The 72,089-nt window shown below is 41.4% G+C and overlaps 1 protein-coding gene across 1 annotated transcript; it reads left to right on the forward strand.

Annotated features, from left to right (window-relative positions):
- The first annotated feature begins 22,735 nt into the window (after window positions 1–22,735).
- On the forward strand, window positions 22,736–33,329 carry LOC126474427 (trypsin delta-like). Its single transcript, XM_050101897.1, has 2 exons — window positions 22,736–23,143; window positions 32,979–33,329. Exons 1-2 carry the CDS (start codon window positions 22,736–22,738, stop codon window positions 33,327–33,329), a joined length of 759 nt encoding a protein of 252 aa, XP_049957854.1.
- Window positions 33,330–72,089: the final 38,760 nt, after the last annotated feature.

Here is a 72,089-nt window from a genome sequence, read left to right on the forward strand (position 1 = left end):
CTGTGAGTGACGTGTCCCACGGTGCATAACGTTTACTGCCATAGTGTGGTGGGGTTCCAGCTTCCGCTTGAAAAGTCAGGGGTTCAGTACACAGAGGAAGCAGCTACATGGGTAGCGGGGGCTGTGGAGCGGACTGGGCGATTTTTAGGTTAGAGGTTCTCAGGAAACTACAGAAAGGGCGTCAGTGTAAAAGGGTGCAGAGCGATCACAGGAAGGGAGACTAGTAACAACTGGTATTGTAGCTGTAAACTGTCGTAACTATGTTAGAAAAGAACCAGAGCTCCAAGCGCTAATAGAAACCACTGAAGCTGAAACCGTTAGAGGTATGGAAAGCTGGCTAAAGCCGGAGGTAAGTTCAACTACAATATTTACAAAGGACATAACGGTGTTCAGAAAGGATAGATTAAATACAGTTGGTGGTGGAGAGCTTATTTTTGGCAAAAGTAGTTTACATCTTTTTGTTCTTTGTGGCCCGCAGCGCAAAATATGTCTTTTAATGACACGATTATTATGAATAATAGCCAGCTACACTGCTATGTAAATTGTTTATATTTTATATCATTCACTATGAGCCCATTTCGGCAGATTGACACCGTCAGATGCTCTGCAAATACATAAATAAGCGATGGTCATAATATAATGCTCTTGTAACTATGATCTGAAAAGCTTTGATACATCATTAGGCGTTTTTACCTCACATGTAATATCGTTGCTGTCATGTCCTGCCTTCTTAGAATTATTACTTTCTCCCAGGTGTACACTGGAGATGTATATCGGATTCTTCTTGTTTTCCATGTACGCTACTTTTCTGACAGCGTGGATGACAGTGGGCCAGCAATATTACATGTTCACATATTTACCATTATAAATAAGTGATTGTGAAATTCAGCTATTTTTTATTATTTTAATAGGGTTGTTTCTAATTATGTTTTTGCCTAGAGTTTATTTTCGTTTTATTTCAGATTTTTATTTTATGTTTTTAATTTTTTCGTAATGATTGTTGTTGCCTATGATTTATGTTAGTGCTATGTCTCTGTTTCATACTACTCATATTGTTATCGCTGTTACTATGGATATTGTTATTTAGCGTCTCTGATTTTATTATTTTACCAGTTTTCTTGATTTATAAGGTGAATAAAGTTTTCTATAAACTTTTTGTGTTACTAAAAATCAAATGAATTTCACACATCACTTATTTATAATGGTAACTATGAAAACATGTAATATCGCTGACCCACTGTCATTCACGCTGTCAGAAAAGTAGCATAAATCGAAAATAAGAAAAATCCGATATACATCTCCAGTGTACACCTGGGAGAAAGTAATGACTCTAAAAAGACAGGACATGACGGCAACGATGTTAACATGTAAGGTAAAAACACCATATGATGCATTATAGCTTTTCAGATTACAGTTACAAGAGCAATATATTAAGACTATCTCTTACTTACGTACCTCGTATTTACAGAGCACCTGACGATGTCAATTTTCCGAAATGGGCTCATTGTGAATGATATAAAATACATACAATTTACATAGCAGTGTAGCTGGCTATCATTCATAACAGTTTACCTCCTAGTGAAATTGAAGTAGATGGTTACTGTGAGTTAGTATGGATAGAGGTTATACTTGACAACTGGAATAAATTGATAATTGGTTCCTTTTACCGACCCCTTGACTCAGATGATACATTTGCTGAACAGTTCAAGGAAAAGTTGAGAGTTGTAATTGTGACATGAAGTAAAGCAGGAACAATGCGACCATACTATAAATCAATAGGAATACTGTACAGTTACTGTACTGGTCAGTAAATAACAAGCCACCAGCTGGTAAACCAATGTTTTTATTTGACGCGTTTTGGGTAGAATCTATCCTCATATTGTCATGAACATCTTGATGATTAGATGTATATAGGCAGTATGTAACAAACAAAGCTGCCACTGGCGTTGCATGTTCGGGAACTCTACCATCTCTGTAACCTTGTCTACTGCTGTCTTATTCTTTAGTACAGTTATCGAAGCAATCCCTGTTGCACTGTACAGCAAATTATTCATCACCTCCTGAAAGTCCGTGAGGAACACATACCATGATACGTGATGTTATCTGCCATGATAGCTTTATTTGTTACGTACTGTCTTTATACATCTGATCACCAAGAAGTTCACGACAAACTGTGGGAGGTTCTACACGAAATGCATCAAATAAAGTTATTGGTTTATCTGCTAGTTCTCGCGTCCGTCGGCCGTCGTAATTTAATATATTATTATTATTGTTATTATTATTTTTTGATTGTTGCCGACTTACGTGGTGGGCCTTAATAAAAATGATATTTAAGTTGAACAATGTAATAAACTTTCCTCGGCTAGTCAGTTCACTTTAAAGCAAGAAATCTTTAGTTATTAATTAAAATTGCGGCCCACACACGCGCGAGAGTTTTTTTCTTACCTCCGTTGACCATTGTATTGTAGTCGGAGTCCTGGCTCTGGCTCTCAGCTATGGTACTGAAAATAAGAATCTTAAAGCTAAGTATTTCTGCAACTTCGTGCGGCTGTGGAGAAAAATTAATATTTTGCTAATAGCGGGCGAGTTTTTCAGCTTCCGTTAAATTTTCATAAGTTAATATCGCCACGTAATGGCGTCGTTGGCTGCATCGGCCGCTGCGATTGTTGAGCTGTAAATTACTTGAATGCAGGTTAATTCAAGGAAGGCGGACATGAAATCGGGATCACCTCTTACAAATTAAAAGTGCACAATAATATTAAATCGTTATATTATATGTTTAACTCATACAAATATGCTTACATTTGTCAGCACACGCAAGATGTCCCTCTAGACACATTCAAGACAAAAGAAGAAGTGAAGTCGACTAAAAAATTAACCAAAGAGCGTATCTTGTCGTCTCTTTAGATCATTCTGTCATAAATTATTTCTTTGCAATCTAAACCTACACAGAGAAATTATTATTTTACGGCTACATGATAAAAAATTTGGCACTGGGGACGCTATATTGCCCCCCGAAATGTTTGTGTCATAAAAAATGTTCGTGTTTTTTGACACAAATATTTCCACTTTCATGTCCACAGTGTCCACACGCAGATTTTTCTTTCACAGTTTATATATGTCACATCGTATGTTGTAATTACTGAGGTGCGTTGCACACAAAGTGTAATACAGATGAAGTTCAAGGTATACAACCAGGAGTTAGTCCGGAATATTTGAAGTCCCAGGGGTGTCAACTGTTCGCTCCCCATTTGGCGCGGCCGTAGGGAAACCTAGGGAAAACCTCGGCGGAGCGACAGACTAACTGCTTTGGTCACTTTCACTTAATTGTTTCTGGAATGTCATTGGAGTACAGGATGTGCATACAAATATTTTTGTTGCACTGTGCAAAAAATGAGGTCATTATAACACTTGATTGCGGTGTCGTTGATGATCTACGCCGTGACGTTTAGCTCGCGACGGCGTCGGTTGGTGTGTTCGGTGCTCGGCGGTCGCGGCGGCTGCGGAGAGGTCAACGCCCGCTCGACGCCAGCGTGTCTCTCGCCGTCGCGGAACGTCAGAATCAGCTGATCGGCTGCACCGTTGGCGATGCGCTTCTGTCTCGCCCGGGTGTGGCGGAGTGGGATGATATTCGCCCCCCGCTCTTGTTGGCAGGAGTCAGCTCTGCTACGCATCTCCGACGTAGTACATGAAACACACACACAACCAACGTAATATTTGTTTCCCGCTGCAGATGGTTATGCTAGTGGGAAAGAAGCATTTATTAGTTCGGCAGTTGTTGTTAAGTTTTCGCCAGTTTCCGAGTGTCAAGCTAGCACTGTCTTGCAGAAAACATGACATGGACCTTCTCCCGTGAATGCAGTTTTGATGCAATACTGTTTCCATTACACGTCAGTTTTTGTCTTGATAAAATTATTTATGTTTTCGCCGCACTCGCAGGCACTGGTGAGTGTCCCAATACGAGCTTAGCACAAACATTCGCCGTTTCTGCGGTCGCTGTTTTGCAACAGTCCACGCATCGCATTCCAATCTTGCATTGTTGTACTCACTGAAATTACAGTCTGTCCCAAAAATATTGACTGTGGGTTCACTTCACGTTAACAGTTCACATTTATAGGCAAATTCACAGTTTTTCGTGCGTAATATTGGCGTTTGGCGTCCTCACCGCTGTTGAACGTTCAATACTAGCACTTCACTGTCCATATCACAGTTTCACCTTCACAGTATTTCACACTGTTTAAAGTAACTGTTTCGATTAGTTCACAAACACTAATGTATTTCATTCAGTCTGAACTGGATTTTGGCTTGTGCTGGATTTTACCAGTCTCTCGCACTACTTGTCTCTTTTCCTTTTCCACTTAGAGTCGTACTTGCCTTCAGATTTTTTGACTATACAATTGTATTTCCGTCTCATCTGAGGTCAGTCCCCATGTCATGTCTGCCCCCTCATTGCGTACTTGCCCTCCAGAGCCAGGCTCGACTTTACAAAACCTTGCCTCTCGCATTATTGTACACATTTTATAATCTAGGCCTAGCGTGCAAGTTCCTAGATTAATGTTAGATTTGTGACTTTTGTTTGCACTACAAATTCGTGCAAATCTCTGCCTTAGCAGATGGCAATATATTTTAACACTGCTAAGCGGTAGTCGCGTTTACTGATTTGCTTTGTACCTTGTCCACAACACATGAGGTACCTTGGGTGATGTACACCCTGCACTCATGTTGTTTAGTGAATTATGATTGAGCATATTTCAAGATCGGTGTAGACAGTAATACATGGAACAACATATACATTATAATATTAAATTTTCATAAGTTTCATTACTACTACAGTTCAAAAATATTCATGACACACTAATGAAAAATTCTTTCATCATTACATGTTATTGATTTTTTTTAAATATTTTTAAAGCATTTTTCAACATGAAATTTTTAACATATTCTTAAACCTACGTTCATTTTTTTTCTTCAAAATGCAATTGCTTAAAAATACTATTATTCCTTAACATCTACAAAATTGAATCGCACTAAACTTGTGTGCCTCATTGTCTTTAAATATTACACTAAAATCGGAACATTTACACACAGAAAAAATACACTATAAACTTAACCTACTACACACAAATGTAAACGTTGCTCTACTGAGCGAACTTCTTTAAGTCTTTGTAAGTATTTTTTCTTATTTCCTTGGTAACTGCCTCCTTATTTGACCACGGAATGGTGTAGTTTGCGTGACAGAAAGTATCGTGAGGTACCACTTCGATGTTATAGGTGTAGCCCTCGATAACACCGGGTTTTTCCGAAAACACATTCTCATAATCTGTAAGTAGCTGAGTCAATTCGTTTTGTTGTGTTTCAGTCAAATGTTCTGACTCCCTAACTTTCATGGCTATCAGTTTCCTTTTTTCCTCTTTATCTTCGGTAATAAAATCTTTAAAATATACTTGTCTTGTACTTAAGTCAGAATATAAATTCATTACCTGTATTCCTTCGAATCTCGTTTGAAAGCTCCGGCAATATTTACCGTGCAGTTCCCGTGTCCTCAACAATGGCAAAACTACACTTGTACCCTCATTCATAAGGCTTACTTCCCCGCACAAGAGGTCGATTTTTGCGTCCCTCTGGCGTAAAAATTCCATCCCCAGGATGCAAGCAACACCTAATCCCGTAACTACTAGGAACGAGCTTTTCATTGCTTCATTTCCTACCGTAAACTCGACTTGCACCTGGTGCTTTATGATATGAGATTGTGCACCTATTGCACCTGTTACACGACAATTCTTCACTGGCAATACTGGTATTCTATTATTTTGACTCAAGTACTTGTAAAAATTTGCACTCATGACATTGGTTGACGCACCGGTATCGACTATTATCTGTATTGGTGCTCCATACATATCTGCTTGCAATATAGCCTGCACAACACTTTTGTCGGTTCGGTTACATTTCTGCGGTATGTCTACAAGTTCCTTTTCTATTTTTGTTCCTTCATTGTATCTCAGCATACAAAGTTTATGGCTGTCATCCGTGAATGTGCCCTCACTACACCATCCTGCAGCCAACAACGGAGAGCGTATTGTGGCTGTCTTTAGTTAAACGGATGAGCATTAGTGGGTTGACAGTTGTCTGTCACTTCCACTAACCTCACATTGTGGTTCTGGTTGTTGTTGTTGTTGCTGTTGGGTTGGCCGCCCTGCCTCCCCGATGGTGTATTTTGATATTGTGTATGGCTCTGGTTTTGTGGTGGTCGGTTGTAACTCCCTGACATGTTCTGTGACGGACCTGGGTTGGCGTTCCATTGTGGCGCTGTGTTTTGTTGCCACTGTGGTGTCGGTTCGTTACGACCACGCCACTGGTTTCGGTTGTTGCGCCATTGCGGATTGCCGTTACCATTATATCCATTACTCATGCGTCCATCATGATGTCTCTTTCGATTTTCACGATTATAACCGTTGGCGTTATAACCATTGCCATTGTTTGTGCCTTGATTCTGTTGCCGGTGCTCTTCCCTATTCCCGTTACCATTTGGTACTAAGTTACTATCATTACTGTGGCTGCCATTGTAATCGGCTTTTTGTTGATTACAGCCTGCATGGTTCCACTTGTTTTCGGTTTTCATATCTTCGATCAATAGGTCAACAGAATCCACTATTTCCATGAATTGTTCTATATCGTATTCCGGCACATTGATGAAATATCTTTTAATTTCACTGGGCAACTTCATTTTTATTAATCTGATTATGTCACGATCGGACATTGGCTCGTCCCAGTACCTGGTTTTGTTTATATACTTTTCGAAATATTTGCGTAACGTTCCCATCTTAGGATTGTACATTTCTGGACTGTATAACTCCTTTCGTAGTCTTTCTTGGACGCTATCGGATCAGAATTTTTGCAAGAATGCACCTTCAAACTGTTGCATCGTTAGACATTTTTCGGACACGTCGGTGGCCCACAGTGCCGCGTCACCTTGAATAACGGAGACCACGAACTGTATTCTTTGTCTTTCCGTCCATGTCCTGGGAAACACATTCCTGAAGCTCTTAATAAATACAACAGGGTGGACATTTCGTTTTTCGCTATTGAAAGGTTGGAATGTCCTGTGTTTTATTACATTGTCCTCTTTTTTGCACGTCTGATTGCTACATTCTGGGACTTTCATCAATTGGTGATGTGCGCTGCACGGTATCGCATGTTGTTCGTGCTCATAATTCGCATTAGGTTGCGGTTGCGCACTCGCACCCTGCCTACCGTCAGCGTTATTACAGTAATCAGTACGCGGAGTCGGATTCATGACCTGTCCGCCATTGTTTACATTGCTTTCCAACGCAGACAGTCTTCGCGCGACCTCCTGTTGCCAATTTGGCAACTCCGCTGTCACACGGGACTTGATCTGTGTTAATTCGGCACGTAGTGCGGCAGCGCTAGCGTCAATATTTACACTCGCGGCCGCAGTCGCTTGTTCTACAGCTGTTTTTACATCGCTTTCAATCTTTGCAGATATCTCGCGATCCTTTACTTCTAGCCATTCATTTAATTCTTTTTCTACTTTTTGAGCTTGCACTTCCAAATATGCGTCAATACTTTTCCGTGCATCTATCTCCACATTATCCACGCGGTTGGTTAAAGTCTGGACATTGTCTTCAAGCCTAGCCTGCGATATCTGTAATTTTTGCATCTCTCCGGCTAAGCTTTGCACAAGATCGGGGATCTCTTTGCAAGCGTCCCGCATCTCGGCAAGTTCGCTTTGGATACTATCTAGCTTTGCTTCACTGCGCTGCTCTTGCTCAATGAGCTTTTGCGTTAATTTTTTCTCCTGCTCATGCAGCATCTGAGCCAGTTTTTCGTCTCTTTCCCTATCTCTTTCTTCTAACCTGCGCAGAAATTCTGCAAATGGGTCTGCAATCGGTGAGCATACTGGTGCACCGCTTAATCTAGCACTCGATTGGCCCCCCTGCCCAGGCAGTGGAGTTGTTACTCTATTCCCATTCTGCTGTGGAGCGTCATTCACCGACCACAGATCCTCGCCCCCCACTCCGGAAATTATGTTATCCGAGGCGGTGGCTTGGGATTCGTTTACGTATTGCAAATGATCCTCACTTTCCATATTAACAGAATTTTGTTCTTCTGGTACGGATGCTTTAGGTTGTCCTATCTTACCCATACCAAATTCACTTTAAGCCACTGACGAATCTTTAACACTGATACACACACGATTAATTATCCCCTCCAAAAATAAACACATAAATACACCAAACGAATAATTATCCCTCCAAAAATAAACACATAAATACACAAAACACCGAAGGTATCTCATGTGCACATGGCTTCGATATTCCGCACAGAGCTACACAGGATGCTTGCACAATAGGCCTTACCTTACTTATTTCTCTTTCTCGCAATCCTCTTTCTTTTCTACACTTTTTCCTCTCCAGATCTCCTCAGGGTGTGGTTTTGTTGTTGTACATGTAAAAGAATTCATACAAGCATTAATATTTTACAACAATTAGACACATACATAATTACATTCAATACAATAGAATCATATTAATCGGGCCCCAAAGTTGCGGCGCCAATCTCGCGTGCGTCGGCCGTCGTAATTTAATATATTATTATTATTGTTATTATTATTTTTTGATTGTTGCCGACTTACGTGGTGGGCCTTAATAAAAATGATATTTAAGTTGAACAATGTAATAAACTTTCCTCGGCTAGTCAGTTCACTTTAAAGCAAGAAATCTTTAGTTATTAATTAAAATTGCGGCCCACACACGCGCGAGAGTTTTTTTCTTACCTCCGTTGACCATTGTATTGTAGTCGGAGTCCTGGCTCTGGCTCTCAGCTATGGTACTGAAAATAAGAATCTTAAAGCTAAGTATTTCTGCAACTTCGTGCGGCTGTGGAGAAAAATTAATATTTTGCTAATAGCGGGCGAGTTTTTCAGCTTCCGTTAAATTTTCATAAGTTAATATCGCCACGTAATGGCGTCGTTGGCTGCATCGGCCGCTGCGATTGTTGAGCTGTAAATTACTTGAATGCAGGTTAATTCAAGGAAGGCGGACATGAAATCGGGATCACCTCTTACAAATTAAAAGTGCACAATAATATTAAATCGTTATATTATATGTTTAACTCATACAAATATGCTTACATTTGTCAGCACACGCAAGATGTCCCTCTAGACACATTCAAGACAAAAGAAGAAGTGAAGTCGACTAAAAAATTAACCAAAGAGCGTATCTTGTCGTCTCTTTAGATCATTCTGTCATAAATTATTTCTTTGCAATCTAAACCTACACAGAGAAATTATTATTTTACGGCTACATGATAAAAAATTTGGCACTGGGGACGCTATATAGTGCAGCAACTGTGCAGTACTGCTATTGAAAACATTTGTGTCATTTCAAATAGATACCCATCCCATACAATTGTAGTTGGTGGTGACATCAACCTCTCCTCGATATGTTAGCGAAAATAAATGTTTAAAGTCGGAGGTAGGCATAAAACAACATCCGAAATCGTACTGAATGCGCTCTCACAAACCAATTTCGAACAATGAGCTCAGCAGCACATCCCAAGTATAAATGTTTGCGAAAACGCACTTGATCTCTTAGCAACAAACAATCCTGAGCAAATAAGGAGCATCATGACGGACAGAGAGATCAGTGACCAAAAGGTTAAATACCGTAACATCCAAAACATCAAAAATAAACGTAAAATACATCTATTTCAAAAAACAGATAAAAATTCACTTAACGCTTTCCTAAGTGACAGTCTTCATCCGATCTGGCTACGTAAGCGAAGACCAGATGTGGTTTGCATCAAGAGAAATAGTATTGACGGCATTTGAGAGATACATACCAAATAAATTAATAAGAAGTGCAACTGATCCTCCGTGGTACACGAAACAGATCAGAACACTGTTGCAGAAGCAACCAAAAAGCGTATCCAATTTAAAAGGACGCAAAAACCTCAAGATTGGCCAAGTTCTACAGAATCTCGAAGTTTAGCGGGAACTTCAGGGCCAGGTGCTTTTATAGTCTGGGAGACGAGTCTTTGGTATTGACAGCTCGGTAGCGTCTTTCCGTTGCCTAGCGACCGCAGGCAGGCAGCCAATGACGGCCTGACTTTGAGCGGGTAGCAAGGGCCACGTTGCCGCTCTGAAACCCGGTCGCGCGCGCTTATGAAACTTACCAGTGTCTCGCGTGCAGGCGGTGCGGTCGTTCGTCGTTAGTCTGAAGTTGAATTCGCAGTTTATTTCGTTTTTGTTGTTTTTAGTGTTTCTTTGTTTATGTTTCGTTGTAAACAATGTCTAGTGCGGCGGGTAGTACCAGCCCAGCACAAGAAGCGAAACGGAGGAAGAAAAGTGTGCTACACACCCAGGCCCGTGAATTCGTGTGCTCTGGTGAGGGATTACTTTGAGAAAGAAAAGGACAAAGGTGGGCCCTTAATTCCTGTTGTTCAGGTTGTGAAGAGAACTGCAGCAGCATTGAAAATAAGTAAGAGCACTGTTGTAAAGATAGGGAAAGAACAGTATAGTGTAGATTGTGACGAGAGTGGCACAACAAAGCTGCACACACCAGGAAAGAAGCGACCGAGAAATAAGCAGGTGACAGCTTTGGACGATTTTCAGAAAGACGCTACTCGTCGTCATATATACAGCTATTATAAGGGAAGGGAACATCCCACTCTATCTAAATTACTGGTGTCGCTTCAGAAAGACGATCTTTTTAAAGGGAGCAAATTTTCATTGGGTACAGTGTTGAAAGACATAGGCTTCAGCTATTCACTGTTTAACGGACGCAAAATATTAATGGAAAGGACAGATGTAGTTGCATGGCGGTGCAGATTTCTGCGCAGGATCATGGGTGTGGAATTCGAAAGTATAGTGTGGTTAGATGAAACTTGGGTCAATGCCAGCCATTCTTTACGTAGAGGCTGGAATGATGGAACGCCGGAGGGGACAATGGCAGTGCCTGTTGGCAAAGGAGGGCGTATTATTGTCTTACATGCAGGAACATCGAAAGGTTTTGTGCCAAACTGCTTGAAAATGTTTCGGTCAAAAAAGACGGGAGATTACCATGAAGAAATGAACAGTGTAGTATTTCAAGAATGGTTAGAGACATCGCTTATGACGAATCTGACAAGTCTATCAGTGATTGTTATGGACAATGCGCCTTATCATTCCGTTGTTCACGATAAGGCACCAACCTTGGCAACAAAAAAAGACGATATCATTCAGTGGTTGAAACGGCGAAAAGTAGATTTCAGAGAAGATTTAAGGAAGGCGGAACTGCTCGAAGTTGTGGCACAAAAGAAACCCCAATTTCCAACATATGTAATTGACGAGATTGCTAAAAGGCACGGGCATGAAATCGTTCGGCTTCCTCCATATCACTCTCACTTCAATGCAATTGAAGGAGTGTGGGCGCAGATAAAAAATTACATTGCTGCAAACAATAAAAAATTCACGATCTCTGAAGTGGAAACTCTCCTTCCAGCAGCTATCAATAAAGTTACAAGCGAGACGTGGGCTAAAATTGTAAACAGCACTGCAAGTGCCATCAGAGAGGCGGCCAAAACCGAAGGGGTTGTGGATGAATGCATCGAAAATTTAATTATACATCTGGGAGAGAGCAGTGATAGTTCGAGTAGTGCTGAGGAAGACAATGTCAAATCATATTCTGACAGTGATGTGAGTGGTGTTTTTCCATTACAGTAACTACAACGTATTCAGGAATGTAAGGAGGGAGTTTGCTATCGATCTACAACCAGATCATCATATTGTGAGTACTTTCTTCAGATTATAAATCTTAATACACTGACCAATTATTCTGTAGCTTGTAGTAGAACAAATTAATAATGCTAATACTTAACAATGGAAACCAAAACTGCTAATGTTCAACAACTTGCGAAAATAGTTTTCATTTCAGTTGTGAAGTTTAACACATAACTTTATTATGTTTCAGCATCTTAGATACTTGTACTAAATAGCTCTTATCAGTTTTCGAGTTAATATATTTCAAGCATCAACTTTAAATAAATTCACGCGTACCAATACGACTTGTATTTTGTCTCGCTTTTATTTCTGCTGCTACAGAATGCGTGTAGCAGACAGGGCGCCGCGTGCTGTGAGCCACGTTCGGCAACAGCGCCGTCTGCCCGCCGGAATTGTCAGTACCAATCAATCGTCTCACGGACTATAGTAGTTTCCACAACGAAGGTGTGTCTCGAAATCTGGCAGGAAACCCAAAGAGATTCTGGCCATATGTAAAGTACACCAGCGGAAAGACGCAATCAATACCTTCACTGCACGGTAACAATGGTGTTATTACTGACGACAGTGCCTCTAAAGCAGAGTTACTAAATGCAGTTTTCCGAAACGCCTTCACCAAAGAAGACGAAGTAAATATTCTAGAATTCGCATAAAGGAAAGCTGTAAATATGAGAAACTTATAAGATCTGTAAACACCTCAACATCCTTAGGATTAAGGACTCAGATATCATGGTGAGCTTTGACATCGTTTCATTATTCACCAGGATGCCTCTACATGGCTCACTAAAACTCATTGGTGAAAATTTGACGAGAAGATCACCGACTTTTTTCAGGCATGTCCTAATCTCCACGTATTTTCTATTTAATGGACAATACTGTGAGCAAACGGAGGGAGTCGTCGTGGACAGCCCATTCTCGTCAGTGGTTGCGAATTTGTATAAGGAGCACTTCGAGGAAGAGGCTCTGACGTCATCCAAATGGAATCCCACCTGCTTTTTACCTTATGTGGATGACACGTTCGTCATTTGGCCCCAAGGAAGAGACAAACTCCTTGACTTCCTTCGACACTGAACTCTACACATCCCAAAATTAAATTTGCTGTGGAGGCCGAAGAAGGAAGAAGACTACCATTCCTGGACGTCATGTTCAAGAGAAGGCACACTGACCTATATTTGCACACAGATAACTGCCACCATCCTGCGCAGAGGAACGGGATACTAAAAACATTAGTACACGGGATGCACAGAGAGTCTGCTCCAGGAACTGGAACTACTCAGAACTATGTTCCAAAAAAGCGGATGCCCAGAAAGGCAGATTAAGAGCGCTATTCGCCCCATCATTGCAGTATAACTTGTGGAGACGGAAGCAATCAGGGAGGAAGAGGTAGCCACAGACTTTATACCGTATACCGGCGCGTTGTCGGGAAAATTCGGGCGCTTACTCTAAAAGCATTGCTACGTACTTTTACCTGCCCAGTAAAACATGAGCACTATTGGCGAGTGTCAGAGATGATCTTGGTCTGTGGAAGACCGGCACATATAAGATACCGTGCCAATGTCGCAAGACAGTATACTGGACAGTGTCCACCACTGAGGACCGATGTCGTGAACACCAGCGGCACACTCGACTAATGTACCAATGTACCCCAACAAGTCGACGGTCGCAGAACACTGTTTGTCAGAAAATCACGCTATGAAATATGACTGTTCCAGGATTCTAGCGGAAACTTCTAAATATTGGGACAGTGTTGTTAGAGAAACCATCGAAATTCATACAGGGATAATCTTATCAGTCAGAACGGCAGCTATACTCTCAGCAAGCCTTGGGAACCAGCACTGGATCTAATTTAGAAGGTGCTCGCCAAACACAACGATCTGGCCACCAGGGCAGACAGAGCAGCTACATCAACGCTGTCATACGCGCCCACCCAAGTACTTCCGTGACCGCCGACGCTCGTCCTTGGACGCGGACCACGGAGGAAGCGGCTTGCAGTGGGAGGGGATATAATTTGGCCGTGCGTCCGATGTTCTCGACATTGTAATCATCAAGGGAGATGCACACTAGAGATGAGAAAAGTCGTTCCTCCTTGGGAACTAGTTCACCGGTGATAGCTCTTTTTTGGGAACCGTTCATTTTTACTCATTCACCATTCATTGTGCTTGGGCTATGGTTCTTATGAATAACTGAAAATTAGCAGCATAGGTGACAGAAGATGGAAAGCGCCAAGAGGGGGCACTTGCCTCCCCCCTGGAATACAGTGTTTTTATACATAACAGAACTCTCAGACACTTGTGATTTTCGTGGTTCTACAAAACATCTCGTTTAACCAACTGTAGCGTTGTGTGGCTGATCGCAGGGAAATAATATAAGTTGGCGCACGAAAAACCGGCCCCGAGCACAGACTGCTCGCCAATTAAGCACGATTTGTTGACAGCTACGAGCAGAATAGATAAACATGTAATAACAGGCAGTGAAGAAATAACAAATAAGCTAATGCAAACAACTTCGAAACAATAGATGACGACTGGTAAGCGACAATGAGCAGTCTAGTACTTGGGGCCGATTTTTCGTGGGCCACCCTGTACCACTGAAATAATCTTTACAAAATGTGACACCACACACTCGATTACGAAGCACGGGCTTCATTCGATTCTTAGTCGGTCTGCCTTCCATGACAATGAACATGCTCTTTTACCTTGAATCAAAAAAAAGACGGAAAATGGCCACTCGCATGCGCCGTGCCGACGTCCTTTGCATGTGTAATAACAAAAAATCTTGCTTTTTTACAAGTATTTCTACTGCTCTTTATCGAAATAATGTAGTAAGCTGATACGCCGTTTTGTTACCTGAAAAGATGTATATAACACATACCACGTAATTTTTATGTAATTTACATAATTATAAATTACATTTTAATTACCAGTCGTGGACGCTGAATAGAATACGAAAAGAACCAGAAGTTTAGAGTTCAAAAAAGGTTTGTAACAGATCTAGAATGGGCGTGCAAAGCGAACGGAACGAATAACAACAACTCGAAACGGAACTAACTATGAGCAGTCGGCAGTGGAATTGCGACAAGTGGCCACGCGAAGGAGGACGAGTGAGCGAGACCGAGACCGAGGCAGACGGGAACGGGACCGAGGCTGGAACGAGACCGGCCGACGTGCCGTTGCGGGAACGAGACCGACCGTTTCCCGTTCCCTGAAACTATGTAAGTAGAAAGCCCAGAACGAAGTGACCTATGGAAGACCGTTCCTTAGAATTAGTTCCTCGCTCGTTCCGTTCATCTTGGTGAACCGTTCCTTTGGACCCGTTAATTCGCGAACGACCCATCTCCACTGCACACAACACAGTTGCGACCACCCACTGTGCCTTGTCATCCGATGACCCGCCAGTGATCTTCGACTTGGACACAGACGGGTTGGCACCACAAGAACATCGCAGACCTCTTCGTAACACCAACTGGGAGCACTTCCACCAACACCTAGCAGAGACAGTCGCCGCCGCTCCCGATCCGGCGGAGGAGGGTGTGTGTGCAGTACTAATCGCATTCATTCACTACACACTAGCAGCGGCAGATGCAGCCTTCCGCAACCGTCGAATAAGCTGTAGAACAACTCCAACTGGTAGCTACACAATAAATAAGAGCATAAGAAAGGTTGTAGAAGTTTTCATTTTCTTACAATAGCGGGCGGGGGGGGGGGGGGGGGGGGAGTAGAACGTGGCAGTCACATACCTGAATACACTGCAAAAAGTGCAGAATAAAACTCTCCGACTGGCGCTGCATCTAACCCGGAACTTCAACATGAGACATTTTCACGACATCGCCGGCCTCCCGACGCTGAGGCAATGCATCCGTGAGCTCGCCACAAGATTCTGCGCGACGGCGCTAAACTCGGTGAACGCGCTGGTCAACGGACTGGGAAACCAAATACACTGGCGCCCGGCTAAAGGATGGCTGGAGTGACACATCTGGCAGCAAGTGAAGCTCGAAAAATATAAAAACTGACAAACAAGAGGACAACAACAACACGAGAGGTCACCACTTCCGTCATGTGTTCAAATCATGAACAGTAGGCTCTGCTTAACCTGCATCCACCGTGCATGAATGCTCACGTGCATCACATGTCTATCAGGAACGAAGTGCATCAGTGCACGTGACGATGGCGACTTGTCTGATCGTCGAAATATTGTGCCCGTTGGACACTGTGGACTGGCAGTACACCTGTGGATTGCTCGATCAACAAATACGCCGAGAGAAACCGAAGAATGAGCACTGAAAAATAAATATATCCTCGGTGTAGCGAAGCAGCTTAAAACACTTAAGAAAAGGAAGGCTTTCAGTCCAGACTGCATACCAATCAGGTTCCTTTCAGAGTATGCCGATACAATAGCTCCATACTTAGTAGTAATATACAACTGCTTGCTTGTAGAACGATCCGTATCCAGAAACTGGAGAATTACACAAGACGTACCAGTGCCCAAGAAAATAAATGGGAATGATTCGGTGAATTACAGATCCATATCACAAACGGCGATCTGCAGTAGGATTTTGGAACATATACTGTGCTCGAACAGTATGAATCACATCGAAGAAAATTATTTCTTGACAAATAGCCAGCACGGATTCAGAAACTACCATTCTTGTGAAACACAACTAGCTCTTTATTCTCACGAAACAATGAGTGCCATTGAGAGGGAATGTCAAATTTATTCCATATTTTTAGATTTCCAGAAGACTTTTGACACCGTTCCTCACAAGTGACTTCTAATTAAATTCCATTTCGTCTCAGTTGTACGATCAGCTTTGTGATTTCCTGTCAGAATGGTCACAGTTCGTAGTAACTGAGGGAAAGTCATTGAGTAAAACAGAAGTAATATCCGGCGTTCCCCATCGAAGTGTTATAGGCCCTCTGCTGTTCCTGATCTACATACGTGATTAGGAGACAATTTGAGCAGTCCTCTCAGATTTCTGGCAGATGATACTGTCATTTCCCGTCTTGTAAAGACATCAGATGATCAAAACCAATTGCAACATAATTTAGAAAAGTGGCAGTTGAGTCTAAACAAGGAAAAACGTGAAGTCATCTACACGAGTACTAAAAGGAATCCGCTAAAATTCAGTTACACGATAAATCCTACAGATCTAAAGGCCGCCAGTTCAACTAAATATTTAGCGATTACAATTACCAGTCACTTAAACTGGAACGATCACACAGATAATATTGTGTTGAAAGGAAACCAAATACTGTGATTTATTGGCAGAACACTTAGAAAATGCAAATATGTACTAAACCGACTGTTTACCCTACGTTTGTACGCCCACTTCTGTAGTACTGCTGTGCGGTTTGGTTTGCTCATCGGTTAGGATTAATGGAGGACATCGAAAAATTCAAAAGAAGGGCAGCTCGTTTTGTACCACCCCGAAATAGGGGAGAGAATGCCACAGATATGATACGCGAATTGGTGTGGCAATAATTAAAACAACGGCGTTTTTCGTTGCAGCAGGATCTTCTCATGAAATTTCAATCACCACTTTTTCCTCAGAATGTGGAAATATCTTGTTGGTGCTCACCTGCATATGGAGGAATGATCATAATAATAAAATAATGGAATTTACAAAGCCGTGACATAAAGTCACACAGAGGAAAAGCGACTGTGGTGAACCATATATGTATAGTCTGTAGGAAGCTGAGAAGTCTGTTCATGCTGATTAAGTTAATATCGTGTAACTATCAGGTACTGGTTACCTTCAGTGCCAGAATTATCTGATGATGACATACGCTGAAACGCGTCATTGTGGTAAGGGGATACTCCGAAACGCGTCATTTTAATCAGTAAAGTTATTTTTAATTTAGTTAATGACTTGTTGCCTTCCCACCTACTCAGCTTTCTACAGACGGCATATATGACTCATCATGATTGCTTTCCTCCTGCGTGACTTTGTTACGTCGCTTTGACTTTATAGAAAACAACTTATACGTAGGTGTTTATCTGTATATGAAGATAATTTAGAAGATGTTTTGTTATTTTTCAAGCAAATGAATGTAAATGAGTGTTGAGATATGGTTGTAGATGGGGTGATTTGTTTGAAAGAAAGAAGACTTTGAAGAAAGCTTGGAACAGAATACTAAAGCGGGAGCACGAAAATTGAACAACGGGTACGGATGATTCTGTTTTGGAAGATATTACTGAGCTAATGGTAAACCTAAAGATGTGCCAGGAATGTGATGTCGATGATGTGGAAAGTAGCTCACTAGTGACCGTAATGATCAAAGTTTCCAGATCATGTAGGATCACGAAATTGTTGGAAACATATTTGCAGGCAAACGAACTGCAGGAAGAGATGAAACAAAAGAAAACATAGATGCAGTAAATGATGCAGGACCATCTCATGTGGAAGCATTTCAGGCTCTGGATACCGCTTTCAAATGGTTCAAAAAGAAACAGAGTGTGTGCCGTAAGTTTACTACAGTTAAAACGAATTCCTGACGTAGCAGTAATGAAGAGGAAAAATTGTTTATATTATACGATAGTTACGTAATAGCATTGCGGAGGCTCTTCAGCTATACTGGAAAGCACCTTAGGAATAAACGAAATGGGGGTTGTGCCTCAAACCCAGACACAGATGCTTTAACCAAAAGGAACTACATACTTCCAGAAACCTTACAAAGTCTCAAACATCTATGATGTATATATGTAGACTGAAGTGACGAATTAAAGTTTGTACCAAGGCCGGGATTCGAACTCAGGTCTCCTGGTCAATGGGCACGTGCACTGACTACTACGCCTCCCTGGCACTGAGGCTTTGCACAACTGCATGGACTATCCAGGCATGCCTTGTTCCGAAACCCAAATTCCCTTTGAGGCCTCAGCTCAATTAGTATCCATAATAAACTCGAACAGCACTGCAGGGGCTCTCCAGTTGTTCTGGAATAGCACCTCAACATCGAACGAAAGGGAGTATCCAGAAACCAAGGCTGTTCGACTTAGGGCGAATACCGAGTGGGCTGTGGTATCAACGGTAATTTGGACTGAGGAGGGAAGTGTGCTAGGGTAGTGTGTACAGTTGTGCAAAGCAACCGTGGTAGAGTGGCGTAGTGGTTGAGTGCATCTGCCAAGTGAGCAGGCAGCCCGGCCTTCGTACAAATTTTCATTCGTGGCTTCAGTCTGTGTATATATATCACAGATGTACGATGATGATGATGATGATAATGTTTTTTTCTGAGATTATTTTTCATGACTTGTTTTTATTAAAATATAGTATGTGGTACCCTCTTGGATAGGTCGACTAACAATCAAGCTATACCTACAAATACTTCGTATTGTAATCCTTAGTGCACACCAATGACGCACCTACTACTATCATTGCTATTCATTCCACAAGCATGGTTACTTTGCAAACAGTTTCTTCACTGTTGCCTTTATATTCGCTACGTATTCAAGACTGGCTAGGAGTAGCACTCACTTTAACTTCACTCAGAACTGACTTCCCCTTCTCATCTTCACACTACAAATTCCTAAAATATTTTCTCCTTTTATCGCACTAACCTCTTCGGCCACACATCTTCCAACACGGCGTTAGTTTCATAGGCTAATAAATCGCTTCATACAATAGTCTACTCTGCTTTCTAGACTCTACCACATTCACTGCATCAGGCTCTCTGGCTGACAAAGAATCCCATAAAACATCCACCATCCCGTGACGAAAAACCACCATTAAAACAACATTCTGCCTGAACGTTTGGACCTTTTTTTTCTGCACTTTATACACTCCTGGAAATGGAAAAAAGAACACATTGACACCGGTGTGTCAGACCCACCATACTTGCTCCGGACACTGCGAGAGGGCTGTACAAGCAATGATCACACGCACGGCACAGCGGACACACCAGGAACCGCGGTGTTAGCCGTCGAATGGCGCTAGCTGCGCAGCATTTGTGCACCGCCGCCGTCAGTGTCAGCCAGTTTGCCGTGGCATACGGAGCTCCATCGCAGTCTTTAACACTGGTAGCATGCCGCGACAGCGTGGACGTGAACCGTATGTGCAGTTGACGGACTTTGAGCGAGGGCGTATAGTGGGCATGCGGGAGGCCGGGTGGACGTACCGCCGAATTGCTCAACACGTGGGGCGTGAGGTCTCCACAGTACATCGATGTTGTCGCCAGTGGTCGGCGGAAGGTGCACGTGCCCGTCGACCTGAGACCCGACCGCAGCGACGCACGGATGCACGCCAAGACCGTAGGATCCTACGCAGTGCCGTAGGGGACCGCACCGCCACTTCCCAGCAAATTAGGGACACTGTTGCTCCTGGGGTATCGGCGAGGACCATTCGCAACCGTCTCCATGAAGCTGGGCTACGGTCCCGCACACCGTTAGGCCGTCTTCCGCTCACGCCCCAACATCGTGCAGCCCGCCTCCAGTGGTGTCGCGACAGGCGTGAATGGAGGGACGAATGGAGACGTTTCGTCTTCAGCGATGAGAGTCGCTTCTGCCTTGGTGCCAATGATGGTCGTATGCGTGTTTGGCGCCGTGCAGGTGAGCGCCACAATCAGGACTGCATACGACCGAGGCACACAGGGCCAACACCCGGCATCATGGTGTGGGGAGCGATCTCCTACACTGCCCGTACACCACTGGTGATCGTCGAGGGGACACTGAATAGTGCACGGTACATCCAAACCGTCATCGAACCCATCGTTCTACCATTCCTAGACCGGCAAGGGAACTTGCTGTTCCATCAGGACAATGCACGTCCGCATGTATCCCGTGCCACCCAACGTGCTCTAGAAGGTGTAAGTCAACTACCCTGGCCAGCAAGATCTCCGGATCTGTCCCCCATTGAGCATGTTTGGGACTGGATGAAGCGTCGTCTCACGCGGTCTGCACGTCCAGCACGAACGCTGGTCCAACTGAGGCGCCAGGTGGAAATGGCATGGCAAGCCGTTCCACAGGACTACATCCAGCATCTCTACGATCGTCTCCATGGGAGAATAGCAGCCTGCATTGCTGCGAAAGATGGATACACACTGTACTAGTGCCGACATTGTGCATGCTCTGTTGCCTGTGTCTATGTGCCTGTGGTTCTGTCAGTGTGATCATGTGATGTATCTGACCCCAGGAATGTGTCAATAAAGTTTCCCCTTCCTGGGACAATGAATTCACGGTGTTCTTATTTCAATTTCCAGGAGTGTACATATCACTACGGCCTTCCCATAAGACATTGTCTCCCTTACTCCCATGAAACTGGACCGCACACTTCCGTCACTGCTTGAAAAATGTGCAGTCGCATAAGCACTGTCTTCCTACGCGCAACTCAGGTCATCTTAGTGAACTCTCTCCATTTCTTTAATCTTTTAATTAGAAAATATTAAATAATTCTTTGTCGCTACATCACAATGATGCCTCCTCCATATCTTTCAGTGTTTTATGTTACTGAAGCACCAAAACGGAAGTTGGACAACATTATACTGCTGCCTCCTCCAAACTTTCATTCTATTCTTAGTAACGCTGGTATGTCTTGTACCACCTTATTTCCATGGCATCGATAAACATCTCAAACATTTGATTCGAGGACACACTTATTGACCTACTCAGTATTTTGTATATTTATATGATATATCTGCGTGTACGCTTATCCTCTACCGCGTTACATGATTATTCACAACCTACTGCTTCCAAATTTTCGAATAGCTATTTCGATAAATATATACTTTGGTTTTACCTCAGGTAAGTTTCCCACAGAATCTTACTCTGGCAGATCTGTAAGGTTTTACATCTTCTACACTAATGTAAAGATATCAGGTCTCCAAGGAACCTCGAATCGAGTATACCGTGGGCAAAATAAACAGGTGGATTCTATTGTAACAGTTTCCGAACAAAAATATTGTAGACTAAATGTATTTTTACTTGTATTCGTTAGTGTATAAAATTTATGTTTCTTTTCTTAAGCACTGTTCAGGTCGTGGCAATCAAGCAGATTTTTTGGAGATATCGAATCAGCACATCACTCCCAACTTTCATTACGAAAAAAGTTCGGTTTCGAGAGCCCTATTCAACTTTTATAATTTTGAGCGAGTCACGCATTTAGAATTTCGTAAATGATCACTTTTTTCCCACTTTTTGGCAAATTCCAAACAATGCGGTATTTATCTTTCAGTTCATTCTTAATTGGTTGCGTGAAACACATTTACCGTGAAACTCTCGGGCATCTCATTTACGAGAGAAACGTTTAAACCCAGTTTTTTGTCACATTTTTCACTGCACCCTACACATGTTTAGCTACGTAGTACTACAAGAAACATAGTCAGTAGAGATATAACTCTAGGAGAAAACTCAGCAATGATGTAGTCGAAGATCTAAAGAGAAATGTTACTGTTCACTTTTGTTATGCACTCAGAAAATCGGTATGCCGGCGAGGAGTTTGTACCAGCACAGGAAATGGTTGGTTGCGAGATCGTTAGGCTGTATCGGTAAATTGCTTATTGAGAAAAGAATGGGATCTGTGTTGCTCAATAGCTTATGTTTTTATTGCAATCGTATAATGAAACCAGATTTTATTCCCGATTAGATCTCAGTATTCCGATAATGCAGATATTAGTAGACACATCGTAGCAGAGCCTGATATCTGGAGAGGTACCGGAGAATGAATCGATGTTGGCCTTGGTGAATCAATATTGCAGACGCTTGTGTGAAGTGGACTGAGGCAATCACGGGTAGTTAGACCTGATTTGCCCACCTGGGGTGCTCCTGAGTACTGGTCTAGAGTATTACCATTCTACAGCCACACTCGATATGAGATTTGACAGTGTCATACGTAAGCTGATACCACTTTGACCTTGTTTGTTTTTGAGATAGCTCGGTAATTGGCACTGTTCTGGAGACACTCCGATTATTGATAAAGCACGGTGGTATAAAAACCGCTAGCATCGGGAGGCGCACGTCGAACCAGTCACAGAGATGTCGATGTCCGCCGTGGTTGTGTTGCTGTTGTGTGCAGTCTGCAGCGCTGCGCCGTCCGCGAGACCTCGCGGTCTCTGGGCTCGCCTTGGCGGCCGAATTGTGGGCGGCGAGCCGGTGGACATCTCGCAGTACCCGTGGCAGGTCTCGATCCAACTGATGGGCGGGCACTACTGCGGCGGCTCCATCATCAGCAGTACCTGGGTGCTGTCCGCAGCACACTGCTTCTACGGTAGCCGCGCATCAGAGTTCTCCGTGAGGGCAGGTACCTCTATACGCGAGAGCGGTGGCTCCGTGTACCAGACTGCTGACATACGAATACACGAAGATTTCAGCTATCTCACTGGAGATTATGACGTCGCCGCCGTTTCTATCTCGGGCTCATTCTCTTTTGATGGCAACGTCCAGGTACGGCCTATAGTTAGAGTCATAATTTACAACGGGGTACATGGACGATAAATAGTTTAGACAAGAAGAGAATAGAAGCTTTAGAAATGTGGTGCTACAGGCCGGCCGGAATGGCCGAGCAGTTCTAGGCGCTTCAGTCTGGAACCGCGCGACCGCTGCGGTCGCAGGTTCGAATCCTGCCTCGGGCATGGATGTGTGTGATGTCCTTAGGTTAGTTAGGTTTAAGTAGTTCTAAGTTCTAGTGGACTGATGACCTCAGATGTTAAGTCCCATAGTGCTCAGAACCATTTGAACCATTTTTTTGTGCTGCTACAGAAGTATGCTGAAGATAGGATTGGTAGATCACATAACTAATAAGGAGGTATTGAATAGAATTGGGGAGAAGAGGAATTTGTGGCACAACTTGACTAGAAGAAGTGATCGGTTGGTAGGACATGTTCTGAGGCATCAAGGATCACCAATTTAGTACTGGAGGGCAGCGTGGAGGGTAAAAATCGTAGAGGGAGACCAATAGATGAATACACTAAGCGGATTCAGAAGGATTTAGGCTGCAGTAGGTACTGGGAGATGAAGAAGCTTGCACAGGATAGAGTAGCATGGAGAGCTGCATCAAACCAGTCTCAGGACTGAAGACCGCAACAACAACATGTAAAGCCTCTTTTACACAATCAGCATTCTTGCTTGTCTCTTGGACCACTCGGGGTAAGTGAGTGTATTTCAGCGCCCCTGGCGTTTTGTTTCTGTTCTGAGTCTCACCTGTCACAATTATTGGTATTCGTTTACAAGTCGCAATTGACTGATTGATTTATATAGAGAAACAAACCGACAATGGTCTTTGCTCACGGTTGCCCGCACCGAAACTAAGTTTACTGTCCAGTTTCAATCCCTGTAAATCTAGTAACGCCAACTTGAAACTTTGAAGAGTAGTAGGAGGCCTTTTACTAGTTCTTCGTCAGATGCTATTTCTTCTTGAGGAATTAATGAACCGAATATGCTGTGTTTTTTGACCTCCAACGCCGTGGTGCGACTTCATCCTCCTCACCGCATAGCCTGTGCTATGGTGTTTTTTAAAGCTTCCATGGCGAGTCATCAGTTCTACCATGAGTTCAACCTACCTCCTGTTCAAACCCAGGATTACAGAAATTCTCTTGAAACATGGCTACGGTAGCATTAGCTTACCATGTCTGTTTTTGGATCTTAGTCAAGTATTCTGCGTGCTGCATCCTAATCCATCTACTTAGTTTTGTTCGTGCCATCGGCCTAGTGATGGATCTGACAGTTTCCGGTCAAACAAATGGAGTCGTCATCCTAGACAGCCTATCAGATTCTTCATTGCTACTATGTGACCAGTAGATCGCCCTGTTGCTTTCCCATAGCCTCACAAGGGCTTCGTGACATTCTGCAACGATCTTCGATCTCGTTTCAGGGGCTGACGGAGATTTCAGAGTTGCTTGGCTGTCTGAATAAGGCGTTACCGACGACAGCTGCGAGTATAGTGAGAGCTATCTGTTGTGCAGTTTGGTACCTGTGCGCTGAAAGTGAAGTTAAGGGGTTTTGCGTGGCGACAGGAAAATAAAGGGAGAGAAATTTAAATTGCGAATTATTCCAGTAAATATTAAACCTGAAATGTTAGAATTAGAATGAGAGTTACTTGAGTGATAAGATAGATATTAATGTGCTTCACAAAGAAGTCTTTCCCCTTAACTGAGAGTGCCTGTAAATGGATCTCAGCTTTCAGGACAGTCCAGCTATACCTGTGTTTAAAAAGTTTACTTGTATGATAGGAGGTCCGTACTGTCGCCGTAATGATCAAATGGCAGCGTTACGAAGCTGTAGCCTCCGCATTGCTGATGTTGCACGCTGCTCTCCTGAAAAGCTTATTTAAGCTTATTTCCCACGTTAGACATGCGTGGCCACCTACACTCGTAGGATGCGAGAATGTAGTTCTCTCCGTTTTGGGGGAGAAAGTATTAGTAAATTACAGTGCCAGTTCAAAAATGACCTATTGCGACGGGACAGGACAGCCTGTAAGCTCGAACTAACACTCAAAAACCGGCAAAGACGAAGGTCTAATCTTGCGTATATGTAAACTTGAAGCACGAATTTCCAACGTTGTTAAAATGATGAAATTACTCGCCTTTGAATATATATTTATTTATATGATAAGTTCTCTTTAACAAAACAACAACTTTCGTGTTTCTATTCACAGATAAATGAACTCTAACGAATTCCGTAATGACTGCCGTGTAACAGCAAAATTAGAACCGCTCCGACAACACGTCTTTCTACTCCAGTATCTCAAGCCGTAGTAAAAAGTATTGTTAATCCAGTGTCAAGGATGCTGTACCACCGCATACACAGAGTTTATGTACATGGTCACTTTCTTTCGCTGCAGAAAATACGTTAATTGTCAAGCGCACCTAGAGAAGAGTTTGTTGAACTACAATCTGTGCCGTACAATACTGTCAAACTGATATACACAATCCATTTCAAAATTATCACATTTCTATTCTTTTAAGTCGATTTGTAGAGGGACCATCCTTTTAACGAAATTAATCGAAATGTAATATCAGACTGAAGGCACGAGGAAAGATAATACAGTTTGTTGAATAAAGCAAAATTTATGGTGGATGTTCTTGGCAAAGATCTTCTGGTAAATTCTCAACACTCCTGAGAACTAAAAGAATGGGAAAGAGTTGTCCAAATATTTCAAAACATCTATACTGCTCGAAAAAATACGCCTTCAGAAACATGTCAAACAATATCCAGAAGACAGTAAATTGCCCTTTTTTGTTTTTTCCTTTGTATCTTGTTTTGTTGCTAAGTGACATGCAACGCAGAAAATTATTTGTCCCATTAAACATATTCAACCTTTTCATTGTTTAAACAATTACCGTTAAGAAAATTTTTATATATTTACGTTCTTATCTGTGCATCGTATAGGCTTTTTTCAGGTATTGGGAAACGCAGATACCTCATTGCTTTCAAACATTTTGTCGCTGCTGCGGGAAAACACTATATCAAAAACACCAATCCCTCGTGCAACCATTGCAGTGTGCCAAGAAAACAAGCAAACAACAAAATGCAGATTAAGAAGAAACAAAAGCACGGAATCCATTACTATAACAGAAGTGAGCTCAGCGAGAATAGGTTATCTTCTCACGTTTACATGGGGCTCCCAAAACCGGACATCATAAACCTATTTCACAATACCTTTTCTGGTTGGTCATGTAAAAATCCAAAATCTATTCTGGAAATCCATGACTAGCTGCCGGTTTTCCACTTTCACAATCGGTTTTCGCTCCCATGTAAACGCACAATCATTTTTGAAACATGCTCGGATTATCAGGTTACGTCTTGTTTTCAGAATATTCGACTAATATGGACAGGATGACTCATTGTGCAATGAAGGAGAAGCAGAATTATTAGACTGAGCATGAAACTGTCTATCTTTAATATTTAAGTGAAGAAGAATAGGCACTGTGCTGACTAAACCAGGAATTGGAACAGCTGTTTTCCAGACGCTATATTTACCTGAGCTAGCAAATCCGCTTCAGCCCTTATCTCGTAAACATGATAGCGAAAAACAGTTTTCGAAACTCGTTTTTCGCCTTTCGGGAGATGTGTCGCGTGTAAAGGTAGTGAATTGACGACGCCACAGTCTCTTCTTTCTTTCTTGAGCAGCCTGTTACCCTCTCACGTCAAAATTAAAATATGTTTCTTTCGATGGTTTATTCATTATTTCTCTTCCGCATGTCAGAAATGTTTCCACAAGTTTCACTGTTTTTCATGGAGGCCCTCTCAAGTAGCGAAAGTTTAATTACAATTTTTTTGGAAGGAGAGCAAGAAATAGTGGCGCAATGTCATACAAGCCAGCGTTGCCAGTTACTAGGATACTCAATAAATGTAATGTGTGGTGTAAGGCAGAGAGCACACTGGCAACACTGCATGGTGCTCTCCGACTGACTGTGCAGTACACCTCGTGCACTCGCCTTCTTGTTTACTCACCACTCTAGCCGCTGATTTTTAGTAACTCCCTAAGACTGACTTTCAGTACTTTTTTGTACGTGGAATTGTAAATCTGTGACTTCTGCATACTTCACTGATTTCCTTCCTATGCTTACTATTTGCAATATGAACAGGCGATAGGCAAAATAGTGTGAACACCTCTACTTAGTCGGGAATGGTTTATTAACAGTGGGTTGGACCTCCCCATTTGCCCGTAATACAGCTGCGATTCTTCTTGGAATACTAGCATATAATGAATGTATAGTCTCCAGTGTAATGTTATGCCAGTCTTCGATCAAAACCTCTTCTAACACCTGTACTGACGAGGGAGGCGGAAATATGCTCCGGAGTCTGCGCCCCAACACCGCCCACAAGGGTTCGATTTTGTTCAAATCCGGGTACTGTGCTGGCCAGGGAAGACGTTGCAGTTCGGTTGCATAGTCCTCATACCACGATTGTACTATCCTGGCCTTGTGAATGGGTGTATTATCGTCTCAAAATATGGCATCATTGTTGGGGAACAATTGTTGGCTGTAACACGGCCTTTGAGGGTAGCGAAGGGAGCAGCAGAATACCATAATATGGCTGCCCGCACCATCACACTTCCACCTCCATGATTAATCGTTCGAATAAAGCAATCAGGATTATAGGCTTCTTTTGGCGTTCTCCAGACGTAAGCCCGGCCAGATGTTGGAAACAACGAAAATGTTAACTCGTCGGACCAAATAACGTGTCTCTACTGATCAGCCGTCCAGGATTTATGCTCCTGACACCATGTTTCACGCTACTTTGCGTTGGTTGTCGTCACTAATGGTTTCGTTATAGCAGCTCATCCATGAATATTCGCTTTATGGAGTTCTCGGCAGACAGTGTCGATAGCTACGGAGTCTCGAAGATGGCTATTTAGCTCTGCAGTTAACAGCCATAGTTCGTGTTGTTTTGACACAATTCGTGTTAGCGTACGATGATTTCTGTCATTTAGTTTTGATTTGCGTCCACTACTACGTTTACACGATGAGTCTTCCCATGTTGTGTGTAGGCTATCATGACTGCTGAAACAGTTACTCTCGAAACATTTAATAAGTTGGCAGTCTTGGTTACTGATGTTCCAGCTGATCGGACCCCCACTATCTGCCCTCTTTGGGACTCTGTTAGGTCTTTCATTGCACGTCGACATCGGCGTCTGAATGCAAATAAGAAGTGTACGCTACTCATAAACAACCTGCATTGTTGCCTAGTCCGTACTGAACACGCACAGCCCAGCGCGACACATGCCTTACGTGAGTTGTTGAGCGTCGAACACAACCATCCCATTACTAACACTGATCACATTATTTTGTCTATCCCCTTTATTATGAAACTACAACATTTCTTGCCTTGCAGCTTGAACCAAGGCTTACATGGAAAGGGTATGGATTGTTTTTTTCAAACGGCCTTTCCTGACTCTTAACTGCACTTGTTTCTGAAAAAAATATTTATAAATTACTCGTTTGCTAAAATTTTTTACGCTCTAAAAGAATCATTTGTCCCACATGAGAGTGATAAAGCTGCACATAGCGTAGACTATTGCAGCTTTTGAATTACATAGCCACTGGGCGACAGGAGAAGGAACATTTTGTTACATTAAACAAAACAATCCATTAACAAAAATAAGACTGATATTTTGGGACATTTGTGCTGGATGAATAACAACAGGCTGACAAAACCTATCTCTAAATATCTTAGAGAAAAGAAATTAATGGAAGTTGGATCCGAGAAGTTAAAAAAGATTTAGAAATCCACAACACGCAGGTTCAAGGAACGGCAGAAAGAGGTATTTTCAAAAGGAAAATTAAATTTATAAGGATTCCAAGGCAGTAACAGTGAGAGAACGGGTGTAAAGTGGCCAGAAGAAAGAAAAAAAGGAGATGAAGTGAAAAAATGAGACAATATTGAAGAAAAAGAGAAGTGCGCATGAGGAGGAATTGAAATTATCCGAAATCATTACGTCGTCCTAATTGGCCAAACCAGTAGGGAAAAGAATCTGAAATGGAACCCTTGCGAAAGGTCTTTTAAGAAGGACTTATACAAATCATGATTATTTGAAAATTATGTAACGTAAATACCACCCTCTTATGAATGTGGCGTTCATCCAGTGTTGGAACTTCCCCATTGATCTTTCCGACATACTACAACGACGGAAAAAAGAATCGCGACACCAAGAAGGAGTTGTGCGATATCAAAGAAAATTGGTAGCCGTGGATCTCCATCTGAAGGATGCAATGTTGAGGATGCCAAATCGTGTTTGCTTCAAATACACGCTGTAACAGTGTTAACAGGCATGAGTATTAGTTACGTTTGAGACTGGACACCCTGAGTTGATGTAAGTCAGGAATGCTTTTAAGATGACAAAGACGTCGCTATCAACACCTCACCGAGTTTGAAACAAGGTCGTGTAATTGGGCTACGAGAAGCTGGTTGTTCCTTCAGCGATGTTGCGGAAAGACTTGACAGAAATGTAGACACTGTAGATCACGAGAATGTACGGTCGCAAGAAGACCGGGCAGCCAGCCACGTGGCGCTACTCGGTGGGAAGACCACCGCGTTCGGTGTAAGTTTCTGGCGCTAGTATTGTATTTGCAGCAGCAATTGGAGGAGCGCTTAGCGCCACGGTGACATAACTAAACTGTTACAAATTGGTTACTTCAATGACACTTCCGAGCCAGATGCCCTGCAGCGTGCATTCCGCCTACCCCTAACCGCAGCCATTTGCTACTTCAGTGATGTCAAACGAGGGCTCATTGGAGGGCGGGTTGGAGGTCTGCTTGCTTTGTGAAATCTGCTTCTGCGTCGGTGCTAGTGATGACCGTATGTTTGTTAGAAGGAGGCCATCTAAGGGCCTGCACCCACCCTATCTGCATGCTAGACACACTGAATCTAGACCGGAAGTTATGGTCTGTGGCGCGATTTCGTATGACAGCAGGGGCACTCTCGTGGGTATTCCAAACACCGTGAGTGCAAATTTGTACATCAGTTTGGAGATTCGGTCCGTTCTGCTGTCACTCACGAACTGCATTCCAGGGGGGGGGGGGGGTTCCAACAGGATAACACTCTCCCACATACCGCTGCTGTAACCCAACATGCTCTACAGAACGTCGGCATGTTTGCTTGGCCTGCTCGATCACCAGATCTGTCTTCAATCGAGCACGTACGGCACATCATCGGACGACACTCCAGCATTACCCACAAGCAGTATTAACCGTCCCTCTATTGACCAACCAAAGCATCAGTCATGGAACTCTATCCTACAAAGTGACGTCTGGCACTTCCATAACGCAATGCATACACGTCTCTATGTTTACATTCAAGATTCTGGCAGTTACACTGATCTTAAATGTATCAGAATTTGACATTTACCATGGCTTTTCTCGCGCTTACAGTAGCCTGTGATCTTTCAATGTTAATAACTTAAAAATGGTATCTAGACAAATGTATTGTAGAAATTTCATTGCTCGGCGTTGTCCGCCCCAGTAGCTGAGTGGTCAGCGTGACGGATTGCCGTCCTCTGGGCCCGGGTTCGATTCCCGGCTGGGTCGGAGATTTTCTCCGCTCAGGGACTGGGTGTTGTGTTGTGTTCATCATCCTTTCATCCCCATCCGGCGTGCAGGTCGCCCAATGTGGCGCCGACTGTAATAAGACCTGCGATATGGCGGCCGGACCTGCCCCGCGAGGGGCCTCCCGGCCAATGACGCCAAACGCTCATCATCATCATTGCTCGGCGTTAATTAATTTTTGGTGTTGCAATTGTTTCTGTTATTGTAGCTCACCACAATTCACTTTGTGTAAAGAGCCGCGTCATGTGGAAGTAGATTATAGTGTAGTCCCAGATGTAGATAAAACTAGGGATGAAAATTTAATTCGACCTGGACAATTCAGCATGGCAAGCCGCCGGCTCCATAAAATTATTAACCTCGTAATTTTATGGAGTACGTGGACGGACATCTCAGTCGTTCACTCTCTTTTTCAGTCTTCTAGGAATTCTCACAAACCTTTATATTTCATCTTCTGAGCGGATATGGCCGAGCTACAATAACTGAACAAGGAAATCCGAAGTGCCTCAGCGCAACTTCCGAATTTTCCTTGATTTAGTAATTTTATACATCGAAACCTTATTATTTGGCGTTCCTCTGCTCCAAAGACTCATTTTGAAACTTCCAATTTCTATGTCCCGTTCTACAAAAATAGTTACTTTATGATACAATGAATGCTATGATAACATCTTGTTTATGTCATAGCATTAAAGTGACATTCGCTGTGTGTCATAGGTACTGCTATCAGGCTGATTGGATTTTTTGTCCTGGTATCTTGGGAAAATTGGTGCTCAGTTTTCCAAATTACATTGTTTCTTACGTTCCTCATCAGGGGAATACTACAACACTAGGTCTGCAGGGGAAAGTGTGCAGTAACTTGTACCAGCGAGGATTAGACATTTGACACAACGAGGGACGGGTCGTTGCGTTGTTCTACTACAAGCATAGGGGTGTATCTAGGGGTAGTATGTACGTGGATATCGTACAAGACTTATATGACTAAACAAGCTGTGATCTTATCCCACAAGGAATAAGGTATTAGCAATATAACTGACTTACTGTATTCCTTGTAGCATACATTAGCCAGTGCAGAGCAGTCTGAAAACAGAACACCGAAATCAATTATTATTTTACGGCGAGTTAACCATAAATCACAGGGAGCTGATAGAACTATCTGGCCAGACTCTCGATGCTGTCCACCATCCGGCAGTTATGCTGATCGCTGGAATATTTTTGTGCCAATCCTATCCCTAGCCTCTCTGCTGAGGCTGAGAAGTCGCACCCTACCACCTTTTCATGTTACGACAAGCCAAGAATACTTGCCCAAGTATTTTCATACAATGCTGTTATTCGTTCATGGTGCAGCAACATTTAAAACAGCATTTTTGAGCATTGAAGGTCTTCGATATAGGTATGTGTAAAGAATTATGATTTAGAAATGAGTGTGGCAAATATCAGTGTTTTAAGGCGAGGTTGGAGTAGATCACCTAGGATGTTTGACGACTTTTAGGAAAAAAACACACTCCACATGTGATATTTAGGTGTTTGTTTGATAAGATTTCAAAAAAGTACGACTGTTTTACTATTATGTACACTAATCAGTCGAAATGGGGAGAGGTTACTGGCTATTTGGCATGCGCTGAAGACAAATTCGTGTCGTTGTTACACTGAAGATTAACCGTACAACAAAACATCTTCTAATTTTCCAACAGACCTTGAAGAAAATTTTCCTTAATTGAAATATATATAATCGCCATTTCGTCGTAACTTCCTATGACTCAATTGTTTTCCTTATCTGTATTTCAATCTGAACTAAGGTCATTTTACAGCTAAATCAGTTTTACGCCATACGCTTGTAATAATAAATGTGGTATGGAGCACACTGTTAAATCAATTCCACACACTAGCAATAGGTGTGGCGAACCGTTACTTCCAAAAACTGCGAGATCTCACAATCACTTTAGATGCGCGTGCACACACACACACACACACACACACACACACACTCACACACACACACACACGCGCGCGCACGCACACACATTCAGACATACACACGCGAACACTCATACAAACACACACAAACACACATCTTCATATCCCACAGAAATGGCATAAAATTATGTTTTGTCTTTATTTAATATGTAATCAATTAACAATGAGTCTTTCTGTTTCATCATTTACTGCATCACATTAATCGCTCTGTTTGTCACTGCTTTCACTTGAAAGGATTCTACTAACATTTATATTCCTTACAGACAGTCGGTCTTGGCACTGCAGACATCGAAGCTGGCACATCAGTGACCATCACCGGGTGGGGCGCCTTGGATTATACACAGACCCTACCTGAGCAGCTTCAGGCTGTCACCACGGTCATCGTCGCACGTCGTGACTGCAATATCTATTACTTGGGCGGCATCACGGAGAACATGATCTGCGCCGGTGAATATGGCAGAGGTGCTTGCAACGGAGACAGCGGCGGACCGCTGGTTGTTGGGTCTACGCAGTACGGCATCGTCTCCATGGGCTACTGCGCTCAGGGAATCCCCGAGGTTTACACCAGTGTCGTTGCCGTACGATCGTGGATTAGCACAGCGACTGGCGTCTAGCAGACTGCCAAAATTATCTGTTTGACAAATTTTAGTACTAGTGTCATGGTCACCTGGCTCTCAAATTACGGTCAAAGAACGTACTTCATGCTGTAAAGAGCGACTGTAGTGTATGGTTAAAGTTTCGTCAAATTATAAAAGGAATTAAATCAGTTATCGAGATAATCACATTCTGTGAAGCAGACACTCCTTGTCCGTGTCCAACTCCGCCTTCCTGGCGCTCCCTCTCTCCACAACGCCGACCCCCTGCCCCCCCCCCCCCCCCACACACACACATTTTAATTGTAGGCATGATTATAAACTGTTAGAATATAATGGGTGAACATTAATGAAACTGACAAACTACAGGGACAATTCCTGATTGGAAATGGAGGAAAGAGATCCTATGAACATGTTTCCGGAAATGCACCGTCGCCAGTGTAGATGCGCTGATGACCATGTGCCGTGTGTTCCTTGTTTGTTACAGGTTGTGTGATTGATGCAGTGTACTGTAATTAATAGAATGGTCCGGTATTCATGTTTGGAACAAGCCGAGATGGTGTTTGCGGTAGGGCCAAGCAGATGGAAACATTCTATAGCAGCACGGCTATTCAAAACAAATATGTTTACAGACACTGAACCACATCACACAACAATTGAAGCCCTTTTTGAGCGTTTGTGTGATCATAGGTCCTTTCAGACAGACGAACGTACAGGGATGTGGCGGACTGTCCTTACACCAGACCAGGAGGATCGAGTTCTGCCTCTCGACCGTTTCTATCTGCTTGGCAGCACACAAAAAAATCTTGGCTTGTTCCTCACATGAATACCAGACCGTTCTGCCGCTTACACTTATCGTGCACTGCGTCAATCACACAGCTGGCAACGCATGAGGAACACACGGCAGGTGGTCAGAGGAACTTTCATTCGTCGGTGCCATCTATCTTGGCAACGACGCTTTTCTGAACACATGTTAAAAGGACTTTTTCTCCCCCATTTCCAGTCAGGAATCCGCCCTGCAGTTTGTAAGTTTTATTAATTGTTCACTCTGTATATAAATACATAGGAGAACAGTTCGCTGTATTGTGTAAGTGTGTATATAATAATCTGAAAAGCTCAGGTTGTGCCGTCCACTATCCCTCCTCTTCCGGTGTCTTCCAAAGGCTGCCTGCGACGAATTATTTAATGGATGAAGACTTTTATTCCTTATGTAGTTGGTATTACGACCATGTGTCGCCACGCCGCAGGTTCAAAAATGGCTCTGAGCACTATGGGACTCAACATCTGAGGTCATCAGTCCCCTAGAACTTAGAACTACTTAAACCTAACTAACCTAAGGACATCACACACATCCATGCCCGAGGCAGGATTCGAACCTGCGACCGTAGCAGTCGCGCGGTTCCAGACTGAAGCGCCTAGAACCGCTCGGCCACACCGTCCGGCCACGCTGCAGGTGCAAATCATAGTGTAACCTGGAATGAGAAGAACCCGCATCAATCATTACCCAATTAGATTTTCTCTGTTAAATTCTGTTCTTCCATAGCAGATTGTTTTCGCTAACAAGGAGACCCAGGGATAACTTGGACTTGGAAAGTCGAGTTAAGACGCGTGAAACAAACGAAGAGTCAATACATTGATGTTCCAACAACACGATAATCTCTTATGGTAACGTCCTCTTTCACATACTTTTACAACGAAGGTGTTTAACGATAAGCCTCTTCTTGAGTACGTAAGCATTTGAATAACTCACTGAAAGTGATATCATTAGGTGCATTTCGTTAACGTTCTTCGCGTCAGCGACGAGTCACGAGTCAGAGATACAAGCTTACTGGTAATCGGAATACTGCGTGACAAACTATCATTCCGATATCGGTCATAAGTGTTTTGTAAGTTCTCAGTACACCGACAAAAGTCGCCATCATCCTAGGTGCCGTTAATCGTTCTATTCAGTTCACTCGCCGTACTCTCATGCACTGAATTCACAGGCGTAGCATCATAGTTCACTGATTGCCATTTAACTGTCAAATAACTATTACGCTCATTAAACGACCATTCTCAGTTCGTAAAGCTTGTTTAAAGTTCCGTATGCATTGATTACTGAAGTGCAAGATAATCAGCTAAACTTCGCAACATTAACTGTCAGAGATATTGCTATACATCAGATGCTATACAATGTGTAAGAATATTTACTGTCATTTAAACTTCAATTTAAACTTCCATTTACTTCCTCTGAGCTATAAAAATCTCCAATCAGAGTTGCTTCGCTAATCTTTCTTTAACTCAAAAGTCTCAAAATTAAAGCTTGTGAGAATCTTAGCTTATCTTCTGAGCACTTATTACTTACAATCAATTACCAGTACATACCTATCTGATATATTGCAATTTTTAATGTCCAGAGTCGGACCTCAGATACAAAAGTGCAAACAAGGCCTTTTTTTAGTAATTAAATTCAGTCTCGACAAAATTTTACACGTGGTCTGCGATTCAGTCTCGACAAAATTTTACACGTGGTCTGCGCCCGACTGTCTGTTGCACTTCAACAGCGCCCGGTACACTCGCTCCCACGTCGTCAGATCAGCGCTGGAACGCCTTGCAAAAAACGATAATAGATCATGAACAAAAATAAAACGAACACTTTTATTACATCATATAAGATCTATTATTCAAAACTATAGCCCCTATTTATACTTGCCTGGTGTCGCTCAGCGGAACCTATCAGTGTTTGTGACAATCTAATGTAAACACTACGACAGGAAGTTAAATGAGATACCTCCCAACGACCGGTGCATCTCCCCGTCATCAGAGACAAATTATGCGCCACTCCCAACGTCTTACGTAGAATAGCATGCCACAGTGGTACACCGTTAAGGATAGATGCGGCTAGCACGGTTTGTGTAACGGATAAATTAGCAGTTACTGAGCACTGGCTGAATACAGGACGCGTGTTGTACGACAGAAATGTCAAGAACTTCAATGCATATTCCTGTTTCTGGGAAAGTGTTATCAGAGGAACTGTTCTCATTCGCACAATTGTTGATCAAAACTAACAGATGCACTGAATATCGTCTTAACAGTGCGTGCGGTCAGTTGCCTGCCGCCTTTTGAAACCCCGCCTGCGGAAAAACATGACACAAAAAGGAGATAGGTGGTTCATAGCTCCGTGTCTTAGGATTCAGTAACACACTTGATGGCAAATGTTCACTGCAAAACAACACGAAACTTTGTTGTTCAGCTGCCAACCAGAACACCGTTTCGTCGCGTCCTTTTTCCGGTTGGCACCAGCACTATTTAACCTGAGCATCGCAGGGTGTGACACTTACTCAGGAAACCTGCTGAAACTGCTAATTTATTGAGGGACACTGAGTGAGTTCCAGAAAAATCAGCTGAAAACAGCGACACATAGCAATGCATGTAACGACAATGGGGAGGAAAGAGGAAGGGGATAACGTAAGCCAATGCTCAGGTAAAGAAAGAAAACTGTTCATAAAAATCGAGGTAAGTGAAGTGCGAGGTGTGTAAGGAAAGTAATGAGACTAATTTTTTTAATCTAGCAAAATTTTTATTTTCTTCAAACAATAACATTGTTCGCTTCAAAATAGTTCCCTTCGGAGCTATACACTGTCGGAGTCATTGTTCCCAGTCTCGCCAGCAGCGCTGAAAGGCTTCAACTGGTAGGGCCGTTAACATGTCGGTCATATTCTTTTGAATGTACCAAACTGACGTCCTTTTAAGATGTTTTTTTTTCACTTTCGGGAAAAGGATAAAGTGACAAGGACGGAGATCACGTGAATAGGGAGACCGCGGATCCACAGAAATGCCTTTGAGTTCAAAAATTCCGTGATGGAAATGACTGTGTGACATGGGGCGTTGTCAAGATGCAGCATCCACGTGTCTGCAACGTACAGTCTCACTCGATTCCCGTTTTCCTGAGCCTTTCAAAGAAATCTTTGTAAAACGGTTGACAGTTTATCCTGGAGGAAATTTTTTTTTATGCATGGTACCCTTGCTGTCAAAAAACCAAATCAGAATTATTTTGATATTTGATTTGCTCATTTGAGCTTTTTTCCGGTCGAGGGGAGTCTTCCACTTTGCCAATTTTTCTCAGGATCGTACTCAAAATTCCAGGTTTCATCACCTGCGATCACACGAATAAACCTTTTGTGGTCATTGGCAATCTGTCAAGAAGATCAATGGACAAGTTTCCTCGATTGTAAGTTGGAGATCTACCTAAGCAAGGTTCGTCTTCAGTCTGTTCTCGGCTTTTCGAAACGGATTTTTTTAAAAAAAATGTTCAAATGTGTGTGAAATCTTATGGGACTTAACTGCTAAGGTCATCAGTCCCTAAGCTTACACACTACTTAACCTAAATTATCCTAAGGACAAACACACACACCCATGCCCGAGGGAGGACTCGAACCTCCACCGGGACCAGCCGCACAGTCCATGACTGCAGTGCCTAAGACCGCTCGGCTAATCCGGCGCGGCGGATATATATATATATATATATATATATATATATATATATATATATATATATATATATATATATATTTTTTTTTTTTTTTTTAAGCGAAAAACCTGTGCCCTTGTAAAGGAATGTTTCCCATGGAACTATTTCAACTTTTCGGAGGTCACACTCGCGGATTACCCAAATTTAACACAAAACTTGATGGCATAACTTTGATTTAAATTCCATTGTTCCATTTTCGTAACACACAACAAAAGCACAACTTCACTGATGGCGTTCTCAAAAATCATGTGATGACTGTACGAAGCTGAAACTAGTACTGAGCATCTGGAAGGGATGAAATTAGCAGTCAACAGAGGCACAACAACACAGTGTTGCCAGATCGTTCACGCAGTTGCCTTTTATATGATATGCATCTGCGTTTCTAACGGAAGAGTTCACACAGACTGCAGAAGAACTAAAATAATCAGCATTCACAAAAACAAAAATCAGAAGTCAGTGATACAGAACAATATGCCCTTTCAAATCTATACTACTATATAAAGAGAGGTTGTAATTTAACATTGTTCCCAAGAACTTCGAAAGTACTCGACGGATTTACTTCAAATTTTTACACGACACTCTAATAATCGTTTGCACGGCTATGGTTTACACACTGTTAATGTATATGGTAAATAAATATGTATGTACTTTATGAAAGGGAAAATTTTTTTAGCAAAAGGCTCCGAAAGTTATTGCCCAATTTACTTCAGATTTTTACACGATAATTTAATTAATGTTTGAATGGGCATAGACTACACTTTTGTAATTTACATGATATATAAGTACATATACAGTATATAAGTGGGAATGGTTGTTTACAAAAATCTCGAAATGTTCTTGTAGAAATTACGTCAGACTTTTACACGATACTCTAATAAATGTTGGGACGGGCATAAACTAAACATTTTTAAATACATATGGCACATAAAAATCTACATCTACGCTACTGCATGAAAATAAGTCACTGTTGAAAGTTGTCACCCTTCAGAGGCTCTTTTCTTCTGGCTCGACACCCATTCCGCTTTGTCACTAATATGACAGTATCTATCGCCTTCCATGGTATTATGCTTCGCTTGCAGACCTAGGTGCCCAGTCGTTCTCCCGTGCTGCGATAGCTTTCATGTTCGCCGCAACTGGCTCAGCATTTCCCCCTAGCTGGCAGTCTACTGGTCATTGACGCTTGTGGTTTGGTTTCCGGGAGCTGCTAAGGTAAAAATTTGACGTATCTTCAGTGTCCACCAGGGATACTATCCTGGAGCGTAAACAGTACTCTCCAGTTTCTCTCTCTCTCTCTCTTTCTCTCTCAGGAATAAGTTGTCATGTCTCACACAAATTATAAATTATAATATTATATTTTAAATATTCAAAACTCATTGATCATTTGGTAAAACAAACTACCATTCAGAATTAAAAACATAGAAAAGACTGACCCATTTGCAAAAGAAGTAAAAAATAAATTAGTCGCAGTCATCTATAAAGCATAAAACATAATTTACGAGCTAGTTCTTTAGATCACTTCGTTTCAAACAAACATGTCTTCAATTGATGTACATCTTTAACCACCAATACGGCATTTTTCGTCATTTTATTACAAACAGTTTTATTAATCCGACGCGTTTCCGAGTGTTGCTCAATGTGCTGGTTTTTTTAAACAGAATTTGTTCACGGACATAAGATAAATGAGCTACTGCTTTAAGGGGATACGGAATCGGATTTTGGGTTAAAAAATCGAATTTTTTTTATTGGCGTATTATATTCTGCCATGTTTCCTCTTTAAAATGACGTATCATACATAGCTCTACTACAATTATAACTATTTTATTTTTATATATTTGTGAGATCGGGTATTGCGCTTTAGTTATACACGTCTCTCGTGGCTGACCATGAACTTTTTGGCAGTACCTTTAAAGTGACATGAATTCAAATATCCCGGTTTCCAGCGACTATTTATACACTAGTTGCCCGAAAATGTTTCTCTCTGGTTTCCTCAAGTTACTCTTTGACTTTGTGGCGGGACTGTTTTGTAAACAGTGTGATATAAGAAAGTAGTTGTTGTTGAGTTATTTCGTATTTAGTGCTTCATTTTTCGCAGTGAAAATGCCTAGAGCTAAAGCAAAAGTATTTAAAAAGCGTGTGAACTGGCAAAAGAAAAGAAATAATGATTCATTAGCAAAGCAAAGCAGTTCATCATCATCACTGTTGGAAAATGTGAATCCACTTATTACTGATTTGCCGAACGAACTTACACCAAATGAAAACAGTGCTTCTCATAAAAAACTAAGAGATTTGGAAGAGCAATATAATTTACTTGATAGGGGGAATGAAGTTTTTGAACTCATTGATACGAATATATTGTGTGAAGCTCTTGAAAACAGTTTGTGCTGCAAAAAATGTCATGGAAACGTTTCTCTGAAAGTAGAATCCCATGTTGGCCTGGCTGCCCAGTTTAATTTAATATGCAGTGTTTGTAAATACAGCTGTAAGTTTCCAAGTTCGGTTTCAGTAACTGTAAATAATGGATACAAGAAAACTGAACTTTATAGTGTAAATATTAGGTTAGTTTATGGATTGCGAGCAATTGGTAAGGGCAAAGCAGCTGGTGATATGCTATGTGGTGTTCTAAATCTTCCAAGTGCACCTTCAAAGTTTGAAGCTTACAATTATGTACTAGGATCTGCAGTTGAAGATGTAGCACAGAAGTCAATGCAGGTTGCTGTGGAAGAAGCAGTGGAAGAAAATGACGGCAGTCGTGACCTCACAGTGGCGTTTGATGGCACGTGGCAGAAAAGGGGCCACACCTCCAACAATGGTGTTGTAACAGCAACTAGTGTTGATACTGGCAAGGTTATTGATGTTGCCATAATGTCTAAATACTGTAGGTGCACAGGCAGGCTGAAAAATGAACACAGTGATGACTGTATTGCTAATTATTATGGTAGTAGTGGTGGCATGGAGGTTGCTGGGGTGAAGAAAATTTTTCATCGCTCTTCACAGTGGTATAATGTTCGCTATGTCAAATATCTGGGAGATGGTGACTCTAAAGCATTCAAAGAAGTTTTGGAAAGCAAACCATACGGGAACAGTGTAAATATAAGCAAACTTGAATGTATAGGACATGTGCAGAAGAGAATGGGTGCCAGGCTGAGAAGGTTAAAATCAGTTATGAAAGGGAAAAAACTAGATGATGGGAAAACCTTGGATGGCAGAGGAAGATTGACTGATTCCATAATAGACCACATTCAGAACTGCTATGGCCTTGCAATCAGGCAAAATACAGGCAATCTTGAAGAAATGAGGAGAGCTATATGGGCTTTATATTTCCACACCGCATCCACGGATGAGCATCCACAACATGGTTTGTGCCCCAAAGGTGAAAACAGCTGGTGTAAATACAATAGGGGACTAACAACAGGAGAGAAATACATTCACCACCACAGTCTACCATCAGCCATCATGGCAGAAATAAAGCCCATTTTCAGAGATCTGGCTGACAGAAGTCTTCTGATGAAATGTCTTCACGGAAAAACGCAGAACCCCAACGAGTGCTTGAATAGTGTGATATGGCATCGTCTCCCAAAAACAGTGTTTGTCGGAATTAATACACTACATTTTGGTGTGTATGATGCTGTGGCAACCTTCAATCTTGGAAATATAACTAAATGCCAGGTCCTTCAAAAGTTGGGTATGTGTGTTGGTTCCCGTACGGTACGTGCTATGTTCTTTTTAGATCAGCACAGACTAAGGCATGCTGATAATATAATCAAGACATTAGTGAAAAAAGCAAGACAGGTGCAGAGGGGTGCCAAAAGAAGACTTGAAGATGATTATGAAGACTGTGAAGGGGGTATTAGCTACGGATCAGGAATGTTTTAATCTTCTTTCTCCGTTTCCCGTAAGTTTACTTTTTACTTCATCTAGGAACATTATCTCAGGTACTGGTCAACCTAGAAGTCTGAAATTTTTATGACGTAGTGACATAGGTCCCTAGTACATACTGAAACAACGATTTTTTAATTACTTGATTTACAAAAGACTTAGGGGTGATAGTCTAGTAAAAAGCGATGGAAAAAATTTACTTAAAAATAAATGTACAATATCTCTGTAAGAAAATACTTTGACAATAAACTGTTGTTTCAGTATTGTTGTAACATATGAATGCACATACAGTAAAATTTTTACCTCTCTGTCTCCAGTAGTTTGTGAGAAAACGTTCCCTATAGTAGGCATATATTAACATTGCGGGGATAGGTGATTCCGTATCCCCTTAAAGCGTCTGCTTGAAACAGACCAACTCTTGCAACTAGTTTTCAGAGTTTCTACAAATAAACTTATGTTGTTGAGACACTTTAACGAACACTGTTCAATATATATACGTTATTGGATTCAGTGCTAGCTGGCCTCAGCTTGTTGTTGCTTGTACATCGCGGTCGAAAAAGGCAAATTAGGAAAACAGTTGGTACAACTTTTTCAGTAAGTTTGGGAATTAATTTTTGGAAACACTTTAATCTCTCCCTTATGAAGAGTCTAGTCCACACAAATGCAGAACTTTATACCTCTATAAACAACGTAATTTCGAGGTTAACGTACCCTACAGTAAAGAAAAAGCAAAACCTCCAGCTCTCTCCATTTGAGGTGAATGTTCTTGTTTCGAACGTCATGTTCGTCATATGTGCTGTGAACCAAACGATCACGAAAGCCCATGGACAGCTCTTTTCGTCTTTTGACACAGCGTGTGACGTCAAACTGACGCCGTGTGTGCACGAAGTTTTGGGTTACCGAGGTGTTTTGTGTCCTCTCACAGGGTATGGGTGCATGTGCGCTCAAAATCAGTTTTATCGATTAAACAATTTTTTGCGCAGCAGCATTGCAAGAGTCTTGGTTGAATGCTGCGTTTCGTTACTGCTAATGCGTTATTCAACAAGTAAACACATTCAGCGATGCAAATTTCGTTTAGACGGAACATTTCAGCAGTCGTAGTATGTTTGAAAGCAGGACAATGTTAGCATCTGCCACAGAGTAAACTCAGTTTGTAATGTGTACTAACTGTATTGGAGAGTAAACTGGTGTACCTATATGGGTGTATGTTTTATTTTTTTCTGTCTATTTTTCTCCATTCATTCGCCTAAGTTGTTCACGCCAAAGATTAAACGCGGTATGCCTAAAGCAATCAATGCTGTGGAGCTAGCGAGAAAAGATGTAGAACATTAATTTTCTTATGTTTGTAAGAACTTCTATCGGATGTTTCCCGTCCATGACAGAGAGAGGACGCGGATTTCTGTTTGGTTCACTAATAATATGAAATATATTAATTTATAGTACGAAGTCAACTTCACTTACTAGTTCCTTATTTCACCTGCTCTATCTGTCTGCTTTACCGGTAACTGTAACACTTCGGAGAAGCAAGCTGGACGTCGGAAAATTGTCTTCAAAGGAGAGGAAGCGATAAATAACTTCAAGGATCGAAGAACTATCGTCTAATAACCCAACATTAAACGTTTCAGATTTCTCGTGTATACGAAACATCATAAGTCTGTATGGAGGGTGCGTCGCTGTGCTTAAATTATCTGAAACATACGCTCTCCAGCGAACTCACTAATTGTTACGCCTCTTGTACGACGCCAGATTTCCATCGCAATTATTATTCTTAAAATTATTAATTAATCAGCAGAACTGGCGGCCGTTCCCTGGATGGTGCGAGATAGATTATACAGGTGAAATAATTAAATGATATAAAACTCACTGTGAAACATGTTATTGTACTAAGCGCTTTTTATTTACTTTGTTTCATGATTGGAATATTGCCGAGAGAAAACCAACATCAAATACCACATAAATTGCAAATCGTACCAACAACATTTAAGAAGATGGTCCATGAGATAGGAAAGAACTCCAACTCATAGCTCGGATGATCGCACTTGGTAACGCCTCGACCAAAAGTAGTAGCAGTACCTTACCCTACCCAGTCATAAAACTGAGGCATTTTTTAAAGCAATAGAGGTTTGGGTTAACATTATTTTGATTTTTAGGAACGTGGATACAAAAACTGTAAACGATAACAATAAGCTGCAATTGTTGTTGTTGTTGCCGTCTTCAGTTCTGAGACTGGTTTGATGCAGCTCTCCATGCTACTCTATCCTGTGCAAGCTTCTTCATCTCCCAGTACCTACTGCAACCTACATCCTTCTGAATCTGTTTAGTGTATTCATCTCTTGGTCACCCTCTACGATTTTTACCCTCCACGCTGCCCTCCAATGCTAAATTGGTGATCCCTTGATGCCTCAGAACATGTCCTACCAACCGATCCCTTCTTCTAGTTAAGTTGTGCCACAAACTTCTCTTCTCCCCAATCCTATTCAATACCTCCTCATTAGTTATATGATCTACCCATCTAATCTTCGGCATTCTTCTCTAGCACCACATTTCGAAAGCTTCTATTCTCTTCTTGTCCAGACTAGTTATCATCCATGTTTCACTTCCATACATGGTTTCCCTCCATACAAATACTTTCAGAAACGACTTCCTGACACTTAAATCAATACTCGATGTTAACAAATTTCTCTTCTTCAGAAACGCTTTCCTTGCCATTGCCAGTCTGCATTTTATATCCTCTCTACTTCGACCATCATCAGTTATTTTGCTCCCCAAATAGCAAAACTCCTTTGTTACTTTAAGTGTCTCATTTCCTAATCTAATTCCCTCAGCATCACCCGACTTAATTCGACTACATTCCATTATCCTCGTTTTCCTTTTGTTGATGCTCATCTTATACCCTTATTTCATGCCACTGTCCATTCCGATCAACTGCTCTTCCAAGTGTCATCGGCGAACCTCAAAGTTTTTATTTCTTCTCCATGGATTTTAATGCCTACTCCGAATTTTTCTTTTGTTTCCTTCACTGCTTGCTCAATGTACAGATTGAATAACATCGGGGATAGGCTACAACCCTGTCTCCCAACCACTGCTTCCCTTTCCTGCCCCTCGACTCTTGTAACTGCCATCTGGTTTCTGTAAAAATTGTAAATAGCCTTTCGCTCCCTGTATTTTACTCCTGCCACCTTCAGAGTTTGAAAGAGAGTATTCCAGTCAACATTGTCAAAAGCTTTCTCTAAGTCTACAACTGCTAGAAACGTAGGTTTGCCTTTCCTTAATCTTTCTTCTAAGATAAATCGTAGGGTCAGTATTGCCTCACGTGTTCCAATATTTCTACGGTATCCAAACTGATCTTCCCCGAGGTCAGCTTCTACCAGTTTTTCCATTCGTCTGTAGACAATACGCGTTAGTATTTTGCAGCTGTGACTTATTGAACTGATAGTTCGGTAATTTTCACATCTGTCAACACCTGCTTTCTTTGGGATTGGAATTATAATATTCTTCTTGAAGTCTGAGGGTATTTCGCCTGTCTCTTACATCTTGCTCACCAGATGGTAGAGTTTTGTCAGGACTGGCTCTGCCAAGGCTGTCAGTAATTGAAATGTTGTCTACTCCCGGAGCCTTGTTTCGACTCAGGTCTTTCAGTGCTCTGTCAAACTCTTCACGCAGTATCGTATCTCCCATTTCATCTTCACCTACATCCTCTTCCATTTCCGTAATATTGTCCTCAAGTACATTGCCCTTGTAGAGGCCCCCTATATATTCCCTCCACCTTTCTGCTTTCCCTTCTTTGCTTAGAACTGGGTTTCCATCTAGCTCTTGATATTCATACAAGTGGTTCTCTTTTGCTCCAAAGGTCTCTTTAATTTTCCTGTAGGCAGTATCTATCTTACCCCTAGTGAGATAACCCTCTACATCCTTACATTTGTCCTCTAGCCATCCTTGTTTAGCCATTTTGCACCTCCTGTCGATCTCGTTTTTGAGACGTTCGTATTCCTTTTTGCCTGCTTCATTTACTGCATTTTTATATTTTCTCCTTTCACCAATTAAAATCAGTATTTCTTCTGTTACGCAAGGATTTATACTAGCCCTCTTCTTTTTACCTACTAGGTCCTCTGCTGCCTTCACTACTTCATCTCTCAAAGCTACCCATTCTTCTTCTGCTATATTTCTTTCCCCCATTCCTGTCAATTGTTCCCTTATGCTCTCCCTGAAACTCTGTACAACCTCTGGTTCTTTCAGTTTATCCAGGTCCCATCTCCTTAAATTCCCACGTTTTTGCAGTTTCTTCAGTTTTAATCTACAGTTCATAACCAGTAGATTGTGATCAGAGTCCACATCTGCCCCTGGAAATGTCTTACAATTTAAAACCTGGTTCCTAAATCTCTGTCTTACCATTATGTAATCCATCTGAATCCTGTCAGTATCTCCAGGGTTCTTCCATGTATACAACCTTCTTTTATGATACTTGAACCAAGTGTTAGCTATGATTAAGTTGTGCTCCGTGCAAAATTCTATCAGGCGGCTTCCTCTTTCATTTCTTAGCCCCAATCCATATTCACCTATTACGTTTCCTTCTCTCCCTTTTCCTACTACCGAATTCCAGTCAGCCATGACTAATAAATTTTCGTCTCCCTTCACTATCTGAATAATTTCTTTTATTTCATCATACATTTCCTCAATTCCTTCATCATCTGCAGAGCTAGTTGGCATATAAACTTGTACTACTGTGGTAGGCGTGGGCTTTGTGTCTATCTTAGCCACAATAATGCGTTCACTATGCTGTTTGTAGTAGCTTACCCGCACTCCTATTTTTTTTATTCATTATTAAACTGACTCCTGCATTACCTCTATTTGATTTTGTATTTATAACCCTGTATTCACCTGACCAGAAGTCTTGTTCCTGCTGCCACCGAACTTCACTAATTTCCACCATATCTAACTTTAACCTATCCATTTCCCTTTTTAAATTAAGGGATCTGACATTCCACGCTCCGATCCGTAGAACGCCTGATAACGACGTCCTCTTGAGTAGTCCTCGCCCGGAGATCCGAATGGGGGACTATTTTACCTCCGGAATATTTTACCCAAGAGGACGCCATTATCATTTAATCATACAGTAAATCTGCATGCCCTCGGGAAAAATTACGGCCGTAGTTTCCCCTTGCTTTCAGCCGTTCGCAGTACCAGCACAGCAATGCCGTTTTAGTTAGTGTTACAAGGCCAGATCAGTCAATCATCCAGACTGTTGCCCCTGCAACTACTGAAAAGGCTGCTGCCCCTCTTCAGGAACAACACGTTTGTCTGGCCTCTCAACAGACACCCCTCCGTTTTGGTTGCACCTACGGTACGGCTATCTGTATCGCTGAGGCACGCAAGCCCCCCCACCAACGGCAAGGTCCATGGTTCTTTAAGATTAAATTTCACTTTTAATTCATATTTATAACTTTAAAAAATTTACAAAATTGAACCAATTAAAAATGTTGTGCCGACTAAGGGGAAAATAGTGTAGAGATACTAAATGTCGCCGCAGTGGGTGCGACGACAAATGATAGTGACACCGAAAATGTCAATCATATCGACGACACTCTGGAATGTTACACAAATTCAATTTATGATGCTGATAATAATTTCATGCTTCATGACGCTTCCATACTCGGTACACGAGGCTAATTATCAAATCTCACGGAGAAGCATTTTCTCGCATGAAGTCAGTGAAAGACTTGCAAGTGCGGAATCTACAGCTACATCTACGTGATTACTCTGCTATTCGCAATAAAGTGAATGGCAGAGGGTTCAATAAACCACCTTCAAGCGCGGGAAAAACGAGCACTTAAATTTTTCTGTGCGACCCCAGATTTCTCTTATTTTATCGTGATGATCATTTCTCCATATGTAGGTGGGTGCCAACAGGATGTTTTCGCAATCACAGGACAAAACTGGTGATTGAATTTTCATGAGAAGATCCCGTCGCAGACGAAAAACGCCTTTGTTTTAATGTTTGTCACTCCAATTCACGTATCATATCTATGGCACTATATCCCCTATTTCCCGGTAATACAAAACGAGCTGCCCTTCTCTGAACTTTTTCGATATCATCAGTCGATCCCACCAGATGTGGATCCCACACCGCACAGCATAACTCCAGAATAGGGCGGACAAGCGTGGTGTAAGAACTCTCTTTAATACACCTTTTGCACCTATTAAGTGTTCTGCCAAAGAATCGCAGTCTTTAGTTTGCTCTACCCACAAAATTATCTCTATGATCGTTCCAATTTAGGGTATTTGTAATTTCGATTCCTAAGTATACAGTTGAATTCACAGCCTTCAGATTTGTGTGACTTATCGCGTAATGGAAATTTAGCGGATTTCTTTTAGTGCTCACGGGAATCACTTCACATTTTTTCTTTATTCAGGATGAATTGCCACTTTTCGCACCATATAAATATCTTATCTAAATCATTTTGCAGTTCGTTTTCGTCATCTGATGACTTTACAAGACGGTAAATGACAGCATCATCTGCAAACAATCTAAGAAGGCTACTCTTATTGTCTCCTGTGTCAATAATATTGATCAGGAGCAGTAAATGGCCTATAACACTTCCTTGGGAAACGCCGGATATTACTTGTTTTACTCGATGACTTTCCGTCTATTACTACGAACTGTGACCTTCCTGATAGGAAATCATGAATCCAGCCACACAACTGAGGCGATATTCCATAGGCATGCAGTTTGGTTAGAAGACGCTTCTGAGGGACGGTGGCAAAGCCGTCTGGAAATCTAAAAATATGGAATCAATCTGATATCCCCTGTCGATAGCACTCGTTACTTCATGAGTATAAAGAGCTAGTTGTGTTTCAGAAGAACTATATTTTCTGAATCCGTGCTGACTATGTGTCAATAAATCGTTTTCTTCAAGGTGATTCATAATGTTCGAACACAGTATGTGTTCTAAAACCCTACTGTAAATCGACGTTAGTATATGGGCCTGTAATTCAGCGGTTTACTCCTATTTCCATTTTTGGGTTTTGGTGTGACTTGAGCAATTTTCCAATATTCAGGTACGGATCTTTCTGTGAGCGAGCGGTTGTATATAATTGCTAAATATGGAGCTATTGTATCAGCATACTCTGAAAGGAACCTAATTGTTATACAATCTGAACCGGAGGCATTGCCTTTATTAAGTGATTTAAGCTGCTTTGCTACACCGAGGATATCTACTTCTATGTTTCTCACCTTGGCAGTTGTTCTTGATTGGAATTCAGGAATATTTACTTCGTCTTCTTTGGCGAAGAAGTTTAGGGAAATCGTGTTTAATAACTCTGCTTTAGTGGCACTGTCATTAGTGACTTCACCGTTGTTATCGCGCAGTGAAGGTGTTGAATGCCTCTTGCCACTGGTATGCTTTATGTATGACCAGAATCTCTTTGAGTTTTCTGCCAGAGGGAAAATGGCAATGTTAAAAAATGTAGATAGCTCCTCTATAGACTGTATACAAAATTTCTAGGAATGAATATTGATTCTCAGTTGAAGTGGTGTGAACATACAAAGGTACTTGCAAACAAAATGTCATCAGCATGTTATGCCCTTAGAATTCTATCATCAGTGTGTAACATGCAGTGTCCATTAGTTACATACTGTTAATATGTACACTCAATTCTTAGCTATGGCATTCTTTTTGGGGAACAAATGCACAAAATATGAACACAATTTTCAAACTCCAGAAAAGAACCATAAAAATCATACCCAAAAATGGCAGTCGAGCTCACTGTAAAGATCTGCTCAAAACATTGGGAATTTCAACTGCTCCGTTTCAATACATTTACCAGTCAGTTGTACACATCAAAAATAACATTGGTAGTTATTGCACAAACAGCTCTGTCCATGACCATGGAACAAGAGCTAGACTCAAATTACATTTGCCAAGAAAAATAAACATAAAACTCAAAACCGCATTTTCTACCAAGGAATAAAACTGTACAACAAATTACCGAAAGAGATAAAAGAAATTGCAAAATAAACTTATTTAAAAAGGCAGCTAAAAAGGACCTGTTATGCTTTAAACGGTGAAGGATTACTTAGACAAAACAGAGCAGGAGTTTGGTAAAAAAATGTGATACAAATAATTAATAATAAAGATTATAAAACATCCAACATTCCACATAACACCTTCACAGTACATATTTTTCCTTCTATTTTCCTTTTCTAGAGAAACATACCCCCAAGCTATGCTTTGCACAATACTAGCACCTCTTCCTCTTTCTGGGCTCAACATCTCACTCATTATAGAGGAATGCTTACTCAGTTCTTCAAGATAGCAAATGGGAAGTTGTGGTACAGAAAATGGCCCAGTGTGTGTGTGTGTGTGTGTGTGTGTGTGTGTGTGTGTGTGTGTGTAGTGAGTGAAGTGTTATGAAACAATGTGTGTATAGTGTTTGCAGTGACTAATAGTGAGATATAAGTGAACAGTGTGCCATTACATTAGTTAATAGCTATTTGTAAAAAGAAGTATTGTATACCAGGAGAAAATCTAAAGATTGTCTATAACAAGAAGTCTGTAAATGTATGTGTATACGAATTAGTTTATTTTAATTAGTCTAAACTTGTAAATACTTTGACATGTCCTATATCCTAGTAAAAAGGAATCAATGGATGAATAAAGCTACTACTACTTCTACTATTACTACTACAGAATATACGGTGCAGTGCTTAATGGGAGCCTACACCCAAGAATTTAACTTTTATTCTACCTAACTGATAGCAACCAAATTTTAAAATCGTGTTTATTATGTAAAAATGTAGCAATACCCAACTTTTGAAGTCCATAAGTTCCTTGGCTTTCGAGTTTGAAATTCTTTATATGGTTTTAATGATGCTCTTGAAAACCAGCTTCTGGTATTCGCGCCGCAATTGTCACATGCCAGATTTTGTAGGTGCATTCGCAAGACACAGTTCAACAGTTCTGTTCATTCATTTTATGAGAAATATAAATAAATAGCTTTCAGTGTTTATTTCAAATTTCAACCTTAAATTTTCTTTAATTATCGGTACATAAATGTGATGATAAAATAAGCAAATTAAGTTTTCGATAATATTAATGCTTAGAGATATCCAAACACATCGAGACTACTTCCTGCAAAAATTTCATTCAGATTGGTTAATAAAGCTGGCACTAAGCTAGGAAAACAAACTTATGGTAAAATGGATTTTAGCATTTCATCAAAAAATGAATGTTATTACAAGACCTATATCCATTAAAAATCACTGGCTTCAGAACATTTTCCCATCGTCCTTATACGAGGCGTCTTCTTGTAATTTAAAGATCAGGCTAAACTTTTTCTTGAATTTTCTGAATAAAAATCTACTCACAATCTTCTTGAGGAGATGCAGTGCTAGCGATACCTGATTGTAAGCCAACATTTATTTCCTTGAGACTTGTTGAATGTACTGAATAGGACTTCAGAGAATTCCCTAAATTTACATTTACACAGTCAATAGGCAAAGTAATAGATTTCCAACGACTGACTGCCAGTTGTTTTGCTTCAGTTTTTCTGGAAATCTTACAACTTGTTTTTCCCAGTTCGAGTTTATGACAAGTTTGGAGTAAAGATGGTTCTGTTTGATGGCGACAGGAAATTGTCTGGGACATCTTTCGGTGTGCCACAGTCCCTTATGCAGCTCGTATTTCAAACAGTTCTTAGATGTACTTGGGTCATTCCATGTCAAGTGCCCTAAATTTAGACAAGCTCCCCACTCGACCATCTCCAATTTTGACGAAATTTTTACAGGATGTACATATAGACCTTACATGAGGCTCTGCCAAATTACAGCTTCGTAAGTAGTATGGTGGGGCCACTAGCCACCTTTTCGTAAAGGCTCGTTTTTTTGACATTGCTACTGAAATGAATAAATGATCAACTTTGTTTCACCATTGTTCAGGATCTAAGAGACACGTCGTGCTGAAACTTTGTGATCCTGTTCAGCTTTTTGGGTACAATAGCTTAGTTGTAGTACAAAAGGTCAAACTATGGTAAATTCGTCATAGTATGCTATCAAAGGGGCTCATAAATCTTGTCATACCAAATTTTGGCTATACTTTATTGAATTGTATCTACTGAAAGAGTAATTTTCTGAAGCTAATAATTTAGTTATCTGCAGCGTGCCAGCATGTCATAAAGCTCTGCAAGTGGCACTAGGATTGCTCAAATAACTGAGTTATCGAAGTTCAGAGTGTGCTAAAAAATTTAATCAGTCAATTTTGGCTTCCTTTCAAAAGGTCATATCTCAAAAGAGGTCACTCAAATTTGATTTTTCTCGGCACCATTGAAAAGAGCTCACCTTGTTTGATAAAAAAAATGTTTTTATTTTGGAGACTTAGCATTTAAGAACAAATAAACTTATCGTTACATTAGATTTCTCGACATTGCGACATAAATGAATAAATGAACAACTTTGTTTTACCATTACTCAGGATCTAAGAGACCCGTCATGCTGAAACTTTGTGATCCTGTTCAACTTTTTGGGTGCAATATCTTAGCTGTAAAACAAAAGGTCAAACTATTGTAAATTCATCATAGTGTGCTATCAAAGTGGCCCATAAATCTTGTCGTACCAAATAAACTTACATTTATATTACATTAAATAATATATGCACCAGTCATACTCTTTATGGTTCTCAAGCCAAATATTTCAGTTCTTATTAATTCATTTGCTGAAATTTGTTACTAATAGCAATTACAGTAGATTGTAACAACTTATAATGTCGGCCCATTCCTGTTGCTGATGGAGCTGGAATGACAGAAATAATGTGATGGTTTGGAATCCAACAAGCATTCTGCCTAGCTAGCCAATAGAATGAATGTACAGGTCCATTGGGGTGCATGAAACTGACTAAAACACCATTTTCTTCTTCTGAAACTTCAGACACATAACCAATCCACCATTTTCCATCATATATGCAGGCAATGTATTGGCCTGGTTGTATGCTGTTATATCTCTGAATGAAACTGTTGCTTGACTTTGGTCAACATTTGCCACAAAAAAATTTGTATCATTTGTTACTCTTCTAATACAAACTTGCTTTTCATTTAATGGCACAAAATGGTCATTCTCTCTTGTTCCTGATACAGTGAGCCGTTTTTGAACCTTGCTTCCTGCTCAGTTTTTAATGTTTCAATTTCTACTTTTGAAACAAAAATGAATTGGATTCCTCTGATATTCTTTGTACAGTATTTAAACAAATCAGTTGGTGTCAAAATCTGGTACTCAGTTGGTCTTTGCAGGCTTGCTCTTACTGCCAGGCATTTTACAGTTCCTCCAATTCCATCACATGGAGATTTTCCATGGCTTGTAGCAAAAAAGTTCCATTCAGCTGAGATTCCAAAGTCATTTTGATGGTGGCAGAGATTCAGAAAATTTTTGAAGTTTTTGTACTGTGCTGCTGACCAATCACTGAAGTAGTAAATGTGTGTGATTTTTCCAAGGAGACACTTTAAATCTTCTATTAATTTCACTATAAATGCATGTTTCAGGCTGTCGCTTATTATACAGTAGCTGATGCTGCTGATCTCCAAGTTATTTCTGGAGTACACAACAAATGAGTGTAAAGTTGCTTGACTGTTATTCCAGTGAAAACCTTGCACCCTGGACAATGAAGGAATAATTTTCAGCAAAGTCCATTAATATGATCAGTTCATTTGGCTTACAGCTTTCTTTTATGCATTTTAGGTGTTTTGCAACATAATGATGAGTAGAAAATTTGTCAATTTTTGAAATAAGATCTTCAATAAAATTCTCAGTGGTCATCTGCTTGGTTTCTAATGTATCTCTATCAGTGTGCACTCACTGATTGAACTCAATGGTATCATCTGGATCACTGTCTTCAAAACTACTTTCTAAAAACTGTTCCAGTAGTTCTTTTCCCGGACAGATTCCACAGTGATCAAGCACGCAGTCTTTGGATTCCAGATCACACACTGTTTTAGCAATCAGACTCTTATAATCTTCTTTAATTGGAGTGCTTGCAAGCATCAGTTTCACATTCTGATGTAAAGTGCAAACACAGACTGAGTGGATTCCTGCAGCACCCACAGTGATGCACCATTTTGGCCTCAATTCGCAAAATTTGGAAAATCCTGTTTCAGGCCCATGATGAAGTCGATATGCAGCAAACATTTCTTTCAAATGATTCAGAAGAAGGTATTTTTGCATCAAAACTTTCTTTCCTTCTATTCTAATTGATGCACAGTCTTATTTACCTGAACAAATTCGGCTAAATTCTTTATTCTGAAAAAATGTTACCACTCTTTCTCTTACGGCATCTGGAATCTTCTTGTCACACTTGTTCTTTGGCAGAGCTAATATACCATTTTCTGCCTGTAACTTCCTAGCTGCTTTTACCATCCTCTCTGAAACACCAAAGTCTTGCATTGTCTCTTTTATAGACCAGCTTTGTGGTACTAATGTCAGTATTTGCAATTTTTTCAGGCTGCCTTGACAATTGCAACTTCATTTCAATTATTTCATCAGCTACTTATAATCTTCACAATCAGGGCATGTCTCGCTTGTACCAGGTGTTTGAATATCTTTTGGGGCGAATCCTCCAGCAGCAGCAATGTTATTCGCAATTGCCTCTTGAGCTTCGCTTATTTTTCGTTTTGTGTAAGCTTTCAGATCCCTTTTTGATACTCTCTGAAATTTTAGAGGGGAGACCCCAAAAGCAGTTAGACTTGAATCGAGTGATACTTCTGGATATGCTTCATCTTCTGACTGGTTTGAAGTTGACTGTGATTTTTCTGCTTTCTTTGCTAAAAACTGTTTTCTGCAAGTTGGACAGATCTTCTGACCAGGTTTCACATTGCTCTTAGTTATAGGTTGCAATTGTTTTGCTGTTTCCACATTGACAATCCGTAAATCCTTTTTAACAGAATGGTTTTTGCACCAAAAGGATTACAACAAGATCTCCGTAGAAAGTCATATTTGTCCACAAATATTGCTTTGTCAAGAAAGCATATTTGTGCATTTTCAGTAAGAAATGTCTCACTTATTTGGTTTATTAGTTCCTGTTGCTCTAACGAAAATTCGTTGATTGCAATGAAACCTTGTTGATGTGTGTGTTTTCAGATGACATGCAGAATTATCTGCAAGGCCAATGACACATCGTACTGGAACCTCATTGATATCCATAACTCTACAATTAAATTTATGCTTCAAATTGCTGTTTGTTTCAATATTAGATAAAGTAGAAGTGGTGTATATTTCCAACTGAAAAATATTAAATAAGCATAGATAATGGGAACTTCCTTGAGAACACAGCAGAAAAAAATTAAATAACCTGATAAACATTTCTAAAGAGTCACCCTGTACCTTGAAATAATTTTTACTTACCGAAAAGAGATGTTTATCCATTAATAACAACATGCTTTACATCATTTAAAAAGGAACACACAACATCTGAACACTCTTCACTACAGAACAGTGTGCTTCAGACTGATTGTTGAAGCATGTTACCAAACACCGTTGTTGACACTTAACATTGTTGACACTAAACTGTTCTGTCTCCAAAATAAAAACAACTTTTTCTGATCAGACAAGGTGAGTTGAAATAACTCAGCTATTATTTGAGCAATCTGGATGCCAGTTGCAGAGCTTTATGACATGCTGCCAGGCTGCGGATAATTACAGTATTAGCTTCAGAAAATTACTCTTTCAGTAGATACAATTCAATAAAGTATAGCCAAAATTTGGTACGACAAGATTTATGAGCCACGTTGATAGAACACTACGATGAATTTACCATAGTTTGACCTTTTGTACTACAACTAAGCTGTTGTACCCAAAAAGTTCAACAGAATACAAAGTTTCAGCACTACAGGCCGATCAGATCCTGAACAATGGTAAAACAAAGTTGATCATTTATTCATTTCAGTCGCAATGTCAAAAAACGAGCCTTTACGAAAACGTGGCTAGTGGCCCCACCATACCACTTATGAGGCTGTAATTTGATAGTGCTTCATATAAGGTCTATATGTACATCGTGCAAGATTTTCATCGAAATTGGAGATGGTCGAGTGGGCACCCGTAGGTCACTTGACATCGAATGACCCATGTGTAATTCGAATAGAGCTAGTCTGTGATCTGGGAGTATACACTCCAAAGATGTGAAGAAGCCATTAAATTCTTTTCCAAAAAAATTGAAGTTTTAGGGTGGAGTCTAACCTTAAAATAGAGAGTAGCCGTTTTTAAAGCGATGGAAAGTAGCGTAACGTATCAGTGCAGGATGCCTAGTCTATATATTCGTTGTATGCGATGATGTCTTGACACACTTAGTGTTCTATTAACGCGCTTCAAAACTTCGAACATAGTGAAAAAATTCAGTTTACACAACATTACAATAGATTCCATTCAAAATATTATGCACATGCGAGCTGATATGAAGAAAATAAGAAAAATGTTTTTAAGCAATATGACTGAAGAAAGTATTCATCATACGGGAACAGAGAAATAAACGACTCAATAATTTTCCAATATTTTCACTATGAAAAAACATTTTTGTTTTCAGGAGGGACAACCAACCTGCGCAGTTTCACTGATTTTCGGGTTAAGTTGACTGTGTGGAAACTTGGCTGCAACTAGAACTTATACACCCAGAATGTGACGTTTGCATGATTAGTTTCACAGCAAAATTAGTCTCGTAGACGACTGTTTCCTCAAGGAAATTTTGCCAAATTAACAAGTCTGCAGCTCTGATAAAGTCGATGTTTAGACTTTTCATGTACATTCTACTCTTTTATGCAAAGAAGAGAACGACATTGGTCCTTTAGTGACAAACTAAATAAGTCATATTCACACATTTAGTGTTTTCTGCATTTAACTTTTAAATAAAATAGCAACAAAATATAAATTTGTTAATTTAAATTTCGTCCTGAAACGGCAGTCATCATTAGGCTGCAAAAGTCGTAAGAAATACAATGTTCCTTACTTAGCTGCCACTCCCCCCCCCCCCCCCCCTTGGTTCTCTGCATCATCAATATATTAAAAGAGATATAGAATTTCATTATTGGATGTCATTGTCAGTTCTCATTAATACAACAGGCTTAAAAATAAGTTTGCCGCAAAACGCTTTAATGAAGCGCCTCCTAGCAGTACATTGTTGCTCACTGCTGTGGTGTGAGCGCGAGCTAGCTCTCATGAGCAGGTGTGCTGACCTGCTAGACTTCTTAGTGTGCCTGTACCTGCGAAAAGCCGGTTGACCGGCAAGAGCCCCAGGCTCCTTGCAAGTGCCACTCCATGCAAATGTCACTCTGTGCAATTGTTCCAATCCCGTGAAGTGATGCTGTTGCACGATAACACTCGCCCGCATACTGCTAGACTGGCGCACTATACAGGAGCAGAAAATACGCTCCGAATATGACTCGACTAGTTCTTCGCCTCAAAAGCACATTATATATATAGTCGCGGAATCGAAAAGTTACCCGGCGTTGGCAAACTGTTATAAATAGTGAAGGATAATATATTACTGATGACTAAAATCTCAGTTATTTATATCTGTTGTATTTATTAAACTTATGGCAAAACGCTACGAACTTATGCACCAACCAATATTTCACATACAGGAGACTGAAATTCGGAATCTACAACCGGCATTCAGATCGGGTCACATGATGTCCCTCGCTCTCTGCCTTGCAGACGCCATATTAATCGTATTTTGTTTTTATGTATTATAACTTGTGTGTTAGGACAGTAGGCCGTTTCAAGGCAATGGCGCTTTGAAGATTTATCACAAACGTCACTCCTGGTGCGATTTGTTACATTTAAATGTCACTTAACGACAAATCGGTGGTAGACAGACTTTAGGAGTGCTTAACATAAGCAATAAAGCGCTACGTATGTGATCTCGTAGTTGGAGATGTCTGGTTATGGAGTTGACTGAAGTTGTAACGTTTATGCAACAAATATGTAACGTAGCTACAGCCAATATTTCCTATGTTCACCTTTGAACATGGACATGACAAGCAACCTGAGCTACCAGTAAACAGAATCTAACTAACCTGCATAACACTGTGTGCTTGTTGTATGAGTGTCAGTTTCACAGTCATTTAAGCCCTCAACAGGTCGTTACACGAAAAACTTAACACTAACCTTTGGATACGCCATCTGACTGCGCATTTGAATATTAATTTACAAGTGATACAGAATCTGACTTGTGCAACGGAATTTACTGGACTACTCGTTCGACCTATACTTGAGTATTGCTTATCAGCGTGGGATCCGTACCACGTCGGATTGACAGAGGAGATAGAGAAGATCCAAAGAAGAGCAGCGTGTTTCGTCACAGGGTTATTTGGTAAGCGTTACGGAGATGTTTAGCAAACTCAAGTGGCAGACTCTGCAAGAGAGGCGCTCTGCATCACGCTGTAGCTTGCTGTACAGGTTTCGAGAGGGTGCGTTTCTGGATGAGGTATCGAATATATTGCTTCCCCTTATTTATACCTCCCGAGGAGATCACGAATGTAAAATTAGAGAGATTCCAACGCGCACGGAGGCTTTCCGGCAGTCTTTCTTCCGGCGAACCATACGCGACTGGAACAGGAAAGGGAGATAATGACAGTGGCACGTAAAGTGCCCTCCGCCACACACCGTTGGGTGGCTTGCGGAGTACAAATGTAGATGTAGATGTAGAAAGTACATGACATGTTGTGGCATGTCAGTGTCTCTGTTTTGGCACTAAGTGTTAAGTCGCCTCTTTAGATGACTGCCTTTTTCCATGTGGTTTACAGCAATTCGCAGCAGCTTATTGTTACTAAGAATGAATTTAATGAAAAGGAGATTGCTTGGGTCCTGTTAACTATTAAATAACTTGTGAGAAGGGATTTCATTGATTAAGTCTATTTAAAACTTCAGAATCATCATGAACAAGTATTAATAATGGCAATGACAATGATATATGTGCCAGTCAAGGCTGAGTGCCAGATGAACAGATTATTTCAAAGTTACATTAACATTTAATAACCACAGCAGTTACATATTAATCAGATGTGGAAAATAATTATTATTATTTCGATGATAAGGAGGCTTCTTTAATTACAAGCAAAACATGGGATTATTCCAGACTCGGACTAACAATCACGAGCCTAACCCTGCAATTGCTTTTGAGCTATGCTTGCGCATTTTACCTTGAATTCCATCTTCAAGCGTAGTTAAGCCATCTAAATCTCTCCTGGCTATATAGATGGAATCATGCCTTGAGCGTGGTAAGGTCTGCCATGGACCGACGTGAGGGCAGAGTGACACGTCTTCTGTCTCCGAGATCTCGACCGACACTACTCCTTCCACTCTTACAGACAAACTATGTCTCACAACAATGCTTAGAATCGCGCTCCCATGTTTCGCCCTCAGATTGTTATTATCGATATCTTGAGTGTTTACACAATGCAAAGAATAGCGTTAAATTGACTATATTGTTTTCAATGTAATGGAGAGTGCTGACACTTCTTACAAAGTATGTTCATATCCAGACACATGCAAATAATTTTTCCCATCTTCACGTTCGTAACAGACTCTGGTTCTTTCTTATTCACGTAATAGAAGTGTGTTCCGCAATATTCGATTTTATTTACATGAAAAGCGCGCTCTTACGATAAAAAAAGGAAAAATAAAACTCCAGAAAGTGTAACGACCAGCAATATTCGTATTCTTGATAGTCATAAATATCTGTCCGCCTTTTTCCAATAGGTGGATAGGCAGGGAACCTAAGAGCACTGCTTAAATTTGCTGCGAGTGAAACGAGAAGCAGTGACATTTATATTCTTGCTTCACACAAATATTTAGCTGTGACTGAATCGTTAGCAACGCCTTCGTAAATTCGGCGGTCGAGATAAAGATCGCACCACCCATCGCGTGAGGGACGTCGCATGACCCGAACGCCAGCCAAATGCCGCATGGCCGTTGTAGCTTCCGAATATAGTTACTCGTATTCCACACTGATGTTCAAAGTTTACAGAAGTGCATTGCTGTCGAAGTTTTCTCAAAAATTCTCGCGAAATTTGAAGTGAGAACATATTCTCTCTGTAGAACTTCGAGGCGTCGCAAAGACACATGCAGAGTGAAAAGCATGAGGGCAACTAAGTGGGGCAGTCCAGCTTGTAAAAAAGCGGCAGCCTTCCATTGGCAGCAGCTGTGAAGCTGCGAAACGAAGAAACGGGACTGTGGACACCTGGCCCAAAGGAAGGCCAACATTCCACTCCACAATATGGAAAATTAAAATTTGCAACAGTGAATGAACTAATTCACTGAAAGTGAGCAGCGTTTTGTTAATGGTAAAAATATAACTTGACCATCACCTTGTTAAAATTTGGAACTTAACATTTAGTAAAGTAATTCATTTTCCTCTACTACACCAACAAATTATTTTAAAAACTCAGATAACTAGATGCTGGTAATATCCCACATGTAGAAATAGTGACGTAAATTCTCATGCCTTCAATATAACAACGACGAATAAATGACACAGTGGAGCAACTAGCAGAAAAAAAAATTGCACATCTTCATCTACATACATACTTCGCAAGCCACCGTACAGTGCATGGTGTGGGATACCTTGTACCACCACTATAAAGTCGTTTCCCTTCTTGTTCTATTCACAAATGGAGCGAGGGGAAAACGACTACCTGTATGCCTTCGTATGAATTTCTCTTATCTGACGCTTGCGGTCCTTATGTGAAATGTTGATTGGTGGCAGAAGGATAGCTCTGCAGTCAACTTCCAATGCCGGTTCTCTAAATTTTTGTCAGTTGCGTTCCTCGGAAAGAACGTCACCTTCCCTTCAGGGATTCCCATTTGAACTCCCGAAGCATCTCCGTAATATGTGTGTGTTGAGCGAACCTACAAGTAACAAATCTAGCAGCCGTCTTTGAATAGCTTTGACGTCATCCTTCAATTCGACCTGATGGGAATTCCAAACACTCGAGCAGTACATAAGAATGGGTGGCACTGTTGATCTTCAAATGGTCTTCTGGAGAGATGAACCACACGTTCCTAAAGGCCTCCCAGTAAACCGAAGTCAGCCTTCCCTACTACAATCCTTACACGCTAGTCCCATTTCGTAATGCTTTCTAACAATACGCCTTGATATTTAAACGACTTGGCTGTGTCAAGTAGGACACTAGTAATACTGTATCCGAAAATTACAGGTTTGATCTTCCTACTCATCCTCATTAACGTAGCCGGCCAGTGTGGCCGTCCGGTTCTAATCGCTTCAGTTTGGAACCGCGTGACCGCTACGGTCGCAGGTTCGAATCCTGCCTTGGGCATGGATGTGTGTGATGTCCTTAGGTTAGTTAGGTTTAAGTAGTTCTAAGTTCTAGGGGACTGATGACCTCCGTTGTTAAGTCCCATAGTGTTCAGAGCCATTTGAATATTTTTCCACGTTTAGGGCTATCTGCCGTTCATCACACTACCTGGAAATTTTTTCTAGATCGTCTTGTATCCTGCTACAGCCACTCAACTTCTGCACCTTCTCGTACACCACAGCAACATCAGCAAACAGCCGCAGACTGCCGCTCACCCTGTCAATCAGATCAATCATGTACGTAGAGCATAATGGTGGTCCTGTCACACTTCCCTGAGCACTCCTGACGATACCCTTGTTTCTGATGAACTCTCGCCATCGAATACAACGTATTGGCTCCTATTACTTAACACTTCTTCGTGCCGCTCACGTAACGGGGAATCTATTCTGTACGCTTACGTTCTTCACTGGGGCACCTTGTCAGACGCTTTTCAGAAATCTAGGAACATGGAATCTGTTGCCCATCATCCATAGCTTGCAGGATACCATATGAGAAAAGGACACTCTGAGTTCCGCACGAGTGATGCTTTCTAAAACAGTTCTGATTTGTGGACAGAAGCTTTCTCGTCTCAAGAAACTTTAGGCTATGACATTCGAAGTGAGAAAATGTATAAGAATTCTGCTGCAAACGGATGTTAAGAATATTGGTCTTTAATTTTGCGGGTCAATTCTTTTATCCTTGTTATACTGCTTAGAGGAGTCCCCTCCCTTTTTTACAGTCACTTGGGACTTCGCACTGGGCGAGAGATTCACGACAAATGCATGCTAAGTAAGTGGCCAATGCTAAGAGATTTTTTTTTTTTTTTTTTTAGTCATCAGTCTTCTGACTGGTTTCATGCTGCCCGCTGCGAATTCCTCTCCAGTGGCAACCTTTTTATATCGGAGAAGGAATTGCAACCTACGTCCTCATTTATTTGCTGAATGTGAATCAGTGTCTATCTTCCTCTACAGTTTTTACCCTCTACAACACCCTGAAGTAACATGGAAATTAATCCCTGATCTCAACACATGTCCTATCATTCTGTCCCTTCCTCTTGACAATGTATTCCATATATTCTGCGGGGAGCCTCTTCATTCCTTACCTTAGAACACCTAGTTTTCAACTTTCACCCGTAGCATTACATTTCAAATGCTTCGATTCTCTTCTGTTCCGATTTTTCCACAATCCATGTTTAACTGCCATGCTTTGCTGTGCTCCAAATGTGCATTCTCAGAAATTTCGTTCTCAAATTAGGTCCTTTGTTTGACATTAGTAGACTTCTCTTGGCCAAGAGTGGCCTTTTTGTCAGTACTGGTCTGCTTTTTATTTCCTCCTTGATCGGTCCGTCATAGGTTACTTTGCTGCCTTGGTACTAAAATTCCTTAACTTCGTCTACTTTGAGATCCCCAATTCTGGTGTTAAGTTCTTGCTATTTCAATTTTGTTGCTCTCATTACTTTCGTCTTTCTTCTGAATCCACATTCTGTACTCACTACTCTGTTCATTTGATTCAACACATCCTCTGATTTTTCTTCACTTTCCCTGACGATTGCGATGTCATCAGCGAATCTTAAATCTCAATCTTGGACTTTTGTTTTATTTCCGTCATTGCTTCTTCGATGTGTATATTGAACACCAGTTCAATCTGAGCACTTCTTTCTTGGTCTTCCAGTCTTATTGTTCCCTCCTGCTTCTTATTCATATTATATATCTACGTCTACATAGACACTCCGCAAGCCACTGTAAGGTGCGCGGCGGAGAGTACCCTACATCACTACCTTCCATTTCCACTCCTGTTCCACTCGCAAATAGGGCGAGGGAAAAACGACAGTCTGTACGCCTTCGCATGAGCCCTAATTTCACGCATCTTATCTTCGTGGTTCTTCCACGCTATGTATGTTGGCGGGAGCAGCATCGTTCGGCAGTTAGCTTCAAATACCGGTTCTCCAACTTTTCTCAGTAGTGTTACCCGAAAAGAACACCGCCTTCCCTCCAGAGATTCCCATTTGATTTCGCGAAGCATTTCCGTAACATTTAAGTTTTGTTCGAACCTACCGGTAACAAACCTAGCAGCCCTCCTCTGAATTATTTGGGAGTCTTCCTTCAATCCGACCTGGTACGGATCCAAAACACTCTAGCAGTACTCAAGAATAGGTCGCACCAGCGTCCTATATGCGGTCTCCTTTACAGGTGAACCATTCTTTCCTAAAATTCTCCCAATAAACCGAAGTCAACCATTTGCCTTCCCTGCCACATGCCTGTTACACCTCATATCGCTTTGCACCGTTACGCCCAGATATACCCGTCTTTCCCTTTAGTTTACCCCTATTTTTTTCAGAATTGCACCATTTTACACAGTCGAACGTTTTTTCTAGGTCAACAAATCTTACGTACCTGTCTTGATTTTTCTTCAGTCTTGCTCCCATTGTCAACCACAACTTCCGAACTTCCTCTCTGAAAGCCAAACTGATCGTCATCTAACATATGCTCACATTTCTTTCCCATTCCTCTGTATATTATTCCTGTCAACAACTCGGATGCATGAGCTGCTAAGCTGATTGTGCGATAATTGTCGCACTTATGGTTTTAGAAATTCTGATGCAATGTTATTTATCCCTTCTGCCTTATTTGAACTGAAGTCGTCCAAACCTCTTTTAAATTATGATTCTAGTAATGGATTCCCCATCTTTTCCCTGTCGACTCCTTCTTTTATCTCATCAGACAAGTGCTCCTCCTCACAAAAGCCTTCAGTGAACTCTTTCCACCTATCTGCTGCTCATCTGCATTTAACAGTGGAATTTTCACTGGACACTTAATGTAGCCGCCCTTGCTTTTAAATTCACAGAACGTTGTTTTGACTTTTCTAAATGCTAAGTCCGTCCTTCCGACGATCATATGTTTTTCAATTTCTTCACATTTTTCATGCAGCCACTTTGCCTTAGCTTCCCCCAAATCCTATTATTTCGTAGCTACTCATTCCTTATATTTCTGTATTCTTAAATCTCCATGAACTTTTTTTTCTTCCTTCTTTCGTCGATCAGCTGAAGTATTTCCTCTGTTACCCATGGTTTCTTCGCAGTTATCTTTCTTATGTGTAAGTTTTTCTCTCCAATTCCTGTTACTGCCATTTTGGAGACGTCCTTTCCTGCTTAACTGAACTGCGCACTGAGCTATTCATTATTGCATATCTGTAGCGTTAGAGAACTCCAAGCGCATCTCTTTCTTCCGTAGTACTTCTGTATCGCACTTCTTTGCGCAATGATTCTTCCCTATTAGTCACTTAAACTTCAGTCTACTCTTCATTATTACTAAATTGTGATCTGAGTCTATATCTGCTTCTGGGTGCGCCTTACAACACAATACCTGATTTCGGAACCTCTGTTTGACCATGCTGTAATCTAACTGGAATCTTGTCTTATCTCCCGGCCTCTTCCAAATATATCCCATCCTCTTGTGATTCTTGAACAGAGAATATGCTGAAAATTATTACAGAACTCAATGAGTCTTTCTCATCTCTCCACAAAGCCCATATTCTCCAGTAGCCCTTTCTTTTACACCTTACCCTTCCAGTCCCCCATGACTAGTAGATTTTCATATCCCTTTACCTATTGAATTATCCGTTCAGTACTCTCTTACTCTTTGCAAAACCGAAATGGGATTCCATGCAGGCATCGAGACTTATTTGTTTACAAAGCCTTCCGTTGCTTCTCCGCACCAAGGACGCTTATTACTACATCCGCCATAAGGGAGTCTGTGCGATGGTCAAACGATGGTATGTGTATACGATCTTATTGTGTAAACGATTTCTTAAACCTATTGCGTGAACGATTTCTTAAACTCGAAATTTAAAATTTTGGCTTTTCTTTTGCTGTCTACTATCGCTACGAGAGACTGGTCAACGAGTGACTGGACAGAAGCCATAGACGTGCTTAGCGATTTTACGTAGGACTAAAATCTTCTCGGGTTCTCGACTAGATCTTCTGGTAATGTGGACGGTGGTAGTTGCATGTTCACCTATCGATCGTTTTACATACACACGAATCTCTACCAATTTTTGCCTGTCGTCATTTTCACGTCGTCTTTTGAACCAATAGTGCAACAATTTCCCGAATTTTGTTATTAAACCGCGGTGGATGTTTTCCATCCTTAATCCACTTACTCGGCACTCACAATCCATTTCAAATTTGCCCATAGTTCTTATAAGTCCATCATACTGGAACTAAATGGTATTACTAATTACAGAGAAACTGAAGGTGTGCTATCCGGTCGAAACGCGTCGTAATTAATAGAACATTTGCAGTGTTTTCTATTTTTGGAATAATGAGTCACTGTTGCTGCACCTGGCGAAAATGGAGTGGAGTAATGTCTTGCGCAGATAATTCGATAGACCACACGATTTTAGATCTAGCAGCTACAAACAGGCCTGATCTTTTTGACAGTGTCAGAATAGAGACAGGTGTTTGTGAACATGATGTCATCATAGCGACGATGATTACTAAAATTAATACATCTATCAAGAAGTCTAGGAGAATATTTTTGCTTAAAAAGGCAGATAAGTAGTCGCTATCATCCCACTTACAGAATGAGTCGACATCCTTTAGTTCCAGTATGATGGACTTAGAAGAACTACAGGCAAAGTTTAAACGGACTGCGAATCACACTCTGGAGAAGTATGTGCTGAGTAGGTGGATTAAGGTCGGAAGAGACCTACTGCAGTTAAATAACAAAATTCGGAAAATGCTGAGGAAGCAAAGATTGTTGATCTATTGGTTCAAAGAGAACTCGCAAATGATTACATGCAGAAACGGGTAGTCAGTGAGGATTCTAGCGAGATCCTCTACTGGAAATGCAGAATCTGTAGTAGAAATAAGTTGATACAGGAGCAGGAGCGTAAGATCTGTGCGCTTCAGGTGCAGTTACGCACAAAGGAGGAGCTAGATAGGCCGAGGAGGGTGAATGGTGCTGGGGCACGGGAACTGGCAGCTGGCAAGAAGGCAGCTGGGACGAGGTTTTCAGACAGTTATACTTTCCGTATATGCAATAGATCTGACCAACTGTCACAGTTGAGGGGAGAGGTGTAGGTGTGGCTAACATGCAGCAGCCCTCAGCAGTTGGGAGGCCTAGGTCAGCTGCAAAGTCTAACAGAAAGAAGAAGGTTCTGCTGCTAGGTAGTTCGCACGGTAGAGCTGTGGGCCAGCAGTTGCAGGAAGCGTTGGGGAGTGAGTACCAGGTCACCAGCATTGTGAAGCTTAATACAGTGTTGGCTCAGGTGACTGACAGCATAGGGGAGTTATGTAAGAATTTTACGAAAGAGAATCATGTCGTGAACATCCGTGGAGCTCGGAATATTCTTGATAGGGACGGGGAGCATGATGTAGGGGGTGACCTGGTAAAGATAGCTACTCTAACCGGTGGCACTGATGTGCACTTCGTGCATTTGTTTCAGTGTCATTATCAGCCTCATCTTAATGCTGTTGTTAAGCGTGTTAACTTGGAGCTGGATGAGGCACTGATGGCAGAGGGTATGGCTCACATTGCAGTGGTGTCAGTTGAGTCTATCAGTAGATCAGGTTTCACTAGGCATGGCCTGCACCTCAGTAGGTATGGGAAGGGGAGACTGGCAAAGCTTATGGATGACAGTATAGAAGGCGGTGGTGGAATCACTCTGGAAACATTTCTGAAGCGGCTGGTGTTAGAGGTACACCTTTTTTTAGATTGAAGTCAGCTGATAAGTATCCCTGCTTAAAGGAAGTCCCTCTAACAAAGGAATCACCTTCGGAGGATGTCAGGTATCCAGATAGTGAAGGAATTAGCTTATTTCATCAAAATATAAAAGGTACGAGGGTCACTCCAAAAGAAATGCACACTATTTTTGTAAAAATACAGTTTTCATTCTGCATGTGTGAAAGTTTTACAGTGCGTAGATACATCGTTCCCGCTTGTTCTCAAACTTAGATCAACCTGTTCCCGTGAGTGGCGTCGTCACAGCATGTCTTCAAGATGGCTGCTACACTTGACGTTCGTCAGACGCAACGTGCTGTCATAGAATTCCGGTGCTGTGAAAACGAGACAGTGGGAAACATCCACAAGTGGTTTAAAAAGGTGAATGGAGATGCTGCTGTCGATCGTAGTACAGTTAGTCGGTGGGCAAGCAGGTTACGTGACGAAAGCGGCACGGCAATATTGAGGATTATCCTCGCAGCGGCAGGCCTCGTACTGCACACACTCCAGACAATGTGCAGAGAGTTAACGAATTGGTGACTGCTGACAGACGCATAACAGTGAATGAATTGTCACGCTCCGTTGGGATAGGGGAAGGAAGTGTTTGCAGAATACTGTAAGCGTTGGCGTTAAAAAAGGTTTATGCCAGGCGGGTTCCAAGGATGTCGACAGCGGCTCACAAAAAGACAAGAAAAACGGTCTGCAGCGCACTTTTGGAACAGTACGAGAATGGTGGAGCCGAATTTCTTGGAAGAATTGTGACAGGTGATGAAACATTGCTCCATCATTTTTCAACAGAGACGAAGAGGCAATCAATGGAGTGGCATCATGCAAATTCACCCAAGAAAAAAATATTCAAAACCACACCTTCTGCTGGAAAAGTTATGGCTATGGTGTTTTTCGATTCCGAAGGACTCTTGCTTGTGGACATCATGCTAAGTGGAACCACCATAAATTCTGATGCATATGTGACGACACTGAAGAAACTTCAAGCTGGACTGAGTCGTGTTCGACCACATCGGCAAAAGCAGGATGTTTTGCTGTTGCACGACAATGCACGGCCACATGTCAGTCAAAAAACCATGGAAGCGATTACAAAACTCGGATGGACAACACTGAAACACCCGCCTTACAGTCCTGACCTGGCTCCATGTGACTATCATCTCTTTGGGAAACTGAAAGACTCTCTTCGTGGAGCAAGGTTTGAAGATGATGACTCCCTTGTGCATGCTGCCAAACAGTGGCTCCAACAGGTTGGTTCAGAATTTTACCATGCGGGTATACAGGCGCTGGTTCCAAGCTGGCGTAAGGCAGTTGAGAGGGATGGAAATTGTGTGGATAAATGAAAATATTGTTCCTAAAGGATGTATCTACACACTGCAAAACTTTCAGACATGTAGAATAAAAGACGGATTTAAAAAAAAATAGTGTGGATTTCTTTTGGAGTGACCCTTATAGATGCATACACCTCCACATTTATAAGTTCCCTGCAAAAGCTACTTATTAAGTCAAAGTCTGGTATACGTACAAACATGAGATAAATTGAAAAATACTCGCAAAATCTTTAAAGTATTAGCTACACTATTACAACTGTGTTATGAGACCAGCAGCAGTACGAACAACGTCTAGATGACAGCTAAATTCCTTATAAACTTTACACAGTGCCTCTCCTGTTAGTGAAGCTATGACAGATGTTACTCTGTTTTTCACTGCTTCTATGTCGCGGGGTAAATGGGAGATGAACACACTTTCCTTCACATATCCCCTCAAGAAAAAATCGCATGGGGTCATATCTGGCGATCTTGGAGGCTAAGAATATGGGGCAATATTTTGGGGCTCCATGCGCCCTGTCCAGCATTGAGGTAGAGTGTCGTTAAAAAACTGATGTACGTTGTTATGCCAATGTCGTGAAGCTCTATTCTGTTGGAAAATGAAGTCATCGGAAGTTGTGGAAAAAGCCAGTTCTGCAGCATTTGAAAATAGCTCAAGCCTGGATAGGGCGCACAGGACCCCGAGACACTGCCCTACATTCTTAACCTCCAAGATCACCAGACATCAGCCAATGCGATTTTTTTCTTATGGGGATATGTGAAGGAAAGTACATTCACCTCCCCTTTATCTCGTGACATAGAAGAAGTGAAGAACAGAATAATAGCCACCATAATTTCTGTAAACGCAAATACATTATGTAAGGTTTATGACGAATTTAGCTATTCTCTGGACATTGTTCATGCTGCTACTGCTGGCGGACACAGAGGTCGTTTTGTAAACGCATAGCTAAAACTCTAAGATTTTGTGGGTATTTTGCAATCCACTCCATATTTACAGTACTTTTTATCAATAAATATGGAATTTTGAAGTCAGGTCATACTTTTTGAAACACACCATATATCATTGTTAAAGAACTACTTAAGTATTTTAAAGCTACATCTGTGAAGATTGGTATTTGGCTTCTTGGTTACAAGTAAAAAGAAGGAAAACTTATTCATTGTTTTTGGAAATTGGACTCTTAAATGAGTGATAAAGGGCATGAGATTTTTTACGAAAATATTTTGTTATGAAAGCATTTTTAATACTAAATCATTGAAAATTTAAATTTGGCTTCTCAGTTAGAAATAAAAAATATGTAATTGTCAATGTCAATTAAATTCGCCAAAAGCCATGTAACTTAAGATGATATTTATATTATTTTTAAAGCTACTATTTTCAGCATTTTATTATGCCACCTTCAGGCCCCTTATGCACCTCTCCGAGCGAACGAAAATGTGATATACGGCCATAAATCACTGGATGTCGCGAATTATACAGCCATAAATCACTGGATGTCGTGAATTCAATCGTTTCACTAGTGCTTCAGTCGAAGACTCATGTCGCTTGGACAATTAGCAAGCTAACCACAGCCGCTGAAGTAAGCACGTGTACAGCCTGCTCATCGGATTAGTGCAATGAAGGAGCATGAAGAACAACGTGTGTTTGTGAAATTCTGTTACAAACTTGGCAAAACTTTCACAGAGACATTTCAGATGCTTAGCCAAGCATATGGGGAGGACTGCGTGACTCGCACGTAGTGTTCCGAGTGATTTAAATGTTTTCAGCAGGTCAGAATGTCGGTCTGTGATGATTCCAAGTCTGGACGTCCGTCCACACCAACAGATGACGTCCATGTGGATAGCGCTCATGCTGTGATTTGCGGAAATTGTTGTAACTTTCTGGGAAGTTGCTGAGGAAGTGGGCATCAGCGTAGGATCATGCCATCAAATTTTGAGTGAGAAACTTGAGATGTGTCGTGTCAGTGCAAAATTCGTACCGCGCTTGTTGACTGAAGATCGGAAACAGACCCGTGTTTAAATATGCGAGGAACTGCTTGCCACTGTTAATGACAATGAAAACTTTCTTAAGAACATCATAACAGGTGAGATGTACAGCTATGATGCTCAAACGAAGATACAGTCGTCACAGTGAGTGGGTCGTCATTCAAAAAAAGCATGCATGAGTACGTCAAAGATCAAGGCAATGTTGGTTGTGTTTTTTTGACTACAAAAACATAATCTATCATGAATTTGTGTCCCGTGATCAGGTGATAAACAAGAAAGTATACGAGCGAATCCCGCTGCGCATGAGGGATGCTGTACACAGGAAGAGGCCTGAATTATAGGAAAACCAGGGTTGGATATTGCATCATGACGATGCACCAGCTCACGCCTCATTCCTTGTCTGCAGCTATCTTGTAAAATACCACATTCCCGTTGTGCCCCATCCATCCATTTCTCCAGGCCTAGCCGCAGCAGACTTTTTCCTGTTTCCCAAACTGAAAAACACGTTGAAAGGACGTCGTTTTGAAACCATAGAGGAGACACCGGACAATGCGACGAGAAACCTGCGCACTATCCCACAAAACGTGTTCCAGGAGGCGCTCCAAAATTGGGAGAAACGATGGGAACGGTGTATTGCTATTTTGAAGCGGACAGTGCTTAAAATGCTGTACAATGAGTAATAAAGCTGATACAATAAAAGTTCGGATTCTTTTTGAAGACTCCTCGTACAGCGGAGATGCTGAGTCTCCGACAGGCACAACAAAAAGTCTATCACAAAATCAGTGTTGCCAACAAGTGGTTATTTTTTCCGTCAAACCAACACCGAAAAGTCCGTCAGAATGAGATATCTCCATATGTTCTTGCAAAAATAAAGAAAAAACAAAATTTATTTTAAAGCATTACACTCATTACTTTTTTTACACATCGAGCAAACATTTAAAAATCCGTCAAAATCAGACGAAATTACAATTTATTTTAAGCGTTATATCTAGCTATCGAGACGGACAAACATTTAAAAATCCGCTGAAATCGGCAAAAACAAAAAATGTATATTATTATGTAAATACATCACATTTTAATGGAACAATAACATTCAAGTTCAAATACGCTCCATTAAATTTCGGGCGTGCAGTCGCACACATTCAGCTTCTACTTCTAATATTTCGGCTGTAGACGTCCAGTCATCTTCAGAATGAGCCGAGAGACAGATGGGTGGACAGTATACAGCAGAAATGTTAGAAGAAGAAGCCGAAATTATACGCAGCACGTCCTGCATTACACCTATTTGATTTTGTATTTATAACCCTGTATTCACCTGACCAAAAGTCTTGTTCCTCCGGCCACCGAACTTCACTAATTCCCACTATATCTAACTTTAACCTATCCATTTCTCTTTTTAAATTTTCTAACCTACCTGCCTGATTAAGGGATCTGACATTCCACGCTCCGATCCGTAGAACGCCAGTTTTCTTTCTCCTGATAACGACGTCCTTCTGAGTAGCCCCGCCCGGAGATCTGAATGGGGGACTATTTTACCTCCGGAATATTTTACCCAAGAGGACGCCATCATCATTTAACCATACAGTAAAGCTGCATGCCCTCGGGAAAAATTACGGCTGTAGTTTCCCCTTGCTTTCAGCCGTTCGCAGTACCAGCACAGGAAGGCCGTTTTGGTTAGTGTTACAAGGCCAGATCAGTCAATCATCCAGATTGTTGCCCCTGCAACTACTGAAAAGGCTGCTGCCCCTCTTCAGGAACCACACGTTTGTCTGGCCTCTCAACAGACACCCCTCCGTTGTGGTTGCACCTACGGTACGGCCATCTGTATCGCTGAGGCACGCAAGCCTCCCCACCAATGGCAAGGTCCATGGTTCATCTGTTAGGTAAATGGAATTCCTGAGCTTGCAGGATTATACTTTCTTTCACGACCCACGAACACTGATTTAAAGCAATTGGACACACTTTTTACAAAACCTTGACATTTTTTGGCAGTCGCCTCTGGAGCTCCTCTGCTAAGCAAAGCAGAAAATTTTCGCAT

Source organism: Schistocerca serialis, chromosome 4, assembly GCF_023864345.2.
Source record: "Schistocerca serialis cubense isolate TAMUIC-IGC-003099 chromosome 4, iqSchSeri2.2, whole genome shotgun sequence".
NCBI lineage: Eukaryota > Metazoa > Arthropoda > Insecta > Orthoptera > Acrididae > Schistocerca > Schistocerca serialis.

What these genes read in the sequence shown, in the direction of transcription:
- LOC126474427 (XM_050101897.1), top strand. Translation starts at nt 22,736, where the DNA reads ATGTCGATGTCCGCCGTGGTTGTGTTGCTGTTGTGTGCAGTCTGCAGC. An exon ending in CTTTTGATGGCAACGTCCAG is followed by an intron (nt 23,144 to 32,978) that starts GTACGGCCTATA and finishes TATTCCTTACAG; the next exon opens with ACAGTCGGTCTTGGCACTGC.